The sequence below is a fragment of the Vigna unguiculata genome, chromosome 4 (genome assembly GCF_004118075.2).
Source record: "Vigna unguiculata cultivar IT97K-499-35 chromosome 4, ASM411807v1, whole genome shotgun sequence".
NCBI lineage: Eukaryota > Viridiplantae > Streptophyta > Magnoliopsida > Fabales > Fabaceae > Vigna > Vigna unguiculata.
Genome location: NC_040282.1, coordinates 31,770,346 through 31,842,434, shown reverse-complemented (window position 1 = coordinate 31,842,434; position 72,089 = coordinate 31,770,346). Strand labels below are relative to the sequence as shown.

At 29.8% G+C, this 72,089-nt stretch overlaps 4 protein-coding genes across 9 annotated transcripts; 2 read left to right on the top strand and 2 right to left on the bottom strand.

Annotated features, from left to right (window-relative positions):
- Window positions 1–289: 289 nt before the first annotated feature.
- LOC114182538 (30S ribosomal protein S1 homolog) lies at window positions 290–9,396 on the bottom strand. 3 transcript variants are annotated; one of them, XR_003604110.1, is made up of 9 exons: window positions 8,402–9,396; window positions 7,670–7,744; window positions 7,518–7,589; window positions 6,622–6,702; window positions 6,398–6,495; window positions 4,930–5,055; window positions 3,896–3,944; window positions 2,530–2,871; window positions 290–339 (listed from the first exon to the last, which is right to left on the bottom strand). XR_003604110.1 is itself a non-coding variant. In XM_028069427.1 (8 exons), the coding sequence occupies exons 1-8, from the start codon at window positions 9,248–9,250 to the stop codon at window positions 2,713–2,715; spliced, it is 1,509 nt and encodes a 502-aa protein (XP_027925228.1). In that variant the 5' UTR covers window positions 9,251–9,396; the 3' UTR covers window positions 2,358–2,712. The 3 variants fall into 3 exon arrangements, 1 of the variants encoding a protein (XP_027925228.1); XM_028069427.1 differs by lacking the exon at window positions 290–339 and having other exon boundaries at window positions 2,358–2,871; XR_003604111.1 differs by lacking the exon at window positions 290–339 and having other exon boundaries at window positions 2,533–2,871; window positions 4,930–5,035.
- A 10,725-nt stretch (window positions 9,397–20,121) lies between these two features.
- LOC114182206 (type IV inositol polyphosphate 5-phosphatase 3-like) lies at window positions 20,122–31,477 on the top strand. Of its 3 annotated transcripts, none has more exons than XM_028069021.1 (12): window positions 20,122–20,258; window positions 25,325–25,372; window positions 25,545–25,662; window positions 26,034–26,102; window positions 26,432–26,504; window positions 26,646–26,750; window positions 27,053–27,896; window positions 28,362–28,546; window positions 29,538–29,646; window positions 30,190–30,329; window positions 30,753–30,979; window positions 31,254–31,477. In XM_028069021.1, exons 2-11 carry the CDS (start codon window positions 25,340–25,342, stop codon window positions 30,961–30,963), a joined length of 1,887 nt encoding a protein of 628 aa, XP_027924822.1. In that variant the 5' UTR covers window positions 20,122–20,258; window positions 25,325–25,339; the 3' UTR covers window positions 30,964–30,979; window positions 31,254–31,477. The 3 variants fall into 3 exon arrangements, with proteins under 3 accessions (XP_027924822.1, XP_027924821.1, XP_027924820.1); XM_028069020.1 differs by having other exon boundaries at window positions 25,500–25,662; XM_028069019.1 differs by lacking the exon at window positions 20,122–20,258 and having other exon boundaries at window positions 24,942–25,372; window positions 25,500–25,662.
- Window positions 31,478–57,620: 26,143 nt separating this feature from the next.
- LOC114181049 (dehydrogenase/reductase SDR family member 12) lies at window positions 57,621–65,305 on the top strand. Its single transcript, XM_028067370.1, has 10 exons — window positions 57,621–57,752; window positions 57,857–57,918; window positions 58,952–59,071; window positions 59,157–59,256; window positions 59,461–59,541; window positions 59,681–59,730; window positions 59,832–59,982; window positions 60,061–60,117; window positions 63,825–63,946; window positions 64,896–65,305. Exons 1-10 carry the CDS (start codon window positions 57,678–57,680, stop codon window positions 65,104–65,106), a joined length of 1,029 nt encoding a protein of 342 aa, XP_027923171.1. The 5' UTR covers window positions 57,621–57,677; the 3' UTR covers window positions 65,107–65,305.
- Window positions 65,306–66,485: 1,180 nt separating this feature from the next.
- LOC114181973 (probable choline kinase 1) lies at window positions 66,486–71,540 on the bottom strand. 2 transcript variants are annotated; one of them, XM_028068690.1, is made up of 10 exons: window positions 71,319–71,540; window positions 71,128–71,178; window positions 70,952–71,026; window positions 69,806–70,190; window positions 68,556–68,677; window positions 68,274–68,469; window positions 67,817–67,934; window positions 67,651–67,698; window positions 66,987–67,087; window positions 66,486–66,829 (listed from the first exon to the last, which is right to left on the bottom strand). In XM_028068690.1, exons 4-10 carry the CDS (start codon window positions 70,157–70,159, stop codon window positions 66,689–66,691), a joined length of 1,080 nt encoding a protein of 359 aa, XP_027924491.1. In that variant the 5' UTR covers window positions 70,160–70,190; window positions 70,952–71,026; window positions 71,128–71,178; window positions 71,319–71,540; the 3' UTR covers window positions 66,486–66,688. The 2 variants fall into 2 exon arrangements, with proteins under 2 accessions (XP_027924491.1, XP_027924492.1); XM_028068691.1 differs by having other exon boundaries at window positions 66,498–66,829; window positions 71,128–71,169; window positions 71,319–71,483.
- Between the last annotated feature and the right edge of the window lie 549 nt (window positions 71,541–72,089).

Sequence of the window (72,089 nt, the reverse complement as noted above, 5' to 3'; positions counted from 1 at the left end):
GAGCCAACAAAATTAGAATCCGACCCGACCCACCACGAGTTGGCGGGTTAAACGGGTTGACTCACTAGCTCACTTAATTAAAAAAAAAAACACACAATTTTTTTTCTTCAATCTCAAGAAAACTAAATTATAATTCCGATTAAAATCTAAATAAACTTCAATACAATCCAAATAAAATCCCAAATTATGTTAAACTCCAAATACAAACCAAAATCACAAAAATATAAATTACTATCTAACATCAAATCAATCTTATCACTTATCAAACTATAGTATTAGAGTCTTGAATGGATAAATCCACAACATTTTCATCTCTTGAAGCATCTTCTTTATCCCCGTCTACAATAAAACAAGAAAAAAATAATATTAACTAATAATATTAAAAGATTAAGTATTAAATAATTAAATTAATTTTACAGCACTAACAATAATGTTACCTATTAATTCAAAACCATACATATATAATATATATATATATATATATATATATATTTATATAATATACATATATATATATATATATATACATATATAATATATATATATAATATATATATATAATATATATATATATAATATACATATATAATATATACATATAATATATACATATAATATATATATATATATATATATATATAATATAATATATATATATATAATATATACATATAATATATATATATATATATATATATATATATATATTAATTTAATATTTAAATTTTATTAGCAGGTTGGTGAGCCAACCCGGCTCATCACGGGTTCAACTCGAATGAGTCGGATTCTTAGTGGGTTGGGTTCATTATTAACCCGTACTGAAATTTGTAATTTTTTTTCAACCCAACCCGACTCGAACCTGTGATGAATCGGGTTGGTTCGCGGGTTATAACCCATCTTAACGGCTCTAATCACAACCATGAGAAAAACCACAACAATAGGATAATCAAAACCATGAGAAAAACCACAACAATGGATTAACCAGAATGTAACCATGAGAAAAATCGCAACAATGGGATAACCAGAACCATGAGAAAAATTACAACAATGGATAAAACCACATCCAAAAAAAAAAAAAACAAAACAAACAACAACCATGAAAAAAAACCACTGAGGAGAATCTGATCACTTCAAAATAGGATAAGAAATATATAATTGCACAAATCTTCAAAACTCGAGTAAAATATGTTTTTAGATATTCTATCAAACTCTTTTCCTTTTATACTTAATCCTTTTGTTGTATTTTTGAAAATATGAAGTGAAATACATATTTTTAGTTATCTTTTATTCTCTTATTTATGTAGTTTTTACCCTCAAGAAGCTAGGATGCAGAAAATTTGCAGTCACATAAAAGTGTCACCTTTTAATTCAATTCTAACTTATTTTATTTTAATTTATTTAAAATCTATAAAGAACATGTAAATTCAAGTAAATGTACTTTTAAACATGCCTAAAAGATAAACTTTCAATTGTAATAACCCAAGAATATTACTTATGCTTGTTGTTACAGGAATTCAGAGCATGGACCTTGGACCTTAGAAAAGGTGATCCAAGTCACTAGAGAGTTATGAATTTTATGAATAAAAGATTATGAGAAAATTGTTTCTATATTTCTTTAGTTAAATACTATGTATATTTATAAAGTTTTTAGACCCTATGAAATTTGTTATAAAAGCATAAAATATTCAGAGAATATAAGATAAATTTAACAAATATAACAATTTACTGCTTATATATGAACTTAGCAAGATAATAACAACAATACACTACATTATTAGCCATATATTTTGTTAATATATAATATTAAAAGATATTATAACATAATCAAACTACAATTTAGCCATATATTTTTGTTAATATATGAAAATTACACCAACAAATATTTCTTAAAATATTATTTAATCACTTTTAGATCAATAATGTTGAATGAACATTATTAAGTCATGCTGCTTAGTATATTTGTTGGAATGGGTACGTAAACTACTGTTACAACATTTTAACATATTTAAAATGATAATTTTGGTCCATGTTTTTTAAACGTAGTGAAATTTAACCTATTTAAAATTAGAAAGAATAGAATCACATCTTTTTATCAAAGTTAAGGGATTAAAACAATTTCATCCAATAATTATTTATATAAAACTTTTTTGGCAGGGTGGAAAAATAATTTTGGTACTTGCAAACATTTCCGAACATCAAAAGATTCAATATCTTGGAACATCAATTATATATCCAAATTAGCAATACATATACATGTGATATGAAACCTTGAAAAGGAAAAGCAAAAAGAAGTGAAAAGTTATGGAAAGAAAAAAGATGAAACAAAAAGAGGTGAAAAGTTAAGGAAAGAAACAAGATGAAAAGGAAAACATCAAAATTGAAGTGAATACATATACATGTAAATATAACTTACATCAAAATTAAGAATCTGCATGAATTTAACGATTATTAATCAACAGGTCAAAAAGTAATAGGAAAAAAAATTAAAGCATATAATACTTTGATGATCTATTGAAACCACATTCATACCTTGTGTGCTCTGCAATGGATGCAATCAACTTAGAAACTGACTGAATCAAGAGCTCGTATGCTATAAAGCTCATAATGTTTTCTTCAAAGAACGAAAACATTTTGTGCCATTCAATTTCAGGTTCTGTCAATCAAGCTTTTCCATGAAATAATGTTATGCTTTCAAGGTTAATTGTTTGATCATTATCTCTCGAACTTGAACCACTTCCAGTTAGCATAAAGTGCTTCATTTTCAAACGGCAGGGCACTGTTTTGTAGGCTTTCTGGTTGTTGAGAGATAAAAGCAGGAGGTAGCTTTTCCCTGTATTTCTTGGCCATCATATCAGCCTCCAGAAATACTCTCTTTAGACACCAAAGAAACAAGCATATTCCAAGATCAATCTTACTCAAACCAAAGAACTTTAAACAAATAAATAAAACTAGTATATGCACTAACAATGTAAAAGGTTTCTATGTTGTTATCCAATCAAAGACTGTGTATAGTAAGCTTAAATTCTATAATAATTAGCTTAAAATCTGCTAAGTCCAGATACTTAGCACTAATTTTTTGAAACTTAGACTTTTGTAAAAATTAGCTAAAAATCTAGCATAGTTTCTTCAATATCATAACAAGTATTGGGTAACTGTATCAATAAAAACACACTTTTGGCACAACTCAAAACAAGTATTAACTATATATAATAGCCTATTCACAAGCATTATGCATATCATTGTTAAATTACTGTCTAATGCTAACTGTATCATTCTCCTCTCCTCCACTAGCATCAAGAAAAAATTAACATAATTTTGAAGTTTGGTTCATCAAGAGAGAACACCATCATCATATGGATATATCCTCCACTAATGTCCCATAACTTAGCCTCTTATTTTTTCTATAATTATGACTTTCAACTTTTCTGGGAAAAATTTGAAGTTAGTGAACAGAAACCAAATATCCACCCCTTTATAGATCCGTCTTGTTTCTCTTCAAAGAATGAATGAAGGAGTATGTACTCCGATTCCTTTCAAACCATGAGGAGGAATATGACTGCTTAGAAAGTTTCAAGGCAAGCTCTTTGGATGCTATTTTGAAAGTATCCAAGCCATATCCTAAAATATAGGATTGGATACATTTCAAATGCATGTTCACAAGCACTCAAAATAAGTACTCATAAGTATCTCATAAAAATCTAAATAAAAAAACATAGTATACTTTTAAGATGCATATATGGAAGTATTTGAGGAGTATTGGTGTTCGACACCCAGGTACTTTTTCATTTTTTAAGTATTAAGGCTTCATAACTAAAAAGTCATACCAACACAGTTTCAGATTAGTTGAAAATGTAAAAATTCATTTTACATAGAAATTAAACACTAAAATAAATACCTCTTTATTAGAAAGAAATTGGCCAGGTTCACTTTCAAGGTCTGCAATACTGCATGCCATGAAGAGAAACACAACTTAATGTTATTCAACACAACTTTTGTGAGAAAGGAAGGGTTGAACAAAGCATGTCTACCGGAAAGTAACAAATAAATTTGAGTATATTGAGTTCACGTCCACTCAACTTAAAGCAAAGTTAATTCATCTCAATTTGCAAGAAAGCATTGTTAAAGGAGTGGATGAAAGGACTAATATAATCCTTTTCTATTGGTCGTATCATTACTCATTAGGTAACTGGGCTAGATTTTCTCACTCAAACTCATGAAGTCCTGGAATAGTGCTCAAACATTTTGGTCTTTTTCTTTCATTTGTGATGGTGCACAATAACTACAAAATATTTATCCCACTTGGTGAGGTTGGTTACATAGATGACATGGTGCCATTGAATTCATTTAAAGACAAAATTCCCAAAGAGTGACAACATAACCATATCTAAAATTTGGAAAACTTCATTTTAAAAATGGATTAAACCATTTTGCAGAACAGTTCATTATGGATATATCACATTCTCCAGCCATCCTTTCCTTCACTCTATTTTTACAAATAATATTGATTTGCTTGAATAATTTTGTGACTTGTTAATATGCATGAAACAATACACAATTAGTGTATCCATAGGAAAGAGCCTTTTGGAACTGAAGGGCATCCAAAGAGGTCGCATGATGATGGAATTTCAAATTTCAAGATAGGTGATATATATAAATTCTGAAGACATAGTATTCTTATAAAGCAGTTGTTATTATTTTTTGGTGGATATCGTTCTATCTTATTTTGATTGTTTGCCTCACTATTACCTTGTTCTTAGCCTGGTGATGCCTAATTTTGTAAGGAGTTCACGTGTAATAAGTGGTAAGTGTAGAGAATTTTAATTAGCATAGAAGGTTTCTTCTGATTCATTAAATAACCCAAATAAACAGTAACAAATGGATGCACCCAAAAATAAGAGATATCAGTCAAAAACAACAGCAATCCAGTACCTTAAAGAAATTTTATCCGGAGAGTGTGACTTCAGGACCAGAACTTTAACCTTCTCACCAACAGAAAGTATGTCAGTGATGGAAGGAATTCGGGCTCGTGTGATATCTGAAACATGTAGCAATCCACTGAAAGTACCCAACAGATTAATTTTAAAAGTCGGGTTATGCACATAGACTGTAGTGATTCATTCAAACAATTTTAACTCAACGACTTAAATGTCAGGTCAAGCTATATATAGTCAAACATATGCAGATCTTAAAGATATTAAATAAGAACAATTGGATGACCGAATTAAGTTCTTAACAACAAAAAAGCCAAGCTAGGATCTCAGATGGTGCAACTCTATCCAAAAAAAGAAAAGGGACAGATATGTGCATGAGTATAAAAATTGTGATATAAGACAGATTGACACACCTTAAATTTATTAAAATCATGTGCTCACTAAGATAATACAAATTTCAATGTAAAATGCACCGATGCATATAAATGAAGTTTAGTCATGTGTACTTCTAGGTTAAAGTTTAGAAACAAGTGCAAGAATTGATCCAGATAAACTGCCAAATCAAAGTACACAATCTAGGACATATTTACTACTCGAAAAAAATGCCCTGGCTGTTAGCATTTAATACTATGTAGTGATAACTAGGTTCAAATCCCATTATACTGAGTGGAATTTTGTTATTTGGTCGGGAGGGGAACCTTTTTTAACCCATAATTCAATGGAAAAGGTGTCCATTACGTCTTTTACATCCATTCTCATTTTAAAGATCTCATCCAATGGATTTTGTTAAAAAGTGAGGTTCATAAGACACTCCAGTCTCCAGTAATAATTATTGAGATCACTGAATCTTAAAGATAATTTTTTGTGTATCAATATGATATATAATATCTGTTCACCAAACAAGTCGTAACAATGCTTTCCTTAAAGGCTGGTGCAAAAGACATTACTGCACATTTAAAAGAAAATAAAAAAGAAACTATTTTTTTGTCATTTTATTGGTTACTTACTTACAACTCTTCTGCTATACCCTGTGTTTTTCATTGATATGATTACAGGATTCCAACAAATTCAGAATTAAGGATGTAGTGATTAGAATTTGGCAGCAGAACAGACTTCGAATCTCTGTATTATATAAGAAAACCTAAGCACAAGTCCTGTGTAAACTGTAAAATGTGATAAAACGACAATAAATTCAAAGCATGAGGTGATTTTAAGCCAGTGTTCAAGCTGTGCACAAGGGCACATAAGCAGAATAAACTTGCATTATCTTTTCTTATCTTCACAAGTGGCAACATTAAAGCAGGGAAATTGGAAACATGAAAGCATCTAAACAATACTTTATGGAATTGTTCCTTTGAAAATAAGGACTGCACCTATGTGAATTTGTTGAATAATGCTATGACTTACCAACCAGCCAAAAAAGAAAACACGAAGGGCCAACAATCTATATCCAAGATATCACTCACCTTCTATTCGTTTCTCCTATTCTTATTTGGGCTCCATAAGGAAGGATCTTTTTTACGGTGCCCTCAAGAAGTGTTCCTTCTCGAAGATATAGTTTTTCCTGCAACGTATCAATTACAGAGTAGCAGCGATTTCAAAGGACAAAAGAGAGCAACCAGAACCAAGATGTCCACTGACTATTGAAACTAGGAAACAAGAAGCGAAACAGACAGATTTGCATACTGACCCAAGCTTCCCTCTCACTAATTATCAAACTGTTATCAGCTTCATCTACTTGAATAATTTGTACATGCATACAGCGTCCAACCTATATCATTATTATCAAATAGTTGTAAGAACTAAGAAGAACAACGAATGTACAAAAGAAAACACTGTAAGATTAACAACGAATGGTGGGAGAAACATCTAATGTGTTCAAACTGATGGGGATTTTCAGTCATAAGGAGGAAAAATGCATTTAAGTAGTGAAAACATTTAAGGCAACATGTCGAGCAATAAGAATTGAAAAGCAGATTAAATTCATCGAGCTAGAGATGAGGGTCATAAAGTACTTTGAAAGTCAACTTGAGATCATCACTTGAACTCCATAACATATCATGATACATAAAATTTTAATATACTGGCGAAGTTTAAAAATTAAAAAATAAAATAAACCAATATAAGCCGGTGAAGAAACATAGAGATCTTACTAAAGTAATTATGAATATATCATTTTGAATACATGTCAAAACAAAATTGTATGAATGTCGAATATTTCTATTATTAAGGATGTAGTTATTAAAATTGGTGGCCACTTTCTAAGGTAAAGACATGCCTAAAGCTTGAAAAGATAATTGCTTCTCAGTTAAAAAACAACAAATTAACAGGGTAGAGGCTTCCACCAATCACACTCAAGGAGAACCAAATTACAAAAGATTTTAATTGGGCCTAATAATAACACTATCCACATCAGCGAAGCTATAAATATTATTACATGTCCATCCACTCAATATTAGATAATACAATAACAGAGTATCAGAATTCAGAAGAAGCTCATAAGTAAATTAGCTATCCCAAAATAAGACTCTATTATATATTACTTTTTCTCTTGTCAGGGAGGAAAGTTACAGGTCTTGAACTCACATTTTCTTTCAACTCAGAAAAGCTATTTACTCTTTTCATAAGCTCGGCTTTGGGAAGGAAAGCTCGCAAACCCTGCATATCCAATTTCAAGAAGAGATAATTATGTACTTGTATGATACATGAACAAAAGTATTCAGTTCAATGGCACAGACCTCAATCCTTGTCAGTAGGCCCTTAGTATTCCACTCAGTGATTCTAACTTTTACAGGTTCACCAAGCTGTTTTATCTGCCCAAGACATTAAATGTAGAAGATTTAAATCTCATTGACACGAGAAGAGATTATTGGACATTGTAGGTTTTAAAATTGGATTAAAGCAACAATTTGGCATAAGATCATTGCTTTGAAGTTTGTTATTATCACATATAACTATAGTCATTTGTGAACATTCACTTATCAATATATGAAAATACTTTCAAACCAAGGAATCAAAGACATCTTCAAATGTTTTCCATGCCAGTGTCAGATACACCAACCTTCAACTATTTTACCCTATCTATTGAATGTGTTCCCTCACATGGATGAGACACCATAACTAGATAAATGATAGTATTTTTGTGTTCACAATGAAAAATGTCAAATTTTGAAACATTGATGTATTTATAAGGAAAGATTTTTTATTTTGAAACATTGATGTCTTATACCATTTATTTGTGCTTAATCCTAACCATTATGTGTCATACAATTTTTAGAATTTAAAGTGTCTTTGTGCTGGTGTCATGTCACACTCGTGTCTTTTGTTGTATATGTTCTTCCTTGTGTCCAACTTGGTAGTCTTAATAACCTAGCATTTTGCATTTCGCTCACAAATCACACAAAAAAGTTACAATACCTAAAATTCTAACCATGTGTAAGGGAAAAAAAGAAGGAAAGAAGGAAAAAAACCTGCCTAAGCCGATGCCAGGCAACCCGGCGGAAGAGCCTTCTGGTAGAAAGCAGTGGCCTACCAGCAAGTGTCCTACCCAGAACCTCAGCAAACAAAATGGTCCCAATTTCTACAACAGTTCCCCCAGGTACTGGCCCCCCAATCATTGCATCATCATTCTTCACAATCCCCATCCTTCCCTCAACCATAACACTCTCTTCAGCCTTGCTCACATCACACAACAAGTGCTCCATCTCTTTGCTATACAAGGGAAGCACTTCCTTTGTCAACATTGTCCCCAGTAAATCTGACCCCACATTCACATTGAGCTTGTTCTCATTACCTGAAACCACAACACCAACCACAAAATCCCCAGGTTTGGGCTCATAGTACTCAGCACAACCCTTCTCATCTTCTCCACTATCATCACCCACACCATCTCTTCCCTTACAACCTTCAGACACCCCACCATCTTCCTTCTCCACCACAGAATCATCTCCTCCCTTTAAGAACTTCACAAAGGGTGCCAATGCCAAAGCCTCCTCTTCAGTAGAATCCCTCTCTCTGTGCACATCAATTTCAGAAGATGACCCATTTCTACCGGATACCATTGAAGGCTTGTCCAGCAACTCTAGCGTTTCGAACTCTTGGATTCTATCATCAACCACTAATTCCTCGTTCTTGGAACAAAGTGGAACATGGGTAGCACCCGAAATTGTAAATTTATTTGTAAAAGGGCAAAATTTAGGAGATGGGAGTTTCACGGGGCAGGCATGTTGTTTGTTCCTCAAAGGGTTTCTGAAATGATTAAGAGGTAATGAAGAGTTGAGAAGTAAAAGGGACTCACAAGACCAAAGAATCAGTGTCATGTTCTAGACACAATTTGAAGTTTGGTTCAGTTCTAAGTTTCGTGCCACTTCGGAGTATCCTCTTCAACCATTTGCTTCATTCTCTCTTCTTTCGGTTCTCGTAAGTTGTTCAGAATGTCACCAACATACCAATCACACAGATTATTGAAATGGGATAAGGGTACATTACACTACTATCTATCTTATTTCATATTTCTTGGTGAAGGTAAATAATACTTTTTATTTGTTTAATTATTTGAAAAATATTATAAAAATACTATATATATATATATATATATATATATTTTTGGGAGTAGGAGCCAAGCACTTACAACCACCACTTCGGTATACTTGTCTAAAAGGCTAAGATGTTTAAGTCAGTCAAGATCGATAGATAATCGTAACTGCGGTAATAAATGCGAATTAAAGATCCTCATCAACCTACATTGAGTCCCTATTTATAGTTTTTGGTGTGGACCTATGATTAGGGTTCCTTAATCATGGCCCAATTGCTTTTTAATTTTGATTACTGACTTGCTTTATCTTAATTAATGTCTAACTGATTGGTCCAGGTTTTGGTTTGGCCGACCAACTGAAGGTGGAGGGTCTATCTGATTAATGTCGTTCGGCCTAACGGGTGTCCTTATAGGTGAGAGTCTCCATGAAAGTGGAGACAAAGTGCAATTGAAAATGAAGGCGGAGGGAGTGTTTAGTCCGTCTGCCTGACGGGTAGCCGATTTGGTGTGTTCAGTGCTGAGACTCCGATGAGCCAGTCGCCTCAGCGTCCAATATGAGGTTCGCTTGTAGCGGGCGGCCTGCGACCGCTTGACCTTGATCTGCTTGGTTGATCTGCCGATGGGCCATACACTACAATATCATTTTTTAATTATTTGAGAAATATGACATTATATACATTACAAGTTATTGTAAATGTTAAAAAACAAAAAATGTACATTAAATAAACTAATATTTTACTAAAGATAACTTTTATTACCCTTAAGTTAATGATAAGTGTACATTTGCCTTTTAATTTTGAAAATTATGCTAAATTCTCTTCATTCTACCAGTCTAAAATAACTTTATTAATAAATATAAATGAGGAAACAACATTCATTTGTCTACACGTATTTATATATGTATAATTGGTAGTGATAGTTTTTAACCATCACAAAAATATTTTAAAAGTTATATAAATAAGAAACCATTTTCTGAATAACTTTAAGATTTTCATATTTGAGACACTTTTCTAAATCTTAAAATTGATTAAGAAATTTGGATATTGTACATATTTAAATAAACTAATAAAAAATCAAATATTGAGATATATGTAGGAATAATGGAATAAATGAAAAAAGTTAGACTTGGTGGTTAGATACTAAAGAGATTGGAAGTATTAGTGAATGCACATTCACTTTGCGATATATGTAATACGATAAGAGAGAATAGGGACACTATTAATAATTTAGATTTGTCTAAAAAGTTTCAAAGTAATAAAAGGAGAATGTCTTACTACTTGATGGCTTACTTTACATTGACTCACATACCATTTATAAACTTCATGCATGCAGAGTGTTTTCTAGTCATATTATAATAAAAGATGAAAGTACTTTGAAAACTCTTGAAATTTGTGGAAGATTTAACATCAATGAGACATGAGTTCAACCCACACATAAGGGATTGACAACCTACAAAATCGACTTGTAAGGTAAGGTTTGCACCTCACTTATATATACTATGAAATTGCCTTATTTCTAGTCGATTGGGACTTCCAACACACTCTCGTTAGGCTGATGTGGGACTTCCAACACACTCTCGTTAATGGTGGTTCGTTGGCGGCCTGATTGCAAGTGGATCAGAATGTCCAAGAAATATCCATTTGTCCATACTGTCATTCTTCTTAACGGAACTCGCTTACCTGACCCACTATCAGTCGGTCACCACACACACTCAGACAGTAGCATACCTATGTTATGACATAGGGGGGCTATGGCCCCCCCAAATTTTTTTATACTTACATAATTTATTATATATTTTTAAATATATTTTTTAAAAAATGAATATTTTAATATATTTTATATTTTAAAAAATTATAAATTAATGCATAAGATATTTTTTTATTATCTACATTTATTTTTTAATTTGACCTTTTTGAATATTTTTAAATAAAATTAATTATTTTTTTAATATTTTTTTAAGTGATCACTTGTTTAATTTAACTATTTTCTAATTTAATTATTTTTTTAAACTTAATCATTATAAATGAAAATTAATTATAGTAAAATAAAAATTATTTATGTTTAATTTTATAATAATAATAATAATAATATTTTTATTATTTTTTATTATCATAAAAAAATAAAATCAATATTTTTACTAGTTTATATAAAAGATTTGAGATTCTTTTGATTTTTATTTCAGTTCAAAAATATCAAGTTCATCTTCTAGTTTTTTTTAGTTTCAATTTGGTCCCAATGTTTCAAAAAAATGCAATTTGGTCTTATTTTTGTTAAATTTCTTGAATTGGATTAAAAATTTTCCATCAAAATTGAAGTTATAAATAATGATGATTTTCTTTGTTAATGTGACTGACACAATCTCATTGTTAATTTTGATGAAAACTCCTTACTTCGCTTCAAAAAATTTAACAAAAATGATCAAATTGTATCGATTTTTAAAAATTCAGGACCAATTTAAGGTTAAAAAAACTAGAAAATCAATATGATATTTTTGGACAACAAAATAAAACAAAAGAGTAATTCAACCAAAATTTTGGCATTGCACTCAGGCTTTAATATTATTGTTGGGTCTTTTGAGAGAGAGAGAGGATTACCGGAGAGATTTAACACTAATGAGACATAAGTTCAACCCACACATAAGAAATTGATATCACTCTTAATCCAAAACCTTAAGGCGATGAGTTTATGGGTCTTTATCCTTATATGATGTTCAATTGTCTCATTTTTACTCAATGTGAGACTTAGACTCACTTTTAGATTTCCAACATCAATCCGTCAAAGTCATATTGCTTTGTTTCATTGTAGAAACTACATCTCATAGTTATTGTGTACAATTCAAGAAAGTTCTTTTTTTTCCAATATCATTTCGTCCAAGTTGTTCTGAGGGATAGTTCTAGTTTCCATTTTTGTTTTGATTAGCCAATCTAAGAACGAATGACTTTGATGAGGTTACATGCACAAAGTAGTATAAAAATGCATTTAAAACATAGTAAAATGTAAATAATTGAATTAAGAATTTAACCAATACCAAAAAAAAAACATAAACAATATTACAATTTTGACTCATTAATTTAACCATCAATTAATGGAATCCAATATCATTATAAGAGGAAAAATATCAAGACAACCTATTAGGTTACAGCCGCTTCTACTGCATCATTCTATAATTTTTAATAATTTAATTATGTTTTAAATCCTTGATTAATTAGAAAATTTCCCGATAAGTTTTTTCTAGTAAGATTTTCTGATTTAATTGACTCCTCGATAAATCTATTTTTTTCAATTAAGTATTTTAAATACTTGATAAAGTAAGAAACTTTCTGATAAGTTTTTCCTGACAAGTTTTTGTGGTCTATTAACTCCACAATAAATTTAATTTTTTTTTTCAATTGAGTTCCCGCTATTAACTTTGTTTGTTAATTGGATAATATAGTTGTTAACGAGTTAACCTGGTCATTATTTAGCCAATGTTATCTTGATGAGTATTTTAAAATAATAAAATAATAAAATGACATGTGGCGACAAGCAAGGTAACATAACAAGATAATAATCACATCAACCACTTAACCACCACATCATTCCATTAACAGAAAAGTTAACAGTTGGGACTCAATTGATAAAATTAAATTTATTGAGTACTCAATGTACTACATAAAGTTATCAAAGACTCAATTGAAAGTTTCTAGATCTATGTAGACTTGTATAGTAATCAAGTCATTCTTAAACCTATAATTTTCATACTAATATTAAATGAAATCCTTTCACATTAATAATTGCAGCATATTTTTACATTTTGTAATTCTATAATTTTCAAATATATGATTTTATGCCAATATTAGAAGAAATCCTTTCATATTAATTGCATTATACTATTACATTTTGTAGTATATTTTTAAGCTAATTATGTGATATCTTTTATATTTTTAAGCTATTTGGTTATGTTCATTTTAGTTGAAAAAGTATGAATTAGTTAAGATCTTCTAGCTTATGCCTTCCACATTTCTTAAGTTGTCTAGAACTTTTTAAAGCTTGGTTAAACAATGAAAGGGTTCCTTAGGTGAATCAATTTTATGTATAACCCATTTGGTTTGAAATGTGTAACTTGAAGGTCATGCAAATGCAAAGGAAAAAAAAATCTCTAAATTCAAGGATTTGCACACAGATATAGTGAGTAACACATTTGTACCATGCATATGGAAATAAAATTTTGATTTATTATCTATTTATTTTAGGTTTGACTTGTAATATACCCATTACTTTAAATTGACATATTTTGTTCTAACCTAATCAAAATAGAAAAAGTATACATCAAGATACAAGACATCCAAGAAATGTGCCAGGACCCAAATACTTAGGGATCCATTTCCATCATATTTTGGAGCATTCTTCCTCACCTCCAAAATTTCTTTTCTACCTCCAATTTTTTTTTTAAATCTAAAAAATACTCCTTGATTATTTGAGCAAAGCCACACAAATCACACCTCCAAAATAACTTTCGGATGTTGATTCTGATGAAAAATACTTTTGCATGTTAAAATATATTATTGGAAGTCAATTTTTGAAATATTTATATTACCAGATAAATTTTCGGAATATTTATATTACGGATGTCGACTTCCGAAATATATATATATATATACATATATATATATATATATATATATATATATATATATATTCGTTCATATTTTTTTAATTTAAAGTTTAATCGTTTTTAAATTTTTTTAGTCTAATTTACTTTTTAATACATTATATTAAAACAAAATTATATATATATATATATATATATATATATATATATATATATATTAAAAATACTTAAGAAATAAATTAAATTAAAAGTACTTAAACTTTAAATTAAAAAAATATTAATTTTGTTTTAACTTTTTTAAATTTTATTTAAAGTTTATGTTTTCTAAATTTTAAATGTTTTTCTTTTTATTTTATCATTTATTTTTTATGTTTTTATCTATAATGCATAGATACGATATGTGTATCGAATACGACATGTATCTAATACGTCTATACATTTATTTTGAAAATAATAGGATACAATACGTAATAGATATGCAATATATGAATATTGAAAAAATATACAATAATTCTTAAAAACATAATAAATATATGATTATTATTATGTGAATCTAAATTAAAACTATATTACTAAAGTTGTCAACATAAAAAATATAAATAATTGTCATCATAAAAGTACTACTATAAGAAAATTCTTAAGGCTTAATTACCATTTTGGTCCCCTAATTTGTTGGTTTGGTTCATTTTGGTCCCCTTATTATTTTTTAGTTCAATTTGGTCCTCTAATTCCTTAAAATGGTTCAATTTGGTTCCTGCCGTTAAGTCTACATTAACACCATTCCCGTACATGCCATGTGTCATTTTATGGAATTTTCAATTATTTTAATTTTTTTTAAATTTTTTTATTATAAAAAAAATAAACTGCCATGTGTCACATCATGGTTGTGCATCGTCATGGTTGACACGTGGCACAATCATGACATAACACGTGGCAGTTTAATTTTTTTTTATATTTAAAAAATTTTAAAAAAAATTAAAAAATAAACAAAAAATTCCACAAAATGACATGTGGCATGTACGGAGACGGTGTTAACGTCAACTTAACGGTAATGACCAAATTGAACTTTTTTAAAGAATTAGAGTACCAAATTAAACAAAAAAATAATAAGGGGACCAAATTGAACCAAACCAACAAATTAGGGAACCAAAATGTTAATTAAGCCAATTCTTAAATAATGACAAATTTTAGTAACAAAAAATATGTTAGAGACCAATTTCCTAACTAGACAGCAACTATTTTGGTAGCCAAAACCTTTGTAACTAATATTAGTAATCAATTTAGAAATCAATTATTTTGATAGTCAAAATTTTTGTAGCTAATGTTAGTGAACAATTTAGAAACAATTCATAATAATGATTATTTTACTTATCAATTTAGAGACCAATTATAACTTTTTTTAATTATTTTAGTTGTCAATAGTTTTTAGTTTTTAAATTGGTACCGAAATTGGTGATGACTAATTATTTGTTGTCACAAAAAATAATCATTATTCAAATAATTTCTTGTAGTTTACACGATTTTATCAATTAGATACTTCGTTGATAAGTATAGGTAAAATATTCTAAAAGACTGGACACTGATACGTGACCCAAGTTGAAGTATTGGTGCATCATAAGTTTTCATGATTCTTAATATATATTTTGAAAAAAAAAAATATATACATATATATATATATATACATATAATTTTGTTTGTATATAATGTATTGAAAAATAAATATAAATACAAAAATAAATAAAACTAAAAATTACTAAACCTTAAATAATATAAAAAATAAATAAATAAAAAATTTATTTTGCTTCTATTTAATTTCATTTAAAGTTTAAATTTTTACGAATTTTAATTATTTTTCTTTTAATTTATTATTTTCTGTTTTATTTATTTGTTTAATATATCTTTTAGAAATAAATAATTAGTATATATATATATATATATATATATATATATATATATATAAGTATTTCATTTTTTCTATATAAAATAATAAAATATATACACATATACATATAAAAATACATATTATTTTTAAAATATGTAGTAAAAAAATAAAATATTAGAATATAAATAAAATAAAAAAACTAACACTAATTTTAATTATTTTTTCTTTTTTTATTATATATTTTTTATATTTTTAAATTTGAGTTTACTTTAATATAATTTTTTAAAAAATTAATAAAGATAAAAATTAAATATAATTAAAAAAAGTAAACTTTCAATTAATATATATATATATATATATATATATATATATAAAGTCGAACTTCCAATATATTTTATATATACATAATTTTTCTTTTTTTTAATTAAAGTTTTATTATTTTAATTTTAATTATTTCGTTTTTTTTAATTAAAGTTTTATTATTTTAATTTAAATTATTTTTTAATGTTATTTATTTTATAAGTTTTTTTATAATTATTTTATTTTTATAATTAATAAATATATTACTTTCTGTTTTTTTTATTTTATTTAATTATACTAGAAATTTAAATTTCTTTTTCTTTATTTTTTTATTATATATTTTTTATATTTTGAAATTTTAATTTACTTTAATATAATTTGTTAAACAAATAATAAAAGTAAAAATTAAATACAATTAAAAAAAATAAACTTCAAATTTAAGAAAATAAAAAACGAATATATATATATATATATATATATATATATATATATATATATATTCTTCTTTTTAATTTGAAGTTTTGTTTATTTTAATTTAAATATTTCTTTATTTCTTTATTTTATAAGTATTATTATTATTATTTTATTTGTATAATTAATATATATATATATATATATATATATTTATATGTTATGTTTTATTTTATTTGATTTTTTTAATTCTAATTAAAATGTAAATTTTTAAACTTTAATTATTTTTTCTCATTTTTTTACATATTTTTTATATTTATAAATTTTCATTTAATTTAATATAATTTGCTTAAAAATTAATAAAAATAAAAATTAAATATAATTAAAAATCAAAACTTCAAATTAATATATATATATGTTTTAAGTCAATTTTCGGTATATATTTATTTTGACGTTTGATAATCCAAATTTTTCACTGGATGTCGACATTCAAAATTTTTTTTATCAGAAGTCGACATTCTAGGAGTGTGATCTGCGTTACTATAATTAAATGATTAAAGGGTAATTTCTGGATTTCAATTTTTTTTTTTGGAGATGAAAGAAAAAATGCCCCATATTTTCATCACTTTGTTCTTCTCCATGATTAAGAATAGTTAGGTTTTGCTTTAGCTGTCTTTTAATGTAATTGGACCTACTTTGGTGTAGTATTTGCAAATGGATCAATTATCCTCTAATATAGGTTTTAGGTAACACAAATCATAGTTAAAAATAATGTTTAAGTTGTTAAGTAAAATAAGAAGTTATAATTTTTTGTCTAATGATAAATATGTTGTTTATCAATTTGATATCACAATTAAAGTTGCAAGTTTGATTTATAATAATTGTTGAATTCTCCATATAGTAGTTACTATCTTTAGTTTTACTCAATTAAGATTGTTATTATTTTTCCATGTTTAATCGTTGTGCTTGGTCTAATAACAATCAATGACACCATTCTATAATTGCAACTAAAAAATTCGTTTGAAATACTAGAAATGAAGAATATAATTATTTTTACATTAAATAAATAAAGAAAATTAGTCATCTCTAAGATATTTTTAATGTAAGTACATTGAATTAAACTTATTTTCAAAATTATTAGTGGAACCAATGGACTTAGACTTTTTCTTTTTTTTTTTGACAAGTATAACTCAAACTAGGTAATAAAAGTATATTAAGTCAAATTACACTTTATATAAGATTTGAATCTAATTTGCGTACATGTTATAAGACTTCCTATAACACCTTACTTGACTTGAAAGACTTTTTAAAGATTTTTGTTTTATAGTAGAACATACAAATTGACCAATAAGACTATTATTAGTCCTAATAAATTTGCGAGCTCATTATAAGCAGCCAAAAAAGTGCATTACATAGTCAACATGAATTTTATTGTTTTTCTATAGGCTTAAATAAGTCAATGCACCTGTCTGTAAAATATGCGATTGGATGAACATTCACAAAATTTATTTCAAAGGAAATTAATTTTGACTAAAACTGATTTTGAAATTATGTGATTTATGTCTGGATACACGTGTTCTAAAATTGATTTTTGAACCAAAACAATGTTTGAAAACTTATTCTTAGGATTGATTTCAAGTGTATAATTTAGTCCATTGACAATGTTTTTTTCTTTAGTGAAATGCATATCTTAATATCTTAATTCAAATAAAAAGTATCAAAAGAAGAAAGAGAAGACAAGTTAGCAACACATAAGTCATATCACAACGTAAAATAATTAATTAAATAGATAAAAGTAAAATATACTAAATAAACACGTTTCACTATATTAAATATAAAATAGTGATTAAAACCTTCAGGCTTTGTTTACTTTTAAAAATGGATTTGAAAGAGAGTGTAATTTGATGAATTTTAAAAGATTTGAAGGTAAAACTTCTTATTTATTTAAGGAATTTAAAGTTGAAAATGAATATATTTATAAGTAAAATTTATGAAAATTTGTAAATGATTTGATATAAGTGATAAATAAAAAATTGTTTTAATAGATTAAAATATATAATATTAGAGTTGTACCCCTATAATTAAAATTAATATAAAATTAAATCAAATTAGTTAAAATTGATTTAAAATAAAACCTTAATAATTAATTTTAAATAATAAAACTATTATTGTTTATTATACTATAATAATTATATTATGATTATTAAATGTACATCACTTTTAATGCCAAAATGTTCTTAAGCAAATACTTTCCAAAAATGAGTATATATTTTTTATAGTGCATTTATAAAGTTAATCATAAGAGCCTCAATAAAAACAAAAGGTGTATTAGAAAAAGAAGTTAAAATTCAGCTTTTAGATGAGTTATTTGTATATGATTTTAATTGATTTTGGAGACTCAAACTGGTTTTACCGTGAAAATTCAAACATATTCATTAGCTTGTTTTTGTCCTGTTTGGGTGTCAGAAACACATATCAGAAAGTGATTGACATGTATCCAAACACACCCTAAGAAACAAAATTCACTAATCCACTAAAACAATAAAACTCTATCAACACTATTATTCTTTAACTATCCAAATAGGTCGGTGTATCTATTAGAATAGACTAGTCAAAAGCCTATCATCATCATAAATAGATCACAAAAGTAAAAACCAATCACCAAAATATCTTTTACCAATAATACACACATTAAATTTCAAATTTAGTATTTTTAATTAATTTTTTATTAAACTTTTTAATATATTAAGTATTTAAAAATTATATATTTTTAATTATCTATTTATAATTTATTTTTCTTTCATAATTTGATTTCATCTTATCATCTTTTTGCATTTAAAAAAATGTTAAATTTTTATGATTAATATACAATAATAAAGTTTATTAGTTATTATATATTAACTTCACATATTCTTTAATACAATGAAAATTTGATAAAAATATCAAAATTGATAAAAATTAAACTACAAAATATAGTTAAAAAATTAAAACATTTTAAATATTCATTAAAAGTTATCATAAACTCATTTAAAAATATCAAAATTGATAATAAATAAATAAATTTAATTGAACTAATATTATATATATATATATATATATATATATATATATATATATATATATATATATATATATATATATATATATATATATAAATAAAAAACATGAAAAATGGAAAGAGGAGGAGAAGCTCATTAAATGGCATTGTCTTTATTAAAACTTGTTCCTTGTCAATTACAACACAACCACACACACCGTTTACTTTATTTATATTATATACACACAAACACTATAGTTAGTAATTTTACACATTAAATCATACCCTCTTTGACACATAGCACACCAAAGCCACGTGCCTCGACACCTTGAGCCAGATAAACAATAAGATGCAAAATAGAGAAAGATGCCTCCTTTTCCCACTATATATATATTCATGTTCTCATACAATAACACCAATCAACTATTTCTTCATAGAAAGGTTTAGAAAGAAAAGTGCAAAGTTTCAATTTCACGCTTCAGCATCTTCTCAAAAATGCATGCTTAGCTTCAACAATATCATAATAACTTCACAAGCTCAATACTTCTTTTAAAATTGTTCAAGCTAGCGAGGTATGTTTTTCTCCCCCTTTTTTTTTCTTCTCTTTATCCTCATTGTTCATGTAAGTGTCTTATGTTCTTCTTTGTGTGTATGTGATTTGAATGTTTCCTAAGAAAATTTCATTGTTCATGATGTTGGTAAAGTGTAGCCATGGATAATGAGGGTGAAAAAGGTTGTTTTGCTTGGATAACTTTCTTAATAGTTATAAGTGAGAGAAAGAAAATATGATTTTGTTTTTCAACTTGTTTTGTGAAGTGGAAAAACTATAATGAAAATTGTAGAAATTGATTTTTATTGTTAGAGATTTGATTTATTTGATGTTGCTGGTATCTTTCTGTTTATATTTATTGAAAATGTTATTCAAAAATATTTTTTAGAGGAGTGGAAAAATATGCTTCCTTAAACATTTATGCATCAATCGAATTAATTATTATTTTTTAATTAAGTTACCTTTGACTAGGGGAAATAAATAATTTCAATTTACCAGAAAAAACAGTACGAAGCATTCACTAATCATTAACTCTGTCAATACAATTTTTTTTATATGTCACTAATAACTTTTTCTTATAATTCATCATAATATATATATATTACTTCACATGAGTGTAGCAATTAAGAAGCATCAATAGTTCACATGAGTGTAGCAATTAAGAAGCATCAATAGTCTTTTTTTGTATATTCTTATTATAATTATAATATTATATTAATTAGGTACACCATATCAACTAAAATTTTTCCTTCACACCAAACGAGGACCATATCTTGAATTGCACCTCGTATGTATCTAAATGTTAGATCTTTATCAACTTTTTGGTCCATATCCTAAGAGGGGTGTCTTTTATATCATACCATATTAACTATACATATTAAATTAATTACAAGGTGGGAACCTTGCACAAAATCTCACCCACACACCCACATGCACATGAATTTTCTGGGTAGACTTTTTCAAGTATATATCTTTCTGGGAAAATATAATCAAGTGCTCTTTTTTCCAACTTTTGATCATGAAAAGTTGAAAAAGAAGATGCTTAGTTAACATGAAGAGAAAAAAAGGGTGTGAAAAAGTTTTGGAAATTTAAAAAACTGAAAATTCCATGGATGTGACAAAGGAAGGGAACATGTTCTCTCATGCATGTGCTGAGACAAAGAGTTAAAGGAAACACTTAAGATTGTTGCTTTTATTCATTAGATTCCAATTAGAAACATTCCATGAATCCTCCATATATGATCATGCATGCTTCTGAGTTGTTTGGTTGTTAGAAAACCTCCATTAAGTGGCCCCATGCTGCATGTGATGATGCATATATAATTTCCCCACAATAGCTATGAAACTAAGAAACACCATTATATAATGCTCTTATTTTTTTTTTCTTTTTAAATGGTGGATGATGGAATTCGAATCATACCCATTAATAGAAAGGGTCTATACTAATGGTGTGGTGTGTGACGTGATATATATATATATATATATATATATATATATATATATATATATATATATATATATATATATATATATTATTTATTGATTCTGCTTTAAATTGCTAAAATATTTGTATTTGATATTTTTTTAAGTAATAAGTTATTAAAAAGTATTGATAATATTATTTCTTTCTTTGATTTTTATTTTTTTTAAAATTATTTAATTAATATACAAACAATACTAACGGTGATGTATACTCTTTGGGTATTAATTTTTACCCATGTTATTTTAATTATAGGTTCCTCATTTAGGAGTATTAGAATATTAAGAATAAGAAAAGAAATATAGATTAAACATTTAATTGCAAAATTGTATGAAATAATCGCAAAAATTAATCTTTTAATATCAATCAAATGTTGTTTTATAATATTTAGTATATAAGTCATGGCTTGGTTCATGTTTTCCTTCCGATAATTTTCTTAATGAATCATTCTTTTTTCTTAAAAATATTCGCTGGCTAGCTGCATTCCTTTAATTATACACTGTTAATTATTAATCAAGACAACAAGGCTACATTAATTGAAATTAAACAGAAAAAAAAAAAAAACGCTGCACTAAGTACATTCTATTTCACCCATTTAAATTTTAATTCCAAATAGTTTATATTTTTTCTCCCATTAGTCTTTGTTTTACATGAGTGATCAGTATGTATTATTTTTATTTATTAAAAAAATTATCTGAATCAAAACTCAAATGCATAATATCCCCACATAGATGTTTTTAGTTTACATAATATTATTACCAATACATTAAATCATTAAATTTCAGAGTTCTGTTTTTGTATGTGTTTTATTTCCTTCATGCCCTCGATATTTTGTTTTTCTTTTTCTCACATCTTCTAATTATCTATATGCAAAAAATATTATAGAGCTTTCATTTCATGATTTATAAGCCTATCTTTTTTGTTACATGAAACTAAATTTGTTTAGCTTTGTTAAACAATATTGCTTTTGTGGCAATGATTGTGAAGAACAAACATTCACATAATCACATGCATGCATCTCTCTTGGTGGTTTAATTCAGTGCCACCTTTTGGCATTAATCATGCATAGATTGAATCTATTATATGTTTTGTCGGCAATTATATGCTTTGTCAAAATTTTAGATATGAAGAACTGATGAATGAGACACTAAAGACAGATTTAATCATGATGATAATAAATTTAATCAAACTTTTTATGTTATTTTATAATGATCATATATTTTTTTATTTGCAAATATCATTATTGTGTTATGGGCTAGTTGAGAAAAAAAAAATTGGATTTTAAAATGATGATCCTAATCATAAATTCATAATATATTTTGAGCAGGCTAAAATGTTAAAAGTTTATCCAATTCATAATGCAACTTGATTAATAAAGAAAGCTTAAAAACTGTTTAGTCAAATTTTAAAATAAATTATTCAATTATTCCACTCTATACCCATTACATTGTGTTTTGTGATTATTAACACAATAAAAAATGCTTTGAGAGTATTCATATATTAAGTGAAAATGCTCATCCATTCCATAAGAAGAAACGATAATAAGATGAAATACTCATACATTACATTTTTTTTTTATAATTTTATGTGATAATGTTTAGCAATGACTTGACTCCAACTTTACCTATACTTTCTTCAATTCCAAGTTAAAATAAGCTGTTTTGGTGCATACATGTTTTATTGTATTTGCAACTATTACAATTATTTCCCTCTTAATTATTTACACTTTTCAAAATTAACTATTATTTAGCAGTCAATCACATTAATGCAATCATCCCTATTTTTTTTAAGTAAAATAGTTCAATGGATTAATAAATCATTATAATAAGTTTTTATTTATACTATATGGATTAATCTTTGCTGATTTATCACCAAACGGAAGTAGTTATCATTTAAATGTGTGTATCGTTGTAGCTAGCAATTGGTCAAATTTGTTATCATGTTTTGTTTATAGCAATTTGCAATAAACTTTTTTAGTCTACATGTCACAATTAAAAGAAAATAAAAACAGAATAAAATAAAAGAGAAATAATTATTATTTGTTAATGTAAAATGAAAAAAAAATATAGCAATGATAATATTTTATTACATCTCGTTTGCATACTTTTGTCTGATCAATTATATTCTTAAAAACAATTTAGCAAAATTGTTAATTCCTTCATCTCCTTTAAGCCTATTCATTATATCACTAATTTGCCTTTTGTTTAAGCTTATTTTGTGCTTATTACTTTTGGGAAACATACTTTGGTTTTTTTTTTTTTTTTAAAAGATGATAGTTTTATGTATTTCCTATAAAATGGGAACCAATATTAGTGAACCTAGGTGCTACTTACACACATAGTGACGCTCACTTTTTTAACCTTGTTATAGTGTAGTTGCTTTGTTTTAGTTGTAGAGTGATGTTATGGGTTTAACACCGTCCAAATCCTCATTATTTGTTTTGTTCTTATATAGTAATAACATTTGTTAATGTCAGTGTGTTTTGATGCATCTATGCATACACATAACTTTAGAACTGGTAAAAAGGACAAATATTAGAGATTATATATATTAGCAGAGTTTAAAACAATACTAATTTGTTGCTTCTCTTCTACTCACACATGTCACTTATACATTATCACAAAAAGTAAAATAAGTAATAAATAAACATATAATGAATAAATAAAATAAAGCTAAGGTTGAGGTTGTGTTTGTCTTTGTGTTTGTCCTAGTTGGATTAAAAAACATATTGCTTGATGGTGTTTACCACCACAAGTTTACTAATTTAGAAATAGCCTATTTTCAATCCTTATATGGGACTAAAAATACTACAAAATAGGCATAGAAAAGTAGCTATTTTTATTTTTAAATAAAAGAACTACAAATTAATTTTAAATTTGAGAAAGACAAGTTATTTAAATTGACTTTTCTTATATAACTTTTTTTCCTGTCTCAATTTTGTGTCTCAACATTGTTTCCTAGAAAAACTTTGGTGGTTTATGTTGGACTTTTTGATTGCTACAAGTGCAAATATAAAAATGATAGGTAAAAATATAATCTTTAAATGTAATTGTACCTAACAAGTTAAATAAAGTGATTAATGTGCTGAGCTTTACTTTCTATCTTTCTGATTAGTTTAACACTGAGTATTGAGACATGACAATGATGTAAAATGAAAAAATAAACACAACAGTATAAAACGATACAGAAAAAATTCTGTAGAAGTATAATGTCCAATGATGAATGTTGAATAATCTAACCGTCCATGGTGACTTAGGATTATCGTGGACCACTAGTTGCCGTCTTATAAAACCATGTCAAATGTTGTTGATAACCATGTTTTTGCGGAAAATTCTTTTTAAACTTCATTGCCCTTTGTTTAATTATTTGATTAAAGTTGTAAGTTATAATCTTTCTCCTACAAACCCCGAAAAATTCTCCGATTAACCCAACTAAATTGTAGAGTCAAAGCCCCGGAATCTTTCAGCAAAAAAGGAGCACATTTTTTCAGCTCCAACTGCATTTCCTTTGTTACCTAACTGTGTATATCATGTGTATAGGCACAACCCAACAATCTTCTCTCTTACCCATCTTCATTTTTCTCATTCTGGTTAATTATATTTTGGTAGCCATATTCAGCAGTGATGAAGAATCATAGGTCACCACACCTCCAACAGGTACTGTTTTTTTCCCCTTTCTCTCGCTATCTCCCTTGTGATGGTTTTTTTTGTTTGTGTGTGTGGTGGTCGTGGTTGTTGGTGTTGTGGGGTTTTGTTGATTTTGGGAAACTGAGGCAAATTGCAGAGGACTTGGGCTGAAATATGTTGTTTCGGTTGGTCCTGCATACAGCTCTTCTGGGCAAAGCTGGTCATGCGTAAGTGGCTTAACATGGGGAGTTACGACTCTGATTACAGTGCTGACCCTGATGAAGACGATGATGATTCTGAAAGTGCTTCAGACAACGAAGGTGAGTTTGTGCGACATTCATTTTGTTGTCATTTTTAGTGTGTGTGTGTGTGTGTCTTTCTGGATATTGGGGTGGTGGTTACTGTGGATTTTGTCGATTTAATTAGAATTAGGAAAGTTGTGCGTGCGATCAATGGGGTTGGTGTATTCATTGTCGAATGATCTAGAAAAATGTCTGAATTGAGGTTGTTTTTGGGTGTCATAGGCGGTGTTTGATGATTTTTTTTTTCGTTTGATCGTTCAAGTCTCATTTTGAGTTTGGTGTGTCATGTAGAGTGGCGAAGAAGTCTGATATTTATGTTGTTTCAGAGTGTTATAGGCTTCTGTCTTTTGGCTGATGATGTCTCACTTTGAGTTTGGTGTATTATGTAGAATGGGGAAGACAGTCGCGGTTTGCAGACAACAGTGGTTATGATGATGAAACTCCATCTGAATCTACAGGTGATTTTTTGTGTGTGTACAAGTAGCTCTTATATATCCTTTGTGAATTGCAAATCTTGATTTATTTTTTCCAACACTCTTTCGGCTGTAATAAATAAGACAGTTTATAAAGTTATTCTTGTCGTGAGGACTTTCTTCCTCCTTTTCTAAAGCTACGTATTACTATAGTTTTTAGCATGCCATAGTAATCAATAGCTTCTTGAACATCCAGTTCTTCTAATTTCTAATTTTAGTAGTTTCTGATTTTTCACCTCTTCCGTGAATGTTTAGTATATTGCATTTCTTTGTTGTCCATTGTATCAGCCTAATTTTTTTCTATTATATTGCAGATTTTCTTCCCAGGTTAAGGAAGCAAAAGTCATCAACTTTTAGATCTCAGTATATAAACAAAAACGAGTTGAAGTGAGACACTATTCTCATGTTTATTTGTCAAGCAAAAATGCACATTATGTGCAATTGTTTGCAAGTGTGAAAAACACAATTTATTTGGTGTTATTGCTGAAGCCACTTTTATCTGAATTTTGGTGTATATTTACCTCCTAGGATATGTGTTGGGACATGGAATGTTGGAGGAAAACTTCCACCTGATGACCTTGTTATTGATGATTGGCTTGGTGTCACTGAACCAGCCGACATCTATGTACTCGGGTAAGTTCTTCACTGATTGTTACTGAAAGTTCTTCTTGAAGTACATAATGATGAGTGTCACATCAAATACTGTTACTTATTCAACGTGTTAAGCTTGTCTGGGTATAGATTTGAATGAATTTTTTGTGATAGTCCTAGTCATAAGTTTCTCTTTTCTCCACTTCCAGTATTGTATGTTCTCCTGAATATGTCTGATGCCATTTTGTAATCACTTTTAGAATATTTTATACTTAATTGCTTCTATTTCATGCATTTAAGATTCATCCCATTCGTTTTACTAAAATAAATCTTTACACTTGCAGTCTTCAAGAGATTGTACCCTTAAACCCTGCTAATATTTTTGGTGCTGAAGATACTCGTCCTGTTCCAAAATGGGAGGATATTATTCGAGAAACACTGAATAGAGTTCGACCTGAACTACCAAAGATAAAGTCCTTTAGTGACCCTCCCTCTCCATCAAAATTTAAGCCATCAGATGATGTGCCTGATATAGAAGAAGAAATATTGCTTGAAAGTGATAGTGACATTGGTGAGGAAGTCCATCCTTTGGATGAAGACAACAATTTTTGTGATGGACGCGCTGATGGAACAATCATAGATGCAACCGAGACTACAAATTTATTAGCTTCTGATGCTGCTGATATTGTAAACTCCAATTTGCCGGTTAAAACTGGTTTACAGAGACAGTTTTCTTTTCCAAAGATGTTTGATAGGCAACAGGGTTTGTCAGAAAACATGGACACGTCATTTTCCCAACAGGCCACTAAACTAACTCGAATGCTTAGTGGATCTGAAAGGATTGGTTTGAGCTGGCCAGAGCCTCCATTGCATCTGCTATCTCAGAGAGTTTTGGATAGACCAACTTCTTTTAAATCATTGAAATCCTTTAAATCATCTAAGTCTTTCAAAACATATAACTCTTTCAAGTCAATTATGGGTGAAATTCCAGGGACAGAATTGATTCCTGAAATTGACCTTGAAGCTTTGATAAAGCGAAAAAGAAGATCTTCATATGTAAGGATTGTTAGCAAGCAAATGGTTGGGATTTTCATCACTGTATGGGTTCGTCGGAGCTTGCGTAAACATATTCAAAATTTAAAGGTTTCAACTGTTGGTGTTGGTATTATGGGCTATATTGGTAACAAGGTCTATACCCTTTCTTCAGTAGTTTTAGTCCACCACTTGAAATTGTATATTTTGGTCCTTATATTTTCATATTTGATAATTCGGCTCTATTTTTCCCCTTTTCGTTTTGTATTTTACATTTTCTTGTATTATCCTAATGATATTAAGTTCTTATATAATTTGCTTGCTATCTATCAAGGACTGAAATACTCTATTTCTGTTTCATAGTTCCACATAAGATCAAACTTTGTGCATGATATTTTGCCCTTTTCCTTCTCCCTTTCTGTCCTTTTGCTTGCTGATATTGCTCATTGCCTGCTGGTCGTGTTATCATGTTTCTGTTTCTCTTATTCTGTACGATTTTTATCTCACAAGTCATTACAAATCTGGCCCATCTTGATTGTGCTGTTGGGATATTTAATGTTATGGAGAGTGAGCATCTGCTTAATATTGCATCAGATTATAATTTTTTTTCCAATTTTCCAGGGATCAATATCTATCAGTATGTCCATACATCAGACACTCTTTTGTTTCATATGTACCCACCTTACCTCGGGTGAAAAGGAAGGAGACGAACTTAAAAGGAATGCTGATGTTCATGAAATACTTCGTAGAACCCAATTCCATTCTCTTTCCTATATAGGGCTTCCCAAAAGAATCCTTGATCATGAGTGAGTGCAATCTTTAATATACCATGACAAAACTAAATTGTTAGTTTGCTTTGTTGTTAGAGCTGTTGTGCATTTTTCCACATGTATCTTGATTAGCTTAATTATTTGTTAATACTTCTGTGATATCACTTTTCTATCAGTTGGAATTATGGTAGACCAAAAGTTACTGTTTATACAGGGAAATGGAGATTGCCATGGTATGAGACGGTAAAATTATAATACAAGGAAAATATTGACGAATTAACTGGTTGTGGTCTCTCAGTATCAAAATAATGATGCTTTAACTTCATCTAGGCTCCCTGTATATGTAACCTATATTTATAATGTAATTGACAATTGGAACATGAACAAACTTGCTACATTATGCACTTGAACACACATACATTTCATACTTCCACCACCCACATTTGATTCTGCACTATGAATATTTTGGTTTGTATTTCACATGTATTGGTTATAAATATTAGGAAGGAAAGATGTACATAAAGAAATGAAGAAGAAAATTGTAACAGTTATCAGAGAGCATTTGCTATTTTGTCTAGTTTTACACGTGGGCATAATTTATCGACTTCTTCTTTGGTTATGTTTTCCAATTTAGAACCCCAAAACCATGGTTTGAGGTTTTCCAAATGGAAAAACTAGACACACTAAGTTGTAGTCAAGCATTTTATGTATTTAACGAGTCTGAAAACAATTGAAAGCCATAATAAAGAAAAATTAGGTAGCTTGACTGTGATAAGGCCTTGATTATTATGGGGTTCCCATGTTCCATATTGAGTAGTATGAGATGCCTGATGGAGTACTGAAGTGATTGGGTTGTCCCACCTTGACACCTAGCTTTTAATGGAGGTTTCTCCATATTTGGGTGCTTATTAGACCACTCATTTGGTTGGATCATTTTTAACTTCTGTTTTTGTTTAGTCACGGTAGTAATTTTTTCTTTAAATGTTCTGTGGATTATAATTGCTTAATAAATTCAATTTATCTGCAGAAGAATAATTTGGTTGGGTGATCTGAATTATCGTATCAACTTATCAAATGTGGAAACAAAAGCTCTTATCTCAAAAAAGCAGTGGTCAAAATTAGTTGAGAAAGACCAGGTATTATAGCAACTCCTACATTTTGTATTTTTGTGAGCAAGAACATTCTTTGGAGTCCTATTAAATGAGGTCAAATCTGATGATCTCCAACCTCATTGTGTTTAATCCAACTTAAAGAGGATTTCTTTTGGCAAAAAGTTTCCGTGGAAAGATATTTTGATCCCTTTATCTGTTTAGTAAAAGAGTTTTTCTAACCTCTACTGCCATTCAACTGCTATTCGTTTTTCGTTTCATACTAAATTAACAAGTCACTAATACTGCTAGATCATTACTTGAACTATAATTATAGGAAATTTCACCATCTGTTTTGCTTTTACTGTATTTGAGTTAGCCGTTAAGTGTAACTAATTAGTATTAATAACTATAATTCTACAACTTTTATGCCTCATCCTCCATTTCTCTTCTAATATTTCAGCTAACCCACAAGTATAACCAAGTACCATTAATAACTGTAATTAACTATAAGAGGTTTTAACTAGTTAGCTCTTGATCCTATAAAATTATCTAACTGTTTGATAAAATAAATTGACATCATTATCACAGCTCATGCGAGAACTCAAGAATGGTGTGTTTGGAGGATGGTCAGAAGGCATATTAAACTTTCCACCAACTTACAAGTATGAGGTTAATTCAGATAAATACTATGGAGAGGATCCCAAGGTTGGAAAGCGCTCACCTGCATGGTATGCATTTATTCTGAGATGCTGATTCCATGTTTGCAAATCTTGTGCCTTTATATTTATTTATCTATTAACAAAACCATTGTTTTGTCTTTGTTTTCAAATTTCTTAGGACTACATAATAATAGTAATAATAATAATTTTCTGTGTTATGTTTATTCTTGATTGTACCATATCTGCTACATAAAAGTCAAAAAGAGGTGTTTTAGATCAGGTATGTGGTGTAAGAAACAAGTTAAATGTCATAAGCGACAAGACCTCAAACTTGTCAACTCCTAAGGTTCTTCGATCAATATTTTTTAACCCTAGTATTTTATTTGAAAATTGTATGAGAAAATTTTCCATTAATGTATGAAAATTGAACTAGTGGTATCTGATACACGTCTTTCCATTGATGAGTTTTGGTTGTTTGTAATCACCTTTCAGGTGTGATCGTATTCTTTCATATGGCAAGGGAATGAAGTTGTTGAGTTACAGAAGGGCAGAGCTCAAACTATCCGATCACAGACCTGTGACGGCCACATACATGGTTGAGGTTGAAACCTTCTCTCCAAGGAAGCTACAGCGAGCTCTAACTTTCACTGATGCAGAGATAGAAAATGAACAAGCCATAACAAATTCGAGTAATTGGAATTAGCTGCTTAACTGGACAGGTGAATTGCTTTTCGTGTCATGAATTTTCAAATGAATAATTTGCATCCAATTCAACCCCTCACTGTTGATGAGAATCACAACCCTTGCAAAATTTTCAATAGGGTCCACAAATTTTATCAAAACCTCATTGCATACACATTTTTACTGCTATGACTTTTATAATCAACTCAGTTGCTATATTAGGATTGCATCAGCTATTACTTGTCTTGGTCTCAATAATACTATTTAAGAACTTGAACATCTCTGAAAATCCTTTTCTGCTTTATGTTGCAGGAGATTTCACGAGTTGTAAAGAATAACTTGCAGAATTTCAGGGAGCATCTGTGATAGCTGCTGCAACTTCTAACTCTCACATTACCACTACTAGATATTAGATTCATTCATTTTTTGTTTCTTTTAAATCTTTTTTTTTTTGCTGGAAATGTTTGTAAAAGATTTTGTCTTTTAGTAATCTTACCAATAAAATTTAGAGTTAGTCGTTTGTTTGATTGAGAATATCCTGTATATATCTTCTGTTGTGTGTTTGAGGTGTGCATTGTATGTATATGATCTTTAAGTGGAAGATGAAGTGCTTCATATGTGTCCATAAAATAAATAGGGGCATGTCTATCATGATGGTTTTCTCCTGCTTTTTACTTAAATTCAATTCAAATAGCTTTCCAAAAATTTGAATGCTACTGCACATTATGGAAGAGAAATACATTATTGTAGTTTTCAAAAAAGGTAAATTATAAAAGGAATGGTTCAGTGCATTATTCAACCTGTGGTTGGAGAAAACGAATTATTTACACCACTTTGATTTTGAAGAATTTTCAAGTTGATATATCTTTTTTCGTGTAAAATTAAATTTATTATGTAAAATATGATTGTTAGATAAAAGTTTAATCTCTCGGAATATCCTCAAATTTAAATTAGGTCCTCAAGTTTTAATTCGTCCTAATTGGATCTTAATTTTCAAAATTTATTCTAATTTAGTTCTTTTCGTTAGGATATTACGGATGACATTAACTTTGTATCACGTGTCAACTTGTGGTATTTTTTTTTTTAAATTTTTAAATTTTTAACTTTTTTTTTAAAACAATTATCATGTCATGTGTTAAATTAGGGTTCTATTATGTGTCAGTTTGTGATTTTCTTTATTTTTAATTTTTAATTTTTTTTTAATTTAAAAAAATTGTCACGTATCAAATTATGATTTTTTTATGTGTCAATTATTAATATAAAAAATCTCAATTTGATGTCTATATTTATTATTTTATTTCAATTTAATCATAATTTCTTTTAAACTGAAGTAATTTCAACGTTTCAATTTGAATATATAAATATTGTAATGAAATTTTTATTATAATAGATATTTTTAACTAAATTAAGTCTATTTAAATTTAAATTTTATATTAAACTTTATTTTAATTTTTTTTAATAATTTTTAGACAATTTTATAAATTCAAATATAAAATTTTATAACAATTATAAAATTCAAATATAAAATTTAAAAGTTTGTAATTGTTATAAATTTGTTTTCATGAAATTGTTTGAAAATAATATTGTTTGAAAAGCTCCTTCATGGAAGCACTGAAATGCCTTGGCATATTCGTTAATTGTAACAAAACTAGCAATGAATATAGATACATTTGATATTCTGATTATACACATGCATACTTTTCCTTCCAATTTCATAATATGTATGAGATAAGAAAAGGTAAAGATTGATTCACTTCTTAGAGGAAGTTAGCTACAGCTTTCGTCTCATAAAAAACAACTAGAAACACATCAGAAACAGAGATGAGAAAAATGAAAAATCAAAGCAAGGTGATGACAGAGACTCGAATTACAACACTGTCTAAACTTGTCCTGTCTTGATCTTGCGTCGCCGATAGGGAAAAGAGAGAAATAAAACTATGATTCAAAATTCACTGTGACTATGCAACACCTGGACTTTGTTTTGATGTTAAAATCACATCGCAGACCTTCAAGGACTCTGTTTCTGAGGACAATGAACTAAAGTTTTACCTTTTTTCTTATTATTGAATTATTACTTGGATTTATCAAATTTTACAAATTGTTTAAAATATAAATAATTTAGCAATATTATAAAATAAATAATAATATGTTTTGTAAAAGTTATCAATCTTTAATGTTTAGCAAACATTTTATCAAAATGATAACATAATATATTCATTTTATTAATAGTGACATTTATTTAAGATATGTTACTTATAACTTATAAAATTGATTAAAATATGTTACATATAACTTATAACTTATAAAATTGATCTAAAGTAACATCTTTAATAAAATGTACTAACATCTTATTAAAAATGTTATTAGATCGTGTAGAGCTTGAGCTTATAAGAATCTTATTTTGTGATGGCTGAATCTTATATAATCAAGATAGAGTTAATGTTTTGTATTTCACACTGATAAGTAAATATCAGTGACAGATCTTGACCAGAATTCTTGAAGGGTTAAAATAATCAACTTTCAAAATTTATATATGTTTGAAAAAAAAGTTAATATGAAACCTCACTTGTACATATAATTCTGGAATATTAAAAAATAATCCTTTTGATTCAACAATTGGATTTTGTCATGCTTCATAATATGGGAAGAATTCAAAATATATGAAGAAAAAGAATCTATCTTGTTTTCATCTTCACAGGTATCTTCTCTCTTATCATTTAAAAAAATATTTTTTATTTATTTATATAACTGTTTGAAATAAAAAGTTTAAGAATAAAAATAATTTATCAAAATCTAATAAAAATTTCGTAACTATTAAAAGAAAAAATATATGATAATCAAATCAAATCACAATTAAACAATGGTTATGAAAAAACATATAATACATTATTTTTCCTTCTATATTCATAAAATAATAAATATACAAAAAATTCATGAGATGAAAAATACTATTTATTAAATTAATATTTTATTATCAAGCAAAAGAATTGTCCTTTTATCTTGAATAATGAAATATAATATATGAAGAATGAGAATAAGAAGAATGAGTTTGTGTCCGACTTCCTATTTTCCTTTATAAACAAAAGAAAACATGTGAGAGTGAAAGTATGTGACAAACTCAAAAAATAACAAGAGAGAACATAAAAAAATCTCAATAAATTTATTTAATTTTTATTGTATTTAATTTTATGATTTATTATTTATTAAATTAAATGTTATACTTTATAAAAAAAATAAAAATTTACCTAATTTAATTTCTACTTATTAGATCCGTCATCGAGAATGATTAGCTGGTTACATAAAAGTTGTTCTCGAGGGACAAAACATGGTGGTTGCGGAGGAAAGTTATGCATACTTTGATGGAAGGGTGAACTCTCATGAATCTAATGGAACACGAGTAACAAGTATGTCTATGCTCAAACAAAATCAAGTATTAGGAGCAATAGTCCTCAACTGATTTCATTGAAGGATTTTGATTAGGGGTGATAAAACAGTAAACCCTTCATTTTGGTCCGCCTCGTCTTTGGCCAGCTAAAAACGAATCTGGTCGAACTAGTTCGTCATTAGGAAATGGGTTGGACAATTCAACCCGTCCCACTTCAGGGCGAGATCGGTAGGCTGACCCACCACTTTTTATTTTTTTAATTATTTTTTATTTTTAAATATAAAAAAGAACGGGTTGGCGGGTCAGAGCGGGCTGACCCGCCTTTGACCCGCTAGTTTGGCAGGCTAGGCGGGTCGGACCATAGCGGGTTGGCAAGTTAGAAATTCCAACCAATCCTGTCTTTTTTTTTAATGGTCTGGTGAGCTGGCGGGTCGAGCCAACGAGCCTAGCCCACTTTGACATGCTTAATTTTGACGATGTTGTTGGGTCATAAACAATGACAGATCTTAGTATTACTGGTCCATACCCCTTAAATTTTAAAAAAGATTTAAAATTATATGTAATATATATATATATATATATATATATATATATATATATATATATATTATGTTAGTAGAAACTAAATTAGGTAAACTTTTATTTCTTTTATAAAGTATAATATTTAATATGATAAATAATAAAATATAAAATTAAATATAATAAAAATTAAATAAATTTATTGATATATTTTATTATTTTCTCTCTCGTTAATTTTTTTAATTTTTTACCAATTTTCACTCTCATACGTCTTCTGCTATGTATGAAGAAAAATAGGAAGTTGGACACACACTCATTATTTCTATTCTTATTTCTCATATATTCTATTCCATCATTATTGAAGATAAAATGAATAACCCTCTTTTGTCTTACTTGATAGTAAAATATTAATTTAATAAAAAATATTTTTCATCTCATGAGTTTTTTATATATCTATTATTTTATGAATATAAAAGGAAATCATATATTATATGTTTTTTCATAACCATTTTTTAATTGTGATTGAATTATCATAATTTTTTCTTTTAATATATACGTTTGTCAAATTTTTATTAGATTTTGATAATTTATTTTTATTCTGAAACTTTTTATTTCAAATAGGTATAAATAAAGAATAAAAGAATATATTATTTTTTTAAAATGATAAAAGTGAAGATATCCATCAAGATGAAAACAAATTCTATTTCTTCACATATTTTGAATTCTTCACATACTTGTAAGGATTCAAATGTTGAACTAAAGGGATTTTTGTTAAGATTCAAAGAATTAAGTGTGCGTATAAGTGAGAAGTTTCATATTAACTCTTTTAAACATATATAAAATTTGAATTTATTATTTTGACCCTTCAAAACTTATGGCTTATGGTCAAGATTCGCCACTGGTCATAAAGATGGGTCCTACTGATAAAAGATGTGAAATGACTCTCGTTTTCATCCTTCAAAACTTATGGTTGAGAATTGCCACTAGTCATAAAGATGGATCTTACTAATAAAAGAAGTGAAATGACTCTCGTTTTCACTGCCCAATTCTAAGCAATGTTATCCTTCTTTTCATCATTACCCAGAAGATTAAGTGAGATTACCAATTCTCTTTCATTGTTTAACCATTTTGACTAAAGATCAATACTCACAAATTGATCATAAATTCCCACACCAACAAACCTACCAGATAACAAGCTTCGAAACTCACCACCAGGCCCGGGTTAAGGGTAAAACAAGTAAAACACCCGTTTTAGGCTTCCAAAGAAAGAAGACATAAAAAAATTTGTTTACTGCTAATATTTTTCTATTAAATTAATTATAATATTACATTTAATAAAAATGCCTAATTTTTTTAGTACTAATATATCTATATTAAATTAATTATAAAATTATGTTTAAGAAAAAAAGCTTCAAAAAAGAATATTTTATTACTAACAAAGCAATATTAAATTAATTATAAGTTTATGTTTGAGAATAAAATTTAATTTAATTATTATTATTGTTTATTAATTTTTATTGGTATTAAAAATGAGTTTTAATGAGTTAAAACCTTTTTTAGTAAATTATAATTTTGTTTAGGAAAAAGAAAGTTATTAATTATCTTTATTCTCTTTTAATGAATCTTGATTCTATTTTATTCTTTTATTTTAGGATTTTGCATATTAGATTTCTGAATCTCATGTTGTCCGTGTGTACGAATCTTTTCATCCTCGTTTCAGGTTAGAATGTTTTTTCTTTCTATTTGTGTTGTTGTTTTGTTTTTTTTTTGTTTTGTTTGTTGGATTTGTATTATCACTAGAAATGCATTTTTTCTGCCCACTTTTGTTTTTCAATACTTTTATATTTACGAGTTTTGAGATTTTTTTTTTCATATATCTTGACGAGAAATTGAAATTTTTCTATAAAAGTATTAATAAGATTTAAGGTTTAGTTGTTTTTAGGTGGATAATAGATTAATTGGAGTACAATTCAAAGTTGGGTTTTTTGTAGAAAGATAATTCAAGTTTATGGAAAAAAAAGTTACTACCGAGTTGAGAAGAACATTAATTTTTTAATTAATTTTAATAATGATTAATCTTAAAATAAACTCTGCAGGTTTGTGAAAAAGTTGAGACTTGAGAAGGAGAAAGAGACTTCAGACTTCAAGACACTACAAGTTTACTATCGAGTTTACTTTTTCGACAACCAAAACTAGGTTTTATTGTTTTAACTTGTTCATTTTATATTTTTATCTTTACTTGTATTTTATATATTGCAATTTTTTTATTTTACATAAATTATATAGATATGTCAACTAGAAAATTTGAATCAAACTATCCAAAAATCCAGAAGAAGAGATGGATATAAACTTTAATTGCATCAAGGAGTTATGAATAAATTTATAAAAACAGATAAGAAAAATGAATTGGAAAATATAGGTGGATGCTCTTTGAAGGAACAAAATAATAACAATATAAATATAGGTGACAACAACAATAGAGAAAGAGAAGTAGTTATTGACGATAATAATTCTAAGGGAGGTGAATTGGTTTTGTAAATCTTTTGCAATTCCTTACACTTTAAAATTATGAATTGGAAAATATAGGTGGATGCTCTTTGAAGGAACAAAATAATAACAATATAAATATAGGTGACAACAACAATAGAGAAAGAGAAGTAGTTATTGACGATAATAATTCTAAGGGAGGTGAATTGGTTTTGTAAATCTTTTGCAATTCCTTACACTTTAAAACAAATTTTAAAGAGTCTTTAATCAATTGACATTGTGTGTGCAATAATGCATTGTTTTAAACCTTTATACAACAAAATGTGGAAAGATGATGAAAGAAGAGCACAAGATGCAACAAGATTTATACTGGTTCGATTCAATTGAATCTACATCTAGTCTTTAGCCATTCTAGCTAGAAATTCCACTAAAACATCAAAGGTTTAGAATTACAAGATCCTCTTATGTAACCCTTACACATAAGATATACAAAACCTTGAAAAAACCCTTCAAAAAACTTAACTAGGTAATGCTACACGCAATTACCAACTCATATCACTAACATAATGACAAAACAACACAAATTCAATGACAAAATTTAGAAATTCAATTGTAGAAAATCATGGAACAAGTACACCTGAGTTTATGCATAGGTTGCCATCACAAGCATCCAATCTTCTTGAAGTCTTAGTGAAAAATGGAGGAACACTAAAGAACTCATGTAGATTCTCTCCAAGAACTCTATTAGAATGCTTTCCCTAATCTTTGGAGTCTAAAAAATGTAAATGAAAGTTGATGCAAATATGATGTTAGAACAGACTATTTTCTGGTGTATTTAATTGATTATATTAGTATCCTAATCAATTACTATGCTTGCAGAGCTAGTGGTCACTTCACGTATTTAACCTAATTGATTAGATTAATAGCCTAATCAAATAATATGATAACATAACTAATTGTTGCTTTCCAAACTTAGTCTAATTGATTAGATTAACATCCTAATCAATTAGTATGACAACTTTAACACCTTTAGCTTGGTTAAACAACATGTCTAGGTACATATCTATATCCTGTTAAGATATACTTTACTCTAAGCAATTATTTTCATGTGGACATCATAAAAAATAACAGTTTAATTTCTTTTAAAAGTAACAATAATCTCCCCCTTTTTTTATGATGGCTAAAAAAACTTCAGCATAATATACTATTTCAGTGTTTGCTTTTGTAAACATCAACATATCAAATTAGTATACTCAACCATGCACTCAATATTATGCATACACACACAACACCAGTATTCTGCATACACATAGAGTACCATTATGCATTCACACACACACACACACACACACACTCTTTGCAGCAGTGCATACACAAAGAGTAACATTATGCAACAATGCATACACATACTTCCATTAACATTATGCAACATCACATAAACAAAGAGTAACATTATGCAACAATGCATACACATACTTCCATTCACACACATACTTCCATTCATACACATATTTCTTCCTCCTTTTGGGCATTGTCAAAATAAGGATCGATTTGGCAATTATAAGTTCACATATGATTTTTCAAGAAAAAGAAAGTATGCAAAACAAGTATGCAAACCAGAAAGCATATGTAAGACTAAATTAGAGTAGAGATGTTCAGAATAAAACCACATAAGGCCAAAATGGGCATCAACCAACAACAAAAGCAGAGAAATAGTGGAACCACATTCAATCAAACATTTCATCTTGTGTGGAATCTTCATCATCATTTGTGGCAGTTGTAGTAGTGTCAATATCATCAGCCTCTTCATCAGGTGTGTCGTCTTTGTTGGTTGCCTCATCTTGATCAATATCAACATGGTCAGTGTCATTGGTGACATTATCTGGATCAACTTCAGCATCCTCATCATCAATGTTGTGATATGTGAGCAACTTAGTGACCTTTACATCCAACTACTTGACAGAGCGTGAGAGAACAACCATATACTTCATAACACCACACTCAAAAGGGGTTTTCAGTTTGACACCAAACATTGGTTGTCATGTTGATGTATCAGTGGAGATTGGTGGTGGAATATATTCCTCAACCTTAGGGGGTTCATCTTTGAAAGCCCACCCATTGTCAAACTGAAATATACTCATATAGTGGAGAGCGTTGACTTCAATTAACTTGTTGTGGTTTAGGACAATGGAGTTTTCTTCTACAAAGTCCAATTTGTAGTATTCAAATACTTTGGACAAGAACAACCCATATGGCAGTGGGTACATGGGTAATCTGGTGGCCTTTAGAATAGTATCATGGACAAGTTCTGCCCAATTGGTCTGTATCATGGACAAAAATTAGAAAGATATCCTCAGTAGTTAGTTGAGCATGATTTCTTGTCTTTAGAGATAAGATCCATCCTATTATGAATGCCATCACACGATCATCATGTTTTATATCACCAACTTTGTAGGTTGTAAGCTTGTTTACATTTTGAGGTCCAAAATAGGATTTGCTCCCCTTAGCTTGAATCCTACGACAGATATCCAAACTGAATTGTTTAGAGCAATATTTATCCCTTTCACTCATAACATAATGCTTTCATTTTCCAACTGTGCATTTGTAATAAAACCCTTGACTAAATCAGGATAATAGGTACCTCTCATTTGCACGAATTGCTTCAGACCTTAATAGAGAATTGTTCTTGGAAGAGAAACCCACCCATTTTCATGGAAGAAGGGGATATCTATATACTTGGGATTGGCGAGGTTGTGAACTCTCCAATTCTTAAGAAAGTTTGCTTGCTGATAAACGTTTGACAAGTGAACCAATCATTAATGTAGTAATAAAATATCTTCCTTTGGAATTGACTCATTGAATACTAGACTCTTAATTTACGTAATTTTGAGCAAATGAGATTTAATAGATTTGCAAGCATAAAATTATAACAAAAACTTCAATTAATATAAGAACTATCAGAGGATTGATTTCGTACCATTTCCTATAGAATTCTACTCCTTTTCAATTGATGCAAGCGATGTAACCATCCACTTGAGTTTACTCAAAGTTGTTTTACCCCTAATCCCTTAGTAGGTAAAATCTATTCATTGAACTCAAACCCCCAATTCCTTAGGTCAGTTTACAAAAATTCAATAGAATCATGAAAAATAAATAATCATCTCTATTGCAAACTAATTAGATATGTCCAATTTCCCAATTATGACATAACCTAACCTGTCTTATTTATAATCGTAAATAATCTCCAATTTCCCAATTGTGAAATTGCTCATAGAATAAACTATAAAACCATAAACAGAACACTGGGATAAATAACATTAACAAAACATCAATTGTAAAGAGTAGAAACTAAAATCTAGAGTCTTACATCAATCCTCCAACAAAAATAAAATTAGTTCTGCATAATGAAAAAAAAACTAAAACTAATGGAAGAAGAGAATGACGAAGATGAAGAAGAAACTTTTTGTGAATGATCCTCCCCTCTTATATCTTTTCCACATTCTCTCCCTTTGTTGAGGTGGATTTCTCTCTCCTCTAAATGTTTCCCCCTCTTTCTCTTTCTCTTTCTTTTATTTTCTTTTTCCTTTAAATCCTTGTCATTCCATGTCATATTTAGATTTCTCGCCACTTGTTTACACAAACAATGCACAAACCAAAATTATGATCCAAAACAAGATAATGCATGATGAAATTAGTCGAATAATGAACAAATGAATAAAAATGGCCTAAACTAATGCATGAATACACATATATTTTATCAGCTCATCACTTGCATTTCTTCATCGTTAATCTATCAATCAATGTTCGTAGAACGGAACGTTGGGTTGGTGGCTGTGCACTTCATCCGCAATTTAGGTCGAGAGAAAGATGACGCCATTGATGAAGTGCAAAATGAGAGGGTATGATATGATCCTATCCAGGAAAGAGTATGATCATTTCTGAATTTGAATCCTTAATAGGCACGACACGAATAAATCAGAGAAGAACGCGGAATAAGACAGAGATGGAGGACGCCACAATCTAGCAGATTGATCAGTCAAATGAAGATTCGCCACAAAGATGTTAATCTTTGATAAGAACCAGAGGCCTAAGCCAAGAGCAAAGAGAACCCTTTCTTTAATGAAATCAAATTCAATATATGACTCAAAGTGTGTACATCAATTTTTAGTACCTTTATTTATAGGCACATAAGTTTAAGCAAACCTGCAAAACCTACAAGAAGGCCCAAGCCCAAAACATAAAAGTATAAACTAATTATAAAAGAAAGCTCAAAACCCAAAAACATAAAACATAACTAATTTCAAAAAGAAAACCCAAAAGTTCATCTTCAAGTTCTTCTTGTATGGAATCTTGGGATAGTCCTCTATCATTCCCTCCTTCTTGAAGAGAATTTGTCCTCAAATTCGTACCACTTGAAGTTTAGGAAATAGACTTCTATCGTACCCTCATTCTTAAAGAGAATTTGTCCTCAAATTCGTCTCACTTGAAGATTCTTTATCATTCTCCCCTGTTTGGAGAGAATTCGACCCGAATTCTGAAAGGTCCTCTCGGGTCAAATACACAACTTATAATGATATCTTTGATGGCCCTACAGTTATTGCACATCGACCCCAATCTATCTTTCATAGGTACCGGAATGACTAGAATAGCACAGGGACACAAACTTTCCTGAACCGATCCTTTGTCCATAAGTTGCGCCTCATGCTTCTGTATCTCTTTAGTTTCTTCTGTGTTACTCCTATAGGTTAGCCTATTAGGAAGGGATGCACCCTGAATGAGATCCATATTATACTCAATACCCCTTTTAGGAGATAAACCATGAGGGATGTCTTTAGGAAAGACATCATCATACTTTTTAAGAAGTTGCTTTATACCTAAAGAGAAATAAGCTTGCACAGAAGAGAGACAAATATTGTTAGGCATAAGCAAATATAAGGGTTGTTTCTTAATCAACACTCTGTTTATTTCTTTTTCTCTCAATAAAAGGCTTTTATCACTCCTTATTTTTTTACCTTCCTTTTGCTTTCCTTTTTCTGGAATTTTCTCTCTTCCTTCTTTTCTCTCTTGCTCTCTTCTCACTCTCATCTTAATTTAATCCTCACAAACTTCTCTAGGAGATAAAAGTGTTAGGGACACCTTTTGCCCCTTAAACAGGAAAGAATACTTATTGGTTAGACCATCATGGGTTACCTTTCTATCATATTGCCAAGGCCTCCCTAACAACAAGTGACTCGCCTCCATAGGTACCACATCACATACTACCTCATCGACATATTTACCGATAGAGAAAGCAATGTTCACCTGCTTATCTACCACCAATTCTCCATCCTCACTCAACCATTGCAAAGTATAAGGACTAGGGTGCATAGATGTCACAAAACCAAGTTTTTCCACTAGCCGTTTACTAGCTACATTTGTACAACTTCCTCCATCAATGATGAGTGAACACACCTTTCCTTTAACCATACATCTAGAATGAAAAATATTTCTTCTTTGGGTCTCATCTTCCTCCTTATTCATACTACCCAACAACCGCCTAACAATCAAGAGATCTCCCTCCACAGGGGGGACTTCACACTCCTTTTCCTCCTCATCACTACTAGATGATTCAAATGATTCACCCACGGAATGCTCACTAATGTACTCACCATTCGCCAACAACATCATAGTTCTTCTGTTAGGACATTCGGCTGTGATATGTCCTCTACCCAAACATTTAAAACATTTAATTGCACTAGAATGTGAAGAATCATTATTACTAGCTTGAGAAGTTACTTTACCATGTGAGGACTCCTTCTCCTTAGATTTAGGAATGGTAGAAGTAGCTTCCTCCTTCTTATATTTCTCCGCATCTCTACATGAGGTGGATGACTTCCTATAGGTGCTTTGTCTCTTGAGCTGTTGTTCCACTCTGGTGGCTTGGTGAATAAGATCCTCCAAGGTCTCATAATGGTGCATTTCCACCACATCTTGAATCTCCCTATTTAATCCATTCAAGAATCTAGCCATTGTAGCCATATGTGTTTCTTCCACTTCAGCTTTCATCAATGTGACCTCCATCTCTTGAACATACTCTTCAACACTCTTATTTCCCTGTGTAAGTCTTTGTAATTTGTTGAAGATCTCTTTTTTATAATAAGGAGGAACAAATCTTTCCTTCATAGCTACCTTTAATTGCTCCCATGTAGAAATTGGCAACCACCTTCTTCTAGCTATGTCCACGGTGATTTGATTCCACCAATTCATAGCATAGCCTTCAAACTCCAAGGAAGCCATAAGCACCTTATCATCATCCTCATAATCGTAAGAGTTGAAGATTTGGTCAAGCTTCATTTCCCATGCCAGGTAAGCTTCCGGGTCATTAGCTCCATTAAATTTAGGAATTATAATCTTCTTCCACATCTTATCTCATCGAGGTGTGTGGTTCCCGAACTTCTCTCATCTTTGGCCTTGTCTTGGCCTAAAATCATGCTCCTCATCATCATTATCCCTCCTAAGCATGTGGTCCCCAAATGCCTCACGTCTTTGGCCTCGTCGTGGCGTAAAAACATGTGTCGCTTCATCATTATGAGAAGAATGGTCTGAATAATCATGTCTCCTTCTTCTCTCCACTCCCTCTAATCTCACGCTCACATCTTCATTAAACTTTTGGAGCCTTTCAAACTGTTGTTGATTGTGTTGTTGCATTTGATTCATTTGTAATGTGAGCTTATCAAGTGCAACCATAAGTGTCGCAGTCTTAGGTGATAAAGGCTCACTATTCTGGGAAGAAGTCATGCCCTACAAGCAAATGTTAGCAACAATTTTTTTTTTTGGACCTCACCACTCTGCTAAGTGTTTCACTCAATTTCTCACTCGTGTATCACACTTATAGGCTTTTCTGGAATGTACTCTCTTGCCTTTTACCACTCAAATTCCCTTTAGGGCTTGACAAAGAACTCCAGTAACTTAAGCAAAGAGTGAACAAACAATGTTAAAAATGTTGTGAGATATAAATCTTGACTTGAGAGGACAAAGAAAATTCAAAACTCTAGACAAAACTTCAAGGAATTTTAAAGACACAAAATAAGAAAATTAAAATTAGAAAATAATAGGACTACCAAAGAGATTTAAATGAGACAACACAGAGACTCTAAAAGAAAGACCAAAACAAGAAAATTAAAATTAGAAAGTTAGAAAATAATAGGACTACCAAAGAGATTTAAATGAGACAACACGGAGACTCTAAGAGAAAGACTGATTGGAAGTAGATATTAATAAATCACAAATAAATTGCAACAAAAATTGTGTTGAACTCCTTTTTTTTTTGGATCCTTCTTTTTCTACTTTTTTTTCAATATATATTTGTTTCCTTTGGACTTGATCCACAATATTTTTTTTTTATTTTTTTTTGCAGTTCAAAAAAAAAAAACTTAAACAATTGATCCTGCAAAACCTCATACTCATGTAAATCAAAAGTAAGTGTACTTGCACATCCCAAACACAAAAATAAATAATTTCCACGAATCAAATGTAGAAATACACAATTTAAATAAAGAACAGAAAAGAGAAAAAAATAGGCCAAATAAAAAAAAAATCAACCAAATTGGAAACAACCTTAAGGGTTTTACTCCTTACAACGAAACAAACAAAATTTAAAACAAAACACAAAACAAGCAGACATTGATAAATTGTAGTTTTTTTATATGACAGAAAAATAACATAGAAGAGGAAATTTAAACCAGAACCTTGATCTAGATACCAGATGATATGTTCCTATCCAGGAAAGAGTATGATCGTTTCTGAATTTGAATCCTCAATAGGCACGACACGAATAAATCAGAGAAGAACGCGGAATAAGACAGAGATGGAGGACACCACAATCTAGCAGATTGATCAGTCAAATGAAGATTCGCCACAAAGATGTTAATCTTTGATAAGAACCAGATGCCTAAGCCAAGAACAAAGAGAACCCTCTCTTTAATGAAATCAAATTCAATATATGACTCAAAGTATGTACATCAATTTTTAGTACCTTTATTTATAGGCACATAAGTTTAAGCAAACCTGCAAACCCTACAAGAAGGCCCAAGCCAAAACATAAAAGCATAAACTAATTATAGAAGAAAGCTCAAAACCCAAAAACATAAAACATAACTAATTTCTAAAAGAAAACCCAAAAGTTCATCTTCAAGTTCTTCTTGTATGGAATCTTGGGATAGTCCTCTATCATTCCCTCCTTCTTAAAGAGAATTTGTCCTCAAATTCGTACCACTTGAAGTTTAGGAAATAGAGTTCTATCGTACCCTCATTCTTAAAGAGAATTTGTCCTCAAATTCGTCTCACTTGAAGATTCTTTATCAGGGTAGAGTATGGAGAAGAATGAAGATGATAATGGTGCTCTCAATTAGGGTTTCATGAGTGTTTTGGGGATTTTGAAGGCAATTGAGGTTTTAACTAAAAGAAATGTTTGCAGTGCATAAAAGAAAACGTAATCAATTAGGTTAGCGATCTAATTGATTATGAAAAATTTCAGAATAGTTAAGCACGTAGATAATTGATTATTTTATGCATAATTTTAAATTTTGATGCAAATTTTTTTATTTATGTTGTACATGTAAAATCTAGTATGCCTAACTCATTTCTAAACACATTAAATTTGTCTCTAGCCAAAAGGTTTAGTGAATATGACAACTAATTGATTATTAGTGTCAATGTATTCAATTTTGCACTCCCTTTTTTCTACATGATCCCTATTGAAATAATGTCTTATTTCTATATGTTTTGTTCTATAATGCATGATTGGATTCTTTGTTAGATTTATAATACTAATGTTATCACACCTAAGAGGAACATTTTCTAGATGATTGCCATAATCTTCTAATTGATGCTTGATCCATATGGATTGTGCACAACAACTCCCTACAGCGATATACTCAACTTCAGTAGTTGAAATTGCAACACATGTTTGCTTTTTAGAATGCGATGACATTAATGAACACCCAATTAAATGACATGTACCACTAGTACTTTTCTATCAATTTTGCATCGACCAAAATCAGGATCAGTATATCCTACTAGTGATATGTTAACCCCTTTAGGATACCATAAACCTAGGGTTTAGGGTTTAGGGTACAACGATATACTCAACTTCAGTAGGTAAAAGGGCAACACATGCTTGCTTTTTAGAATGCTATGACATTAATGAACACCCAATTAAATAACATGTACCACTAGTACTTTTCTATCAATTTTGCATCGACCAAAATAGAGATTAGTATATCCTACTAGTGATATGTTAACCCCTCTAGGATACCATAAACCTAGACTTTTAGTGCCTTTCAATTATTTCAAGATTCTTTTAACAATAGTTAAGTGTGATTCCTTAGGACATGACTGAAATCTTGCACAAACACATACATTATGCATGATATCAGGACGACTAGAAGTTAAGTAAAGTAGAGAGCCAATCATACCCGTATACTTTGTTTGGTCAACACACTTGCCTCATTCATCAACATCTAGATAACAATTAATGACCATTGGTGTTGAGGATTCCTTGTGACTATCCATGGGGAATTTCTTTAATAATTTCGGATAATACTTGCTTGATGGATGAATATACCATTCTTAGCTTGCTTAAATTTGTAGTCCAAGGAAGAAAGTTAGTTCTCCCATCATGGACATCTCAAACTCTTGCTGCATATTTGTACAAAGAGAGATTATAGATACAAAAATGATATCATCAACATAGAATTGTACAAATAATAGATCTTTATTTGATTTTAAAACAAATAATGTGGAGTCAACATTACCTCTATGGAATTCACTTTTGATAAAGAATTGACTAAGTCTTTCATACCATGATCTTGGAGCTTGATTTAAGCCATATAGAGATTTCTTTAGTTTGTAGACATGATTTGAAAATTCAAAATCTTGGAATCCTGAAGGTTGTTCGAAAAATACTTCTTCTTCCTTGATGTATAAATTCAGAAAAGCACTTTTCACATCCATTTAAAAGAGTTTAAATTCAACATTGATGCAATGGCTAGAAGAATTCTTATGGCTTCTAACCTAGCCACATGTGTATAAGTTTCATCATATTCAAATCCTTCCTGCTGACTATAACCTTTTATCACAACTCTAGCTTTGTTCTTCATAATACAACCACCATCGTTCAACTTGTTCCTAAATTATCATTTGGTTATAATAACTTGTTAATTTTGGTGTCAAGGTACTAAACCCCAATCTTCATTTCTCTTAAAATGGTTTAGTTCTTCCTGCATTGCAAGATACCAATTCTCATCTTTTTGAGAGCATCATCCACCATCTTTGGCTCTATTTGGTATACAAATGTCACATTTAGAAATAATTGACTCAACTACCTTCTTGTAGAAACACCTTTTGATACATCTCATATCACGTTATCCAAAGACATGTCTTTTGGTGCAGTCCATAATTTTTGCAGATCATCTAATTGATTAGTTGATTATCTGTGGCTATACCAATAGTTTTCTCTTCAATATAGATAGTTTGAGACTTTTCAGCTTGGTCCCACTGTCTCAAGAAAATCTTTGCTTTTTCTAGACTCAAACATGTTAGTACAAGTTTCCAAACATTCATCAAATGTAACGTGGATTGATTCCTCAATAGTCAAAGTTCTTATGTTATAAACTTTATATGCTTTGCTAGTCAAGGAGGTAGTTGAGTCAATTGTGTCTAAATATGGCCTCTGTATCGCAAACAAAGCCAAAGACAATGGACGATGCTCTCAAAGATGAGAATTGATATCTTGCATTGCAGGAGGAGCTAAACCAATTTAAAAGAAATGAAGTTTGGGATTTAGTACCTCAACACCAAAATCAATAGGTTATTGGAACCAAATGGGTATTATGGAACAAGTTGAATGATAGTGGTTGCATTGTGAAGAACAAAGCAAGAATTGTGGCCAAATGTTATAATCAAGAAGAAGGAATTGACTATGATGAAACTTATGCACTTGTGGTCAGGTTAGAAGCCATAAGAATTGTACTAGCCATTGAATCAATGTTGGACTTTAAACTCTTTCAAATGGACGTGAAAAGTGCTTTTTTGAATGGATACATCAAGGAAGAAGTATTTGTTGAACAACCTTCAGGAATCCAAGATTTTGAATTTCCAAACCATGTCTATAAACTAAAGAAAGATCTATATAGCCTAAAGTAAACTCCAAGATCATGGTATTAAAGACTTACTTATCAAGAGTGAATTCCATAGAGGTAATGTTGACTCCATATTATTTGTTAAAAAATCAAATGAAGATCTACTATTTGTACAAATCTATGTTGATGATATCATTTTTGGATCCATAATCTCTCTTTGTACAAATATGCAACAAGAGTTTGAGATGTCCATGATGGAAGAACTAACTTTCTTCCTTGGACTACAAATTAAGCAAGCTAAGAATGGTATATTCATCCATCAAGCCAAGTATTATGCGAAATTATTAAAGAAATTTCCCACGAACAGCAGCAAAGAATCCTCAACACCAATGGCCACTAATTGATATCTAGATGTTGATGAAGGAGGCAAGTGTGTTGACCAAACAAAGTATAGAGGTATGATTGACTCTCTACTTTACTTAACTGCTAATCGTCTTAATATCATGCATAGTGTATGTGTTTGTGCAAGATTTCAGGAATCACACTTAACTATTGTTAAAAGAACCTTGAAATAATTGAAAGGCACTAAAAGTCTAGGTTTATGGTATCCTAGAGGGGCTAACATATCACTACTAAGATATAGTGATTCTGATTTTGGTGGATGCAAAATTGATAGAAAAGTACAAGTGGTACATGTCATTTATTGAGGTTTTCATTAGTATCATGACATTCTAAAAAACAAGCATGTGTTCCACTTTAAACTACTGAAACTGAGTATATCGTCGCAAAGAGTTGTTATGCACAGTCCATATGGATCAAGCATCAATTAGAAGATTATGGCATTCATCTAGAAAATATTCCTCTTAGGTGGGATAACACTAGTGCTATCAATCTAACAAAGAATTCAATCATGCATTATAGGACAAAACATATAGAAATAAGATACCATTTCATTAGGGATCATGTAGCAAAAGGAGAGTTCAAAACTGAATACATTGACACTAATATTCAATTAGCTGACATATTTACTAAACCTTTGGCTAGAGATAGATTCTATGTGTTTATAAATGAGTTAGGCATACTAGATTTTACATGTACATCATAAATAAAAATTTGCATCAACATTTAAAATTATGCATAAAATAATCGATTATCTAATAAATTATCTACATGTTTATCTGTTCTGAAATTTTGACTTAATCAATTAGATCACTAACCTAATTGATTACGTTTTCTTTTATGCTCTACAAACATTTTTTTTTGTGTCAAAACCTCAATTGCCTTCAAAATCCCCAAAACACTCTCGAAACCCTAATTGAGAGCACCATCATCATCTTCATTCTTCTCCATACTCTACCCTCTTATTTTGCACCTCATCAATGATGTCATCCTCGTATAGACTTAAGCTACAGATGAAGTGCAGATCCACCAAGCAAATGTCCCATTCTGTGGATATTGATGGATGGATCAACGATGAAGAAATGCAAACAAACTTTCTTAACAGTTGGAGAGTTCACAACCTCGTCAATCCCAAGTATATAGATATCCACTTCTTTTGTGAAAATGAGTGTCTCTTTCAAGAACAATTCTCCTATCAAGGTCTAAAGCAATTCATTCAAATGAGAGTGAAAAAGGTATATATCGCTTTAGATTATTCAGTTTGGACATTTGTCATTGGATTCAAGCTAAGGAGATCAAAATCCCATGTTGGACCTCCGAATGTGAGCAAGCTTACAATCTACAAATCTCTGCTCTGACACCCTAAGCAACTGGAACGATCCTCGATCTAAAGCTGGTGGTATGAAATGTGATGATTGTGTGATGGCATTCATAATAGGATGGATCTTAGGTCCAAAGATCGGAAACCATGCTTAACTGACAACTGAGGATATCTTTCTAATGTTTGCTTCAAACAAGAAAATCCAGACCAATTGGGTATAACTTTTCCATTATACTATTTTGAAGGCCACCATATTACCCATGTACTCATTGCCCTATGGGTTATTCCTGTCCAAAGTATTTGAATACTACAAAGTGGACTTTGCAGAAGAAAACTCCATTGTCCTAGACCACAACAACCTAATTGAAGTCAACACTCTCCACCATATGGGTGTAGTTCAGTTTGACAATGGGTGGGCTTTCAAAGATTAACACCCTAAGGATGAGGAAGATATTTCACCACCAATCTCCATTGATACATCAACATCACAACCAAAAACCCCTTTTGAGCATGGTGTTATGAAGTATATGGCTACTCTCTCACGCTCTGTCAAACAGCTGGATGTAAAGGTCACTAAGTTGCTCAAATATCACAAAATTGACGATGAGGATGCTGAAGCTAATCCTGATAAGGCCATCAATGACATTGACCATGTTGATACTGATCAAGATGAGGCAACCAACGAAGACGACACACCTGATGAAGAGGCTGATGATATGGACACTACTGCTGCTACCACAAATGATGATGAAGATTCCACACAAGATGAAATGTTTGATTGAATGTAGTTCCACTATTTCTCTGTTGTTGGCTGATGTCCATTTTGGCTTTATGAGGTTTTATTTTGAACATATCTACTCTAACTTAATCTTATTTCTGTTTCCTGGGTTGCATACTTGTTTTGCATACCGTCTTTTGCTTGAAAATCATATGTGAACTTATAACTGCCAAATAGATCATTATTTTAATCATGTCCAAAAAGGGGGAGAAGTATGTGTGTGACTGAAAGTATGTGTATGCATTGTTGTATAATGTTACTCTTTGTGTATGCGCTGCTGCAAAGAATGTGTGTGATTAAGAGACTAGATGATGATTCTACTCTTGATAAAAATATATGATCAAAGCCAATGGAAGAATATTGATACAAATTTGAGAGATTTATTGGTAGAAAATGGTTTTATTAAAATCAATTATATATATATATATATATATATATATATATATATATTCCGAAAGATATACATCTAGGAACTTTTCTTCATCAAATTATATTCAAAGGCCTATTTTTTTTCATAAAAAAATATTCGAAAAATAAATTTTAAATAAAAGACCCGTTCACCACCATTAGTTATTCTTCTTCTAATCAATTTTTTATCACTTTATTAATGAACTTTAGTAATATTTTTTTTCTTAATATTTTTTATTAATTAAGATTTATATTATATATATATATATATATATATAAGTATCTACATAATATTATTTATTATTTTTATTAATATGAATAAAAAATTATTTATAAAAATATTATAATAATTTTATTTTTAGCTAAAATATTATATCTATAAAAACACGTTTTAGGATCTTAAATTACAACTTCAAGTAAAAAAATAAATAAAAAAATATTGAAATTACAGCTTGGTAGGAATAACATTGTTTGAATAGTAGATATTCATGTTATTTACTAATTTATTAATTAATATTAACAACATTTTTATTATTAAATTATTAAAAGCTTTATTTTTAATATATTAAAAAAATTATACAAATTTATATATTTAATGAAATATTTACTTATTTAATTAAATACATTTACATAATACTATTTTCACTAATTTTATATACAAATTTAATTTTATTACAATTATATAATTGTTATTTTCATTAAATATGTTTTTAAATTACATTTTTATATTATTATTTAATTTTATTTGTTTTTTAATAAAAAAAATAAAATATATAATGATATTATTTTAATAATTTGTTTTCTAGTTTTTGTAAATTTTTTATTATTGTTTATTAAATAACTCTTTTATCTTGTGCTTTTTTCATCCCAAGCTTTTTCGATTTACTCTTATGCTCATTTCTCCTTTTTGTGCGACGATTCCTTCTACCTTACCTTTTCCTTCTTGCTGACACTTGTTGCTTCTCTCTTACTTCTCTCTTGCAACCTTCTTTCTCGTTTACTCTCCTGCAACAACGAAACAACTTCGTTCGCTTTAATTTTTATTTTGCTTTTCTAGGTCATTGACCCTTGTGTTGGTGATTTTGTTATTGGGTTTGTTGGTATATGTTCATATATGGTTGGTATTTTTGGTTTATTGCTTTTACGGTGTATTTACTTCTAATTCTCTTGTTTCTTACATTTATATATTTAAATGATTTTTTTCCCCAAAAGTTGTGCAGTGTGCATTTGAGAGTAAAGATGATGTTGAGGCTGCATACTATAAATTTATGGAAGAAAATTTATGGTGTGAACAAGTAAATAATGATCCTTGTGCAATGTTTTTTTCTTATTTTTTTAGAGATTTTTTATTTGTTAGATGTTGAACTTTTGTTTTTAATTTCTATTTTTCTTGTTTAGAATATTGTCAATTGTGCTTTATCTGAAGTACTAATGACATGTAGTATTTAAGTTTGAAAAAAAACAATTGGTGAACATTCTTTTACTGTTTGAGATTAATAAGTGTCATTCTGCTATAATTATTTAATTTGTTTTTATAGATTATTAATATTTATCCACTATACTCGTGAATCATAAGATTGTCCCACTCGTTTGAAGGTGAAGGATTTAATGATGGTGAGCCACTTAGACTAATTAAAGTGAATTTTATTTGTAAAATTATTTTTAAAATGTCAATTTAATGTTCTTTGAATTTTATTTATTTCAATGTCATGTTTTATCTTCAATTTATCTCTTTTCCACTATTTTTCTTTTTTCTTGGAACAAGAAGCCCCTGTTCTTCATCAAGTTATATTTCAAACATGTTGTCGCAATATAAAGCTCTTAAAATAGAGTTTCAAGCCACAAAAAAGAAAGGATGATGCAATTATGAATTATGATGTGTACAAAGAATTAGGGCAAGAATTTGTTAATATGAAATTCAAGAACCGTATCAATGAATTTTGATTGTTTTTAAGATATGTCAATTGTTTTGGATAAGTGCTCAATCAAGGTATAAATTGATATATCTTAATAAAAATATGAAAATTCATTCATTAATATTAGTCCTTCAGTTTCATTTTAACAAATTCTAGCACTAGTTCTTTGTACATATCACAATTCATAATTGCATGCTCTCTTTCCTTTTTGGTGGCTTGAAGCTCCATTTTAAGAGCTTCATACAACTAGTTTGACATATCATTTGATGAAAAACAAGAGCTCTTGCCTTTGATCCGAGTGAAAAAAATAGTGTAAAAGAGATCGAAGAAATTTTAAAAGTGAGATAAAACATGATATTTAAAGAAACAAAAATGAAAGAACATTAAAATGACATTTTAAAAACACTTTTACAAATAAAGTTCACTTTTAACAGTTTGAGGTAACTTACCATCACATACTTCACCTTCAAACTAGTGGGACAACCTTATGATTCACGAGTGTACTAAGCCAAATATATGTAACAAAACACATTAAATAATTATAACAAGGAATGATAATTACATATCTCAAACAATAATAAGAATGTTCACCAATTGTTTCTTTGCAAACCGAAATAATAGATGTCATTGGTACTTCATAGGAAGGACCATTAACAATATTCTAGACAAGAAAAATATGAATTAAAGAAAAAAAGTCCAACATATAACAAGTTGAAATAAAAACATTGCACAAGGATGATTGTTTACTTTTTCACACCATAAATTTTCTTCCATGAATTTGCAATAAAGAGTTACATTGAGAAAACACCTGCCAATGAGAATCCTACCACGAAATAGCATCCTCAATAGAGATAACAGATCTTAAAAAAGCCATATTTTGAATCCGGTGACCATGAAAATAATGTTAATATTGACTTCTCACATAATCAAACAAGAAAAAAAATTATTCTTGAGAATTGTGTCAGTTGTTGCCTTATAAACAAAATACAATATATCTATTAGATTTTATAACACTATTGCATACCAAATATCATACATATAATTGAATTGTAATGAACTTAATAACTTCAACCACCCAAAATTAATCAATTCCACAAGTCATGTCAAATAAATAAAACTAAGTATAAAACATCATCTCCAAAAATCTTTGAACCTTTATATATGTATAGTATAACAAAATCAAAACATCAAATTCATATCAAAACTCCTATTTCACATTCTTACACATAATATATATATATATATATATATATATATATATATATATATATATATATATATATATATATATATATCATTAACTTAAAAAAGATGTCCATTTGTAATATATGTATAATGTATAATATTAGTACTTGAATATATCTATTCATGCTTTTATAACAATTACTATAGAAGATATATATAATAATAAATATTGATCATACACTTAGTTCACATATACATTCTATAATACAAAAGAAAAAATGATTGTTATACCTATACATAATACCAACATTAGACATGTATATTTTAAATTAACATATATAGTAAAAATACCATAGAAAATTTATCTTAAATTAAATTATAATAAAATTAAATTAAAAATTTCATCACGTAAAGACTTTCATCTGGTTTAGCAAAAGAAAACAATAATATCAAGTGACATCCATATGACCATAATCAAAATTATCATATTTATAAACAAAGTGTGTTTATATGATCTTTTACTTATTTTTTAAGATGTTTTGTTTTATGACAAGTACAACCAAAATGACCTTTATCACTGCAATGATAACTTATATTTTCATCTTATTTTGTTATTATTTTCACAATTTTTTTCCTTTTTCACATTATTTTTTCACTTCTAGGATAATGTTCTCAATTAGAGCATGCTTAAAGATAACATGTAGGAAAAAAGATTTGAGATAAAAGTGTGACACCTATCATTTCACTAACCGAAACAACATGTATGATGTCGTCATTATTACTTACTCCCATTAGGGTTGTAAGCGGGGTAGATTGGTTCGGGTGTAGCTAAATCCAACTCAATCAAAATTTAATGGATTGAGTTGACTTGGAGTTATAACTTTCTTTTTACAAAACCTAACCTAATTCAACCTAATCTAATCGCAAATGAGTTGAGTTGGGTGATTCAGGTCAATATAATTTAAGCTTTTTTAATAAAATAAATATTTTAATAATTTATTTTACAGATGTATATAGATTAAACAATATAAAAATTCAATGACTAAATAATTATGTTATTTATTATTAAATAAATAAAGTATTACTTTAAATAAATATATGTGTGTGAGGGTTTTTAAATTTGTAAAAAACAACAAGTAATGTTTAATCGGGTGAACGTGTTTGATTAATGTATAATACATCGGGTCTTGAACGGTCAGACCCAATCTGACTCGAACACAAATAAAAACCAACCCAAACTCATTAGGTTAGGTTGGGTTCACAGGTTACCCGTACCCATAGCTCCGTGATATAGGTTTTTAACTTGTTCCACATAGCTCAAGGAATAATGTCTACACTTGTCATCCTATCCCCTTCTCTAAGCCTCATTGCAAGTGCTCCTCGTGTATTACTTAGTGTGCGAATCTGAGCTTAAACCAAACATTAGTGTCAAAAATAAATTACATGCACGCATTATGGCAACTATAGTTCTCAACGGGACAGGTAGGGTACTCCTCCGTACCCTACCCACTGGATAAATATCCATCACGTACTCATACCCAAATCCGTGGGGTATTTGTTATGCGGGTATCCACCTATTTTTTTCATTTTCACGGATATCCATGGTACCCGCGAGTATTTACAAAATTATTTAAAAAATAAATATATAATCATAAATTCAAATAAAATAAAATAAAATACATTAGTGTCATAAATTTTAAATAAAATTCAAATAAACTCAAGTTTGTACAAATCCAAATAATTTTAAAAGTAAATATAAAATGACATTCAACACAATGAAAATTTTTTAATTTGTGCTTTGATAAGCCCACTTTCTTCGATTGATTCCTGAAAAATAAACAAAGTAAACAAATAATAAACCTCAACTGCCACGTGCCAAGTATTCTTATTTTGGTTCCATCATTTGACAACAAGCATACTATAAACGTCATTGTCTATATAGGGTTTGATGTATATGTCCAATTTCAAAGAAAGGAAAGAGAAGAATGTCAAGGGTGTACCTAGAAGAAGACAAACTACCTATACTTGAAGCTGGAAGAATGAAGACAAAAGATAAGACAAGATATGCAGTTTAGAAAAAATTAGGTCAAAATATTTTTTACTAATATATATATATATATATATATATATATATATATATATATATATATATATATATATATATATATATATATATATATATATATAAGGGTATTTTTGTGAATTAAAGTTTAGCGGGTACGGGTATCCACGGGTATGGATACTATGGTACCCGTACCCGCCCCATTAATATGCGAGTATAAAAAATACTCGTACCCGCAGGTAGCACATATCTATTCTTAATATCTGTTTTCTATCCGTTATAGATTTTATATACGGATATCTACGAGTACGGATTTTTTTGACATTCCTAATGACAATAAGCTGCGAAAATGTTTCACTAATGAAATACTAATATTTTCTGAATTTTTTTACATTCTTGATTCTTCCTAATTCACATATTTCTTTATTCATTAGATTTGACCTCCTGTAAATTTTTTATTAGAAAAACTATTGAAAATCCCTTTCAATCTTACAATATAATAATTATAAATTCAAGAAAATTCAATCAAAATAAATTTAACGCAATACATGTCCTATGTGATATTCGTATTGTATTTATGCATAGGACTTATGATATGCATTCAAAACAATTATTAACTTTTATATGTAAAAAGGTTGATGAAACTTTTATTTTCAAGGTCAATTATCATTTTTATATTATAAATAGAACACAATAAGACGTTTTGTAAAGTAAAAATACATTTAAAAAAATATTCATTCATATAAAAAATATAAAAAATGTTCCAACACAATGACTATCCTCTTATGATATTTATCTTCAACTTTCTATCCATCCATACTTTTTACTTGAAAGTTCTATCTTTTCTCTTATACTTTTTTTTTTTATCACAAGTTATTGCGTTTTATTGCACAAATATGTTGAATGTAGTCCAATTGTTTACGGTAATATGACATGAATATAATCATTACTTACTTAAATTTATATATTTATATTAATTTAAAAATATTTACTTATTTTATTTACAATATTATTAATCATGAGAGAAGTGATTTATCTTAAAGTTAAAGAATTCTTAAAGTAGCGGTGAGGATTCTGCCACGTTGTTTGTTGTCTCCAATTTCTGCGGGAACACAAGGTAAGTTTCTTTAGACAAGTCAACAAGCAAGCTCAGCTAATGAAGAGTGGTACATTGCACTTCCACATTCAACTTCACCTCTCCATTGTACCACTCGCCATGGTTCTTCTCAAGGTCAATTTCTGAATTTTCACTCATTCTTTCTCTCTCATTCAGTTTTGCATTGCTTCTTCTTGTTTTTGGCGCTTTAAAGTTCATCCCTTCTGTGTTTCAAACAGATATGGAGACAAACGGCCTTCTCTGTTTTTGGGTACCTAAATTTCACCAAAGCTGGTTTCCTGTAAGTCGCTTTTGTTATTTCTTTTTCACTTAGTATTATCATTATGATGATGATGATGATGATGATGATGATGATGATGATGATGATGATGATATGCTATCAACAAAATTGACTCTGGAGACAGATTGCAGATAAAAACATTTTTTTTCCTGAGAAGAACAGATGGTTTTTACTTGTTTGATTGATTTATCACTGCTCAGTTTTATATTATTCTAATTGTTTATTTTTAACTTTTATATAATCTAATTTTAGTTTCGAAAGAAGACAGATTCATTTTGATCCTTCTTAATTTTTCTTCCTTAGAAGGGTTTGTGGAGAAGTTCGTCTCAACATACACATATTTGATTTTGTTTTATTAAGGGATGAAATCCACTTCATCTAAAAAATACAAGGACCAAATCCACATTTTTTTAGTAGTACAGACAAACAAATTTTGACTGCATCTTGAGTGACCTAGAGTATATTTTATCCGTTTGTTTATTTTTTTTAATCGTTTGGGGAACTAACAGGATTGAATATATGTGTGTTACTGAGTCTGATCCTGGTTCTGAGATATTTGAAAATTGGATAGCAAAAACACTAGCAAAAATTGAGAGTGAAAATGGATATTGGCCACTAGTTATTGTGTATGTTGAATAGCAGAAGACAATCCAAAGGAAAGCAGAATTGTTGGTTTCTATAATTTAAAAATACATTTAAGGATAAGAGGTGTAATATGAGGAACAGCTTCAACAATATTTTATTCATGAACACTCTCTCTCTATATATATTTAGTCTATATCTATCTATCTATTTATCTATCTATCTATATACACACATAGCAAAAGGGTAACAAAAATCAAATACAAACAATTTCACAGTCCTAGCTTCCTAAATGTGAACAACAACCTGATATCTTTCTCTTTATTTGAATAATTGAAACATAGCATGAAATCCTCCTAAAAAGTAATTCAAATTACAGATTTTTAGGCATATATTTTCAACAAGAATAACAGAAACCTGATAGCTGATGTATGAATCAAATGTTTCGTAGTGATCATTCTAAGAACTTCAAACCAGAGGACATGGAAGTACAAATACCTGGGAAGAATTGCATTGTTACCGGTGCTAATTCTGGAATAGGTTATGCAACAGCCGAGGGTCTTGCAAAGCGGTTTTCAACTTTCTCATAAGTTTGATTTTGGAATTTTATGCTCTTAAGTTTGTAGTTATGTGATGTTGTCAATGATTTTCACCAGTGGTGCAACTGTCTATCTTGTATGTCGTAATAAAGAGAAAGGAGAGGCTGCTCTTTCTGAAATTCAAACTAGAACTGGCAACCAAAATGTTCATTTGGAGGTACTACTCCTCTTTTCTTGTATTTTAATTAACTAATCCTTTTTTCTTTAGAATTTTCAAAATAAAAAAACATTTATATTTTCTAATTTCATTCTTTGTACATGAGCTTTATAATGGCACTTTCCACGATTTAGGGAATAAACTGAAATCATTTAGAAAATTACGCCATTATGATATTATATGACTGACTCATTTATCTTGCAGATTTGTGACCTTTCGTCTGTCAATGAGATCAAGTCATTCACTTCCAGGTTTTCTAAAAGAAATGTGCCAGTTCATGTGTTGGTAAATTCTTAGTTGTATTTCAACAAAATATAATACTTCCCAACATGGTCGTAATGTAGCTTTACTGACATGGTAATTTTATTAAGTTAGCCTATGCTCTTGAGTAAAATCTAATGTGGACATAATTTCTTGCATCAAGATTAACAATGCTGGTATACTTGAGCAAAATCGAGTCACCACCCCAGAAGGGTGAGTAATTTTTGTTTCAAACAGAAACTGAAAAATTGTTTATTCTACCTGTATAACCTGATTTGATCTGGTGCTTTTTCATGTAATGTGTCATAGTCCAGGTTTGAGTTGAATTTTGCTGTAAATGTATTGGGAACTTACACCATGACAGAATTAATGGTTCCATTACTGGAGAAAGCTTCACCTGATGCGCGTGTCATTACAGTTTCTTCTGGTGGAATGTATACTTCTCCTTTGACCAAAGATCTACAGGTAACTTTGTTATGGTGTTGTCATCTTACTCAATCATTCATAAGATTATGATATACTTATTTGGTTGTTGATACCCAGTATTCAGAGAGCAACTTTAACGGGGTTGTACAGTATGCTCGGAATAAGCGTGTTCAGGTTAGTTTAGCTAATGACTACATTGGGTACCTTTTTTTCTTCTTGTTTTACGTTATAACTTTAATTTGTGAGTGTCTTACCTGGTCCAAAGGGTGTATAAGGAATTGCAGATTTTAGAGGGAGGCTTGCGGCTGAAACTATTTGATTGTTTCATTAAACTATCAATTGTATTTTATTTTTCTTTGTGTACATTGTAATTGATTTGCGAATGAAGATGGATTTGCTTACATCCTCCGGTTGTAAGAAATGTGTTTTCCTTTAACATCCTAACCTTTTACATATTATCTATCTACCTTTGTGTTATGATTTGAATGGAGAGGTCATCAAGTTTCATTAGTGCTAATGGAATTTCATGCTTTTCTAGGAAAGTTAGAAAGAATCTTGTGATTGGTCTTCATATTTTATGGAACTGTCATCCTATGAGGGGATGGTCAAATGATAATGTGTCTATTATGTAGCTCCACCCATTTAGTTAGTTATAGCTGTAAAACGCAGAGAACAAAAGAAGGGGGCTGAATTTTTTTTTCTAAAGATTTTTCGGACTTTATTTTACAAATCAGACTCTGAGTCTGATATGCGATCAGATGATAATAAGGATGTTGGTTTAAACTTATTTTGACAAACAAAGAAAACACAATCTCAGGGTTAGTTTAATCAATCTGAAGCAGATAAAGAGAAGAAAATATTAGAGTGATTACATAAGTCCAAACGTGAGACTACATCTAGTTCTTGACCAAACTAGTCAATTTCCACTAACAACTATTAAACATGAGTATTCTTAGCCACAACATGGGTATTCTTTACTTAGCTTCTCTAAGCTATGTATTCTTTCACAAACAATCCACTCTTGTCTTATAGACAATGGTGTTCTTACAGATAGATGAAAGTTTTGCCCAATCTTGACTAGGTTTTAGGTCCGGAAAGATGCGCACAAGGCAGACAAGTTTAAATACTCTCTGGATATGCAAGAGAGCAAAGAGCTATATATATAGAAGAAAATATTTGCTTCGAAGAAGATGAAATTTTTAATAGTGACAGTGCTCTTCGTAACATCTCTGTCTTCTTCTCCTTTTGTACTGAGAAGCTTCAACTAGCTGTTGTCTCAGTGGCATCCTTTTCTTTGTCTTGCATATGGTGAAATCTGGAGTACTTGATTGTTTTGCATAAGTGCATTGTAAGTCCTTTAATAAGGGCATCTAATGTTCTTTTACCAATTGGTATGGTTTTTTGATAACACACTCTGCATACCACAGTTACTCCTTTTTCTGCAGTAGTCACTTCACAATTGGTGCAGAAAGTAGGTGGCTCAGGTTTTGTAGGTGGTTCAAAGAGTTTGTTGATTTTTCTTCTGTAGAGCACTCCATTCAGTATGTCTTGACTTCTGCATATTTTAAACTTCAAGATCGAGCACGAAAAGTCTTGTGGAGATGATTGCCTTTTTCAAGGACATTCTGTGTGAAAAGATTAAGTAGATGCAGTGCGTTAACTGTGCATTACTAGAGAATATTTATTTCAGATGTATTTACTCTAGCTTAAGCAGATCATGCAAACATATGATCACTCTGATAATACTTATCAGATGCAAGATGTTGCTAAACAGATAATTGCATAGCCGGTGAATGAAAAGGAAAACCCAGATAGGTGGTGTAATTACATATGATATTTATGCACAAGAAAAAGACTGTCTTAAGAAAAACAATATTGTCTGTTCTTAGATGAAAACTAATATTTGTTTGCTCTAATTCAAAGGGTTTATGTAGGGAATAAAGGTTGACTTGGCCAGCTAATAATTAGGGGCAAATAAACTGTAGTGTCAGTTAGAAGGTTGTATGCTAGTGTGTATAAATAATAAGCGAAAAGTATTGGGATCTCACGTCAAATAAAGATATTGTCAACTTTATAGTATATAAGTGAGTGTAACTTAATTTTACAAGTTGATATGTAAGATTGAGTTAGATTTAAATCCACTTTCTAAGCAAAAAGTAGTAGTGATTAGCCATTATAGGAATAAAGTTTGACTAGGAGTATTCAGGTCTCTGGAATAAGTTAGGGTAAGGCTCTAGTACTCTGTATCTTCATTGCTCAACATGTACCCCATTGGTGCCACCCCGAGTTGGAAAATTCTCATCAATAATACATTCTTTAATTCAACTTTCTGATCCACTTCTGTCAGTATCATGGGGACTGGGGAGACGTGAGAAATTTTTTACAACAGGACAGCATAGAGTAAGACCCTTTAGTTGAAGAGGAACAGTAGTGTCTTTCCGCTATTATGCACTGTTGATATACCTTATCTAGACTTGGAATGCCCAATGAGAAAGTATAGATTGAATCTTCTTGGGAGTTCCCTATTGAAATGAGGACTGAATGATTCCAAGAAGGGTAAAACTTCACATTTAGAGATGTACAAACATGAAATTCATTTCGTTAAAGCTTGGGTCAACCTGTACTCAGAGAAATTGAACTACAGAAGGAAGCTAAAATATAATTTTGTGTGGCATGCAGTCACTGATTTATCTCATTTCCAGAGGTTTCTAGACTCCTAGTTTCAGGACATTTTTTTTATGATGCTTATATGAAGGATTGGTAAACATGTCAAACTGATTGGAAGGAACAGAAAACGTTGGTTGAGATTGTACTTATTGATGGAAATTCTCCATTTCTTGTTTTTTTGCTGAATTTTGAATGATACAGAATTTTTGGGTCAGCTTATTTCAATCCGCACATAACCATGCATGATTTTTTTGGTTTGATTTTCTCCCCACAAGTGTTGGAATTCGTTTTGTTCCTTCAACAATCTTGCTTTATAGGATTATTTGTTGTCTATATCTCCCAGTTTATGATCCTTATAAATTTTACTCATATATGGTATGGCATGACAAATATTAGGTGGTAGACCTGCAGAAAAATATTTGTATGCTTACTTGAAGGAAGTGCTTCCATCGATCAGCTGTGATGTAATTTTTTTTCAACTACTTATATTCTTTTATAATTTGTCAAATTCAATGTGTCTAATAATGATAATACTTCAATTTGTCAAATTCATGTTCATCAGCTAACTGACAATGCATAAACAGTTAAACCCGATTGAATTACTGACTAACTCATAGGTCTGCTTATGTAATTCAATGTAGGAAAATTGAGTCTTGTGTATTCAGTTTGGTGCAATAAGCACTGGATCTAGCTAGTTCTTAAATTCCAAAAGTTAACTCTTTTCTGAAGTATTTAAGCTTTATTTAGTAGTTATATTCGATCACCTTCTATTCTTGTGTATTGAGTTTATTGTGATTTATGTAGTTATATTTGATCACCTTCAATGTAGTACACTCTACATAACAAGTGTGACATCATTGTAGTAGCCCTGGTTGTTCTTCATTTGCTTTAAGAGCTTTCAACAATTCTTTTAACTTGTGATACCATATGGATTACTTATTTGTAGAAGAAAGAGGATAATAATCATCAATTCTTTCATGTATAATAACCCTCTCTAGATATTCATATTAAAAAAAAAAATTCAGAAGTAGTACTCTGATATCAAGTGAAATAGTTCTAATATCTTATTTGCTCATATCTATGCATTTCATATGTTTTAGATCCTTATTTCCTGTATAGAATCTGGAGGGTATTAAAATAGATTAGTTGTGTTTTTCTTCATGTCTGCATTTTTGTAAGATTACACTAACCTTGGCATGTATTTGATATGGCAGATTGCACTAACAGAAAAATGGGCCAAAATATATGAGAACAAAGGGATAGGATTTTACTCAATGCACCCAGGCTGGGCTGAGACTCCTGGGGTTGCAAAGAGTTTGCCAAGCTTCTCAGAACGGTAAGCATTATTACTGCTTACATTATCCATAGAATATAATTGACTATTACTGTAAAACATTGGAAGAAAGAAACCATTCACATACAGAGTTGATCTTTGACACAGTACAAAACTTTATATGAACCTGCCTATTTGAATTAGCTTATATGGGGGAATTAATAATTTTTAATTGACAACTTCCTCTGAGAACACTCGAATGTTTTTTTCCAAAATTAAGCAAAATCAAAGATGCACAAGTCATGAATTTGATTCTTGTTACCCCTTGGTCTTTATTATTAAGGTTTTGTTTGGATGAGCTTCTGTGTAAATGTTAGGATACACAAAGAAAAGAATTTAGTTAAGATAGTTGGAATATCCACGAGTTAGTTAGTTGAGGTGTTAGTTAGATATAAATAGGAAAACAGGAGAGAAAGGGGAAGAGAGGTGAACTTTTGTAGATTGAGCCTTAGCTCTTTGTGGAGGGAAAGCCCTTGAAGGAGATAGTGCTTTCCTATTTTTGTTCTTTTCATTCTATTATTCAATAAAAAACCTTTCTTTTCTTTCTCTTTCCAATTCTTGGTTGCTAACAGTAAAAGACATTTAAGATAAAAAAAATATGAAATAGAAAGTGAATTTGGTTTTTCCATAAACTAAAATGAGTTTATATACAAGTTAAAAGTAAAACTTTAGAGAAATTATATGAAAAAACTTCTATAAATAGTTTATCCATAAAATGCTTTTTACCTGTTGAAAAGTTACTTTCTTTTTTTCTCCCTATAAGTTTGTACGGAGAAGTCTTTCTAAATTGAACTACATCACATTTTTTTCAGTCCAAATAGTATGCACCTACTTGCTTCAAGTACAATTTATCCTTGAAATAACTCAAGAGTCAACAAAGAAAACAAAGAAAACAAAGTAAACTATTGTTAGCACCATTGGAATGACTATATATTGATTCAATTATTTACAGGTTTTCAGGGAAACTTAGAACAAGTGAAGAAGGTGCAGACACAGTGATATGGTTGACATTACAACCAAAGGAGAAACTGGTATCAGGTGCATTTTATTTTGATAGAGCTGAAGCTCCAAAGCACCTTACATTTTCTGGTACCAGTGATTCTCATGCTATAATCGACTCTGTTGTTGAGAGTCTTCATTCCATGGCTTCTCTTTTTGGCTAATCATGTATTGTTTGCCCTGACATTAGACATCTAGTGGCACACAATATAACATTTGTATAGTTAATCTGGACTGATTTCATTTGTTCTTATATATCATCCCTTTTATTTTATTTGAGAGAATAATAGAAAGAATGTGATGAATTGTGTTTCTCTTCTTGAACGCCAACATTAGTGTAATGAAAGTTTAATTTTGATATAATGCTAGAATAAATGTTTTTGTATTATTACTAGAAATAACTTCAGATGTCTTTTAATGTAATTATAAAAGTTAATTATCTTACTAACAAAATTCATGATTAAATAGTCTTGTATTCTAATTAAATTCACTATTGCTACAAAACATGTCAAATAATATTTTTGAGTTATATAAAGGAAAATAAGTGTAATGTCGGATTGTCTATCAAAAAATGAAAATTCTAAACGTGGAATGTAGTAATCACTATCAAATTTAAAAATTCGTATGACTACAATAATAACGTTAATATTTATGTTTGAAAACTAATATATCAATAAATAGTCATGTTCAACGACGTATTTGACGTGCTAAGAATTTATTATGATATTTCTTAATTTTAGAATTAGTGTGACTTTATTTTGTATTTCAGATAGCAAAATAGTGATTTGCTTTTTCAGAAAACAATGTGTTTGAACTAAAAGTGCATGATATGCAGAGTGGAGGAGGTAATAAGGTAAATAGTCTTGTAGAAGATTTCTTTTTCCTCCTACACCTCAAGGAGTGTGTAAAACACAGAATTAATCTCAAACATTCTTAATGGTATTTCACCCCGTCACTCTTCCTTTCTCGCCCATGCTCTGTATTATGAGATCTGAAATTTTCAGATTGTAAAATTTGATAGTGTTTTTGGAGAGTAGTTTTTAGATTTTTTAATCTTTCATTATTCGGAATAGACTTTTGGATTCAGAAAACATTTTCAAATTACATTTTGAAAATCTAGAAAAATTAATGATTTTTTAAAATAAAGTCTTCCAAATGGTGTAATCTAAAAATGGCTTTCAGAACCTGGAAGCCAATTCTGAATTATACAAGCCTTCCTATATAAGAAGGGCAAAGTAGAGATTTTAACATTTAGGGGGTCTAAACAGAAATTCCCAGGAATTAAAGGCATGTTTAAGATTTAGGACCACATAATAAAAAGCAGTGATATTACATAATAAATTTCACACAAATCTAATCCACCGACTACTTTGTATGTGAATTTGATATGGAAAAACAGTTTATTGATAACAGGGGAATACTCTACATTATGAATGATGTGATGAATTACGTAATTAATACGTTGTTTGATTTAAAACGTGTGAGGTTGGCATCATCACAAAACTGAACATCACTGTGACCGTAGTTATCAGCAACTAGCAAATGACAACACAACTAAGAATTTTCCTTTCATTCCTCAACCTATTCCAAAAGGAGGGATTGCTAACAACTGTTTCAATACAGGAAAAACCCATCACACATTACTTATTATTATTTACAGATTTTATGCATCACTGCATGCCTATCTATATTATTAATCAATACAAACCAATGAGAACTATACTAAATACAAAAGAAGCAATCATGTCAATGGTGTGAGCCTTTGATCATTCCATCTTCGGAAGTGACAGTAGGTGAGTCCAATAAAGTAGCCTTCTTCAACCAGTACTGCTCAAACCTCTGCCTTGCATACTCCTTGTAGTCAAAGTCAATTTTGTTTACGTAACTCTGCACCACACATACCAAACAAAAGTAACCAGAAAGAACATTTAATTCTCATTCATCAAAAGTGATATCAATTTTTTCATAGTTAGAGACTAACTTTTACTGAAATTCGAGATAAGGGATGGAAACATTTTTGGAAGAAAGGAAAAGCATAGCATACCGAAATAAGTCCCCATAAGCCCCAAAATAGATGGTTGGCAAGAGTGTATTTTTCTGCAAGATTAAGTAGTTGTTCCATTTCACTGCTGCTTGGTTCCTTACCTGTGTATAAGTTTCCAAATAATGTTTGTAAAAATTCTTAAAATTAAATTCACATTGAAGTTGAAGAGATGAGGGGGACTTGCATCGTGCCTACGAATAAGTTAAACAAATGCATGCAATGCATGCTCCACATCTGCAAGGACAGACTCATCAATAATGTAAACGCTGTTACAGTTCATACTCATGACAAACATGATTTTCCTTGTTGTATTTCAAGAGTTTATTTTTCATGTTTCATTAATAAGGAAATTTATAATGTCAACCAGTTAAAAATAATTTTAGTTAACTTTTTGAAGTAATTTTGACAAAAGTAAATGATTTCTGATTTGAAGTAATATAAAATTGGATATTCAGCTTAAAAAACCCTCTACACTTTATTTTAATTACAATCAAAGTATAGAAGCTAAAAATATAAGATTGAGTGATATCAAAGATCAACCAAATTGTACAGAAAGTTAATTCTTTCAACTGAGAATAGATCAATAGCAGTTACCTAAATCCAGATCTCTGCCAATAATATGTATTTTTTGTGGTATGTTGGAGTAAAAATTTAGTGGACTAACCTTCAGAACTCAAATAATTATAAACAAACCTTTGACGCTCCTCTAGACCTGTTAAAATTTACAGTATCAGAAGAGTGATCTTAATAAAATACGCATAAAGTATGAAGCAAAATGAAGCACTGTAGAATGTAATGGAAGCTGTAAATTATATGAACAATTAACTTACTGGGATATTTAGTGTAGTCTAGAACATGAGGTTGGTCACTGTGATAGTTTGCCACCATTTCACAAAAATGATTTGCTAGATCGTATGCAACAGGGTTGTAACTGGCATATTCGTAGTCCTGTGTCATTGAAAAACAAATAGTAATGAATAAATCATCATAAAAAAGATGACAGATGAAATATGAAAAAACAATATTTGGCATGGTATTCAGTTGCAATTCTTATATTTATTTTTTGACCAAGAGGTATCTATTTGACACCCAATTAATCCCTCACTCGATTGGAAAATTTTGGAGAAAAAGTGGTATCTCCAGTTACCATGGCCAAGTTAGAAAACAATTTTTTAAAAAGTTAGTAAAGTAGCTCGCTCATATCTTACATTACCATAATTTTTAAAAAGAACACCAACAAAGCATATAAAATAGAATAAATAAGTAAAATGTAGCAATGTAGCTTACAATTAAAGTGATTGCTCTTGTTTCTTCATCCATCATTATGTTACCATATTGTAGATCATTGTGACAAAAACCAATCTCTTGATGTCCTTGCGATAGCAACTCCACAAGCAAATTTATTTCAGCATCTAGATGATCCAAGCTAAAATTCTTGATATCTTTTTGAGAGCACAGACTTTTGGCATGACTAAGCCATTTCCTGATTGAACATAGAGAGCCTATATAATTGTGTACAACAATATAAATTTTTTTTGAAGAGTAGCCTGATTTCTATTATTTTATTACCTCAATCTCTGCCAAAGCTGAGCCTTCTTTGTACCAGGCATGTGAAGATGGTGAAACTCCCTCATCTTAGATGCTACCAAAGCAGATATTTCAGGGTCACGGAGGTCTGCAGCTGAGAGTGTCTAAAAATCCAAAAATAGGAAAAGAAAAAATATGTTACACACTATTATCATAGTCTGTTAAATTGATTTTAATGCACAGGAAAATAAAGAGGAATGTATTGCAGGTATTTGGATTATATCAGGTTACTTACCAACAGATAATCTTATGCAAAAGTTAAAAATAAAACTTAAGTTATATAAGAGAATTTTAACAAACTAATTCCTTCATAAGCTAATTTTAGTTTATGAGAACTTAATAATTTCAAGAAGAGTTTATTTTAGAATTAATTAATTGGAAGAGAGAAACGTAAATGAAGTCCTCAAATAAAGGCAACTACTTGATTGCATAAATTACAAATATATCTTTCCTAAGGGTCATCATCTATTGACTCAAAAGAAGATAGGATAAGAACAAAATAAATACTTTTCAAATAAGATTTTCATTCATAACACTTTTACTTTAATGGAATTTTTATCAGTTCTTTATCCATAAAGTAAGAAACATCATGTCAGGTTGGAATTAGGAGCAAAAACAATGTGAAAGCAAGCATTGTGGAGCACTCATTGACGCAACAGTACTCAATTTAATATGCAAAAGAAGCTTCTTTTTTATTCTAAAGAACTAATACGAAATGCTAACACCCTCCATTCGTCCAAAGGGAAAGAGAATAAAATACAAAAGCTAACTACCAAGGCCAAAGAAAAACTTTTTAAATGGAATAATAAAGCACATTGGAAAAGGAAAGGTGACTTTAATTTAAGTATATATTCCCCAAGTCATGGAAACCATCCATTTTAAATGCAGTCATTGCAACCACTTTTCTATTTATATATAACCAGATAATTATCTACACAGAACCTAATAAGAAATTGTAAAAATAATTTTAGTTTCAACCAATAAGAAATCATTAATATAATTTTTGAAACAATTATTATAAAAATCAACAAATTTAGAATATCACTTTTTATACTGTAAGTATATGTACTATTTACACTTAAACAGTGTCTTATAACATCAATTACCAAAAATAAAGATTATACAAACACGTGTCTGAAATAAACATTGCTAACAATATTAGGAATTAAAACAGAGATTTACACTAAAACTATCTAATCAGAAGAGGGAAACACAAAAAGATAATAACATACTTTGGCATGAATGAACTCTTCAACTCTGCCAGTGGTGAACCGTCCAAGAAGGCGTGGACCCTGTCCATGCTTTGACATGCACTCAAAGGTTTGGATTTCATCAACCCTGTTGAAGAAAACCTCAACACCTTCACCATATAATCGAACCAGAACCTTCCTCTGATGAACATCGCTTTTGGTTGGCCAATTGACCTCAAAAACCTCATTGGTCATTGCTCCCTTTAGAGGTTTTACCTGCAAGGAGTTCAGATCATCTATTACATCTCCCAAATCTGCAGCCACCGCTGCAAGAACCTCTGTTATCTCTTCATGGTTTGCACCTCCTTTCAACAACTCAATTGTCTTTATGGCCATCTTTGATCAAAGATCAGTTAAAAACAGAGCTCTGCTAGTGGAGAAAAAACAGGGGAAATTGAAACAGAGTTAAGTTCTTCCATCCATTGAAATATTGAGAGACTAGAATACCTTGATAATCGAATTCGGAGAAAACATAGAACTGATGATGATCCTGAGTGAAAATTAACCACTTTTGGTGCAAAATATATTTATTTGGGGAGTTAAAAATTCTACCTAAGTTCCTCCATACCATGCAATAAAACAGAAACATGGAGAAGCAGAAAACCTCTATAACCCAATTGGGATAAAGCATTTTATAATTGATTATCCTGGGTGAAAGTCGAATGTTTTAGGTAAAAATTATCAAGAATTGGGGATTTGGAAAGTTCTTCCATCCCATATAATAAAAAAACACAAGCAGAAGGCCTCAACGATCCAATTGATTATCCTGCCTGAAAGAAAATTACTTCAACGAAAAAAAATTGAAATGGGGATTTAGAAATTCACCCAAGTTTTTCACTTCATGCAAGAAATGCAAAAACACATGGAGAAAGCAGAAACCCGTGCTGACCCAGTTGGAAGAAAACATCACAAGTGATGATCTGGCTTGAAAGTTCACCCATTTCGTATTGAATTAGGGTTTTAAAATGCATCCAAGAAACAGAGAAGTCAAAGAAAGTTGACTGGTAGAAACATGAAGAACACGCAAAAAGGATTCAAGAACCCTTTCACGGTAAAAAAATAATCAGATCTAAGAAAAACCCAAAACCCATTTGGGATGCACAGCGGAATCGGATTACAGGATCTTACCAGATAAACAGAGATATTTCGGAGCTTCCAAACAGAGCAAGCTTCGGCAGGGAAAATTCGATGCAGTGATCAAAGCTGAGACATGCAACCAAGGAAGAACCCAATAAACTCAAAGAATGAAAACCGATTCAGAATAATCAGAAGTAAAACCCCAAAATGATGAATCATGAACTCACCTTGAAAGCAGATAAGGTTGCCGAAGAAAGTCAAGCCCAACACTGAGAAATCTAAGCAGAAAATATTGCATAAAAAAAATAACAAAATCCTCAAAACCCAAATGCAGAAAGACCAAAGTAAAAAATCAAAAGCCCAAATAAAGAAGAAAAGAAAACAAGAAAAGAGTAAAACTTGAGATTTGAGAACTGACCCTAGAAGCAGAAGAAGAAATCAGAACTTGTCCAAGAATATGGTTGTATATGAACACCACTAATCTTTACGTCTTTATATATAATGACAATGGCGAAGTGATATGAAAAAAATATGGTGTGAAACCAAGAAAGCTTGCAGCCAAAGAACTCAACGACCCAAAATATAAGAAATTTTACGATCTTACACCATGTATATAGGTAATGCAATTAATAATTAAGAAATTAAAAAAGTTAATTAAGTTTTGATTTTTTTTTCATTTTTTTTTTGTGTGTTTATTTTGAACGGTGACAGATTCTCGCAATGGTGAAAGTGACCAATTATAACTGATCACGTGGAGAGAATCGTGGAGAAAAACTGAATCTGTTAGAGATTCTAAAGATCATTACAATGCCAACTACCCATCCATGTGATTGTCTCTGGATAGAGACAATTTATTTCCGCTTTATTCTGTATTATTGTTTCATCATATAAACAGCATAAAAAGTTTATAACAATTTGAGTTAAATCACACATTTAATTAAAAATATTTTAATTATGTTTTCTTTGTCTTAAAACCTCTACTTCAGGTTTGCATATTAATTTTGTTTTTTAAAAATTTAAATATATTTTTAAATTATATTAACAACTAGAAAAAAACGGACGCCGTGTCATGTTTATTTGTATTCTTAAGAAAACCTAAAAGATAACCAAAGTTATCATCAAATATTATAATTAAATTTTTTTAAAGAAATAAATTTTAAAATATATTTAATTTGATTTATGTGTTTAT

Excerpts from the sequence above, each read along its gene's own strand:
- LOC114182206 (XM_028069020.1), top strand. The coding sequence starts at position 25,340 with ATGAAGAATCATAGGTCACCACACCTCCAACAG. Across the intron at positions 28,547-29,537 it reads AAAAGAATCCTTGATCATGA|AAGAATAATTTGGTTGGGTG; the intron begins GTGAGTGCAATC and ends ATTTATCTGCAG. Across the intron at positions 30,330-30,752 it reads GGAAAGCGCTCACCTGCATG|GTGTGATCGTATTCTTTCAT; the intron begins GTATGCATTTAT and ends ATCACCTTTCAG.
- LOC114182538 (XM_028069427.1), bottom strand. The coding sequence starts at position 9,250 with ATGACACTGATTCTTTGGTCTTGTGAGTCCCTTTTACTTCTCAACTCT. Across the intron at positions 7,745-8,401 it reads CCTGGCATCGGCTTAGGCAG|ATAAAACAGCTTGGTGAACC; the intron begins GTTTTTTTCCTT and ends TGTCTTGGGCAG. Across the intron at positions 2,872-3,895 it reads AATTTCTTTCTAATAAAGAG|AGAGTATTTCTGGAGGCTGA; the intron begins GTATTTATTTTA and ends TGGTGTCTAAAG.
- LOC114181973 (XM_028068690.1), bottom strand. The coding sequence starts at position 70,159 with ATGGCCATAAAGACAATTGAGTTGTTGAAAGGAGGTGCAAACCATGAA. Across the intron at positions 67,935-68,273 it reads CAAGAGCAATCACTTTAATT|GACTACGAATATGCCAGTTA; the intron begins GTAAGCTACATT and ends TCAATGACACAG. Across the intron at positions 67,699-67,816 it reads AGACTACACTAAATATCCCA|GTCTAGAGGAGCGTCAAAGG; the intron begins GTAAGTTAATTG and ends AAATTTTAACAG.
- LOC114181049 (XM_028067370.1), top strand. The coding sequence starts at position 57,678 with ATGAAGAGTGGTACATTGCACTTCCACATTCAACTTCACCTCTCCATT. Across the intron at positions 57,919-58,951 it reads TTCACCAAAGCTGGTTTCCT|TGATCATTCTAAGAACTTCA; the intron begins GTAAGTCGCTTT and ends AATGTTTCGTAG. Across the intron at positions 59,731-59,831 it reads CGAGTCACCACCCCAGAAGG|GTTTGAGTTGAATTTTGCTG; the intron begins GTGAGTAATTTT and ends GTCATAGTCCAG.